Below are 65,284 nucleotides of genomic sequence, written 5' to 3' on the forward strand. Positions count from 1 at the left end.
GGGGGTTTCCCCCCCCCCCCCCCCCGCACTTTTTTTTAAGTAGTTAAAATTGGCATCTGACCTTACCAGTATTTCTCCTCACCCTCTGCACATTCTTCTTCCCTTCTCCCTTATTTCCTCTTCTTTTGACCTCTCTGAAAAATACAGCAATACTCACTATCTTGTTAGCTCCTGCATTACCAAAGCTACTATAAAGAGGGTCATTGTGGGAATAGCCTATATCAAGTCACAAAATGGACAGTGGCCAATTACTGCACATGGCTTGCCATAAAGTTTGTTAATAAATAATGCTTAATTTTACCATCCAAGAAAAATAAAGCTCAAAATAAATCCCTTGTAAATGCTTATTTTCAGAGTATTCATAACCACATTTCCATGGCTCTGCTAACTCATATTAATGGTCATTAGCACTGGCTTAAAAAGTAGCTGAGCTTAACAGCATTTCAACTTTAAGGAATTTTAAGCTATTTTGTCACAGAAAGGTCTCCTTCGCAGCCAAGTCAGGAAGGCCTTAAGAAAATGGTTTTACTGGGGAAGGAATGAGATTACTACAGGCAGAGTTTGCCCAGCTTCTGGCGAGGGGAGCCAAGGGTAAATGCAGAGCACTCACCAGGATGGGACAAAAGAGAAGCTAAGACCTGGTCGGCCAGGAGGACGTTCCTGCAGTGGAGTGGACCATGTTTCAAAGCAATCTCTTCCTTACCCCACCTGTTGCCAGTTCCACAATGTAAGGGAGGTCAAGGGGAAGGGATTTCCCTTTAGAGAAGTGCAGAAAAGTCAATAAATTATTCTTCTCTCTTAGTAAAGGCAAATCAGAAAATGTGATCTTCACATTGAATATAATCATGGTTCTGGCTGCTCAAATAATGACCTACTAAAGAAAAGTCTTGAGCGGACTAACAGCATTCTCTGTTACACTGACCTGTCCAAAGGTTTTGATCTTGCTGAGAGGTACTGAATCCTGCTGACTCATTTTTGCAGGTGGCTTGTTAGATCCTTACAGGAGTAAACCTCTGAGGAGAAGGAAGTAGGCTGAACAGCGCTCAGCACAAACCCGGAGGAGGAACAGGAACATCTGGTTTTATAAATAAAAACAAATCCTGGAAAAAAAAGGGTAAACTGCAGCACCGGACAGTGTTTGTGGATTGTATTTGGAAGAGGCTTATATTTCCTGAGTACCTTAAGTCCTGCCAAAGCAACATCACTTTGCAGACAAAACATGGGAGCAAGGTCCAGAGCACATGGAGAGCCACGGCACCTGCCAGGCTGCTCAAGCCACATGCACAAGGGGTACAATTTTTCCTAACCCCTCTGTGCTCAGACCTCTGAAATAGGCATCTTCTCCTCACCTCACAGGTCTTAGGTGAAGGCAGCCAATGTTTGTGAGACTTGACAGAGAAACCCAGGAGGAAATTAATTGTTAATTCTCTCCTCCTAGCAGGGAGGGAAGGAAGTAGGATTTGTGCCCTTACACCAAACAATTTGAATAGAAGAAAGAGAAAATAACTGCTTATTTTATGACTGTGGCCGACTGAATGAAAAACTATCATGCATTTTAACATTGCCATAATCTATACTCACAAGAAATCCAGAAAAATGTGAGAAGGGCACCCTTTATTCCGGCAGTTCCCAACTTCTGACTGAGTGACTTTGCCACTCCCAAGCTCCTGTCTTATACACACAAAGGATGCTCCCATCTGCTACTAAATTAAAAGACAAATCATAAAGAAATGTTGCATTCTGTTCAAACTGCAAAGACAACGCAAAAAAACCCACCCAAATAAATGCTAGTACAAAACGACAATTTAATGACAGAATCTCTCAATTGCTGAGAAATAACTTCGGAGAGAGAGAGGACTGGACAATGACCAGCATTTTATTTACTCAGGTCATGAGACATGTCACTTGGGTGATCTGTTCTTGTCAGGCAGTCCTTAATTAGAAAATTCCTAGAGAGAGCTCCTGCTCCCACTAGGTGCTTATTAAAATCTAAAGACAAAAGGAGTTAGTAGAAAAGCCTGAGGAATGGACAGAGAACTCAGGTTACACTGGAAGGAAAGAGTCAGCTGCTGCTAGCATAGGGAGAGGCACTCAAGATGGGATGCTGGATTTTGAATGAAAAACTCTCAGTGCTGTTATTAGTGAGTATTTTTAGCATTAAAAAAATCTAATTGGATATATATGAATATTTTAAGCTTGTTTAAAAGACATTTTATGGTTTGCTTACAGTAATACTCCCAAGCTTAATGTAAAACTTGCTATAAAATATTCAGCAGCCTTTTTATAACTAGTCTTAAAAACAATTTAAAGTCTTACTGTTTTATTTTTAATTATTTTTAAGCCCGTGTACTTTAGTCCTCAGATAAAGGGAACAGGGGTTTGCAATTGTAATTGAAATTATATTTTGAATTCTTTTCAGAGACTTTGGTGAATTGAGTATGGGGGGCAGAGAAAGGAATTTCCTCAGCTCCTAACTCCCTCCATTTCTGGAATTCTTTAAATTTGGCTTTTATTGCCTTTTTAGAGGCCAGGCTAAGCCCTGTGTTTAAGATCAAGTTTACCATCACACAGTAAATGTCATCTATATCGTCTACCGGGGGTGTGGGAATAGGACTGTAATCCTGCATTTGCTAAAAGATAGTCTCATTCCAGCAGGCATTTGTGATTTCTATCATCTGTGATCAAGAACTGCATTGCACACTGATTTTGAAGCACCTCTCAGATACTTTTAAAATTATAACCATAACTAGTTTTATATGCATTAAAAAACTAGTGTCACTAACTTGTAGCCTGTCTGCTTTGTAGCTGGTGTGGCTGGGACTGAATTTCTATTTGTTTATTGATACCTTCCACTGGTATGAAGATGAAGATGCTTACATTTATACACGGATTATGCTGGGAGTAAGTACGAGTTTGATTGTTAAAGGGCTCCACAAGAAGAATATATGCATAGTCTGATTTTGTTTACATCCTTCATAATAATGTTTTTGATGCTTCAACAGTAATTTTCCCATATAAGAGTATTATGTTAATATAGTATTTTCTTTCTTTTGCTCTTCCTATACCAAGCTTGTAATTTAATTTCTTTATGCTGTTATATGTACAGTCAACCCTGGCTTGGGCAAGAGCTTCTGCAACGTGCCTTAATTTTAACTGCATGCTAATCCTGTTACCAGTCAGTAGAAACCTTACCTCATTCTTAAGAGGAGCAAGCATTGTAAGTATCTTTTTGCAAATAGCCATATTATCCTCCCTTTTTTATTTCCATAGTTTAGCAGTGTTATCCATATCAAACATTTTCCAAGGATTTTTAATTTTTGATAGAGAAATCTGTACACTATTGCCTAGTTATTACCATTTAAATTGTCAGTATTCGTGACTGAAGAGAAACAAATGGCTTGTTTAACACAGTGCTCTAAATGCAATGCTGATTTTGGCAGCCACTGCATAGCATGGTGTCATGAAGTGAAAACTGAGGAGCTACAAAAAAAGGATGTAATAATGCAACTTGGCCAAATGGAGAATATATGTATCCATCATGTATATCCTGTGTAGTTGCAAAGTGAAAATTGGAGAGAGAAAATGTACAGATAGATAAAAGTGTCATAAGGATAATAAGGAACATGTCTAAACCCTTCTGCCTGAGTGGCCACCATTCAGGTCTTCCTTTCTTGTAAACACGTGTTTTTGTAATGGAGTGGTCATCTGCTCAGAGGCATTTACATTAACCTCGGCATCACACATAGGAAGTACTTCAGGCTTTAGCTCTACTAGCTATAGCTTCAACTTGCAGTGAATTTTTACAGTCAGAGCAATTCCAATACCACATGTTTGGGTAAAAAATCACTGATCACTTCATGCCTCCAAGAACAACAGGAATTTAGAAATCGTGACATTAATTTATTTTACTGTAAGCTGGTTCTTATTTCAGTTCTGCCTTTTTTTTTTTCTTGAGAGTTAAGAGTTACATTTCAAGCAGTCTTTAGGCTTGGAAACAAAGCTGATAATTGTTTGAGTCTAGGAGATGAGCATTTAAGAAAAAAAAGCCTTGTTGGACTTCTGAATCAGTTTGTGAATTAACATAAAATATATGCAACCCCACTTAGATGCTGAGTAAGAACTCAGAGAACTGGAACTCTTCTCACAGATAATATCATCTTGCTCTTCTAGACAATATTCTCCTCTTGAGGAGCATGGTACAGAGCAACTTGACTGGCTCCAGCATGGTCAGCACAAGGCTGGATCCAGTGTCTCTCCGAGGAGGTGCTGTGTCTTGGCATTGCACCCCACAGTCCTCCAGATATTTGGAAGATTTATTAGCTGGGAAACAACATGGATAAATGCCAGGATCTTTGGCATGGCACTGTGCCAGGTCAAGCGAGCAATCCAGACACCACAACACCGTTCGGAGACTGAATTAGGTCCGCAAGGGCTGTCTAGGTTCCAGAGGAGTGTGTTAGTTTTGGCTGATTGCCGCCCGCCCCGGCCCCAGGCTGGCTCTGTGCAGAGGCACCCAGCTGGCCATGAGCACACCACCATCAAGCACTTCCAATAATGGGAAGACGGCTCAGTAACACATAAGCGTGCAGCCACCTGAGGTCTAGACAGCCTCACCCTCCTGGGGTGTGCATTTCATGAAAGCAGCAAAAATGTTTTCATTCCAAGCTGGCTTTGCCAGCAATTCGGCTGTGTTCATGCAGCTAAACCTAGGTTTGCAAAGCAGTGGTGGCCCAGCCTGGTGTCCTTATACCAGCAAATTAGTTAATCACCAGCCACAATAAACCACTCACAAATCACAGCTAAATGTAGCACAGTTTTACCAAACCTGTTTTTGAGCCCCTCTATAGGCTGAATAGCTTAAGACGTCCTATGCCGAAAGCAGTTACCTGAGCCCCAAAGTCAAGGTTAACCCCAAACTTCCACTGAATTCCTTCAACATTCCATTTTTAAATGTACTGAACTCCTCTCTTCTCCTCTCCAAAATGTGAGCTGTAAATAGTAATCGAAATGATGTAAAACAAGGTCTGCTTTTTCACCAAGTGCTGTGGAGGAGCACTGAGGAGACAGCTTGACAAAAACATCGCATTTCACAAGATGGTTGCCTACGGAATAGCTGTAAATGCAAGTAAGCTTTTTTTTTCCTTCTTCTTTGCCTTTGAAATGTTTTGAATTTCACAGTGATTCTGCCTAATGCTGTAATCCCCATCAGCTCTGATGTGCTATTTTAGTGCAATCATTTGGTGACTGAAGCTTTAAATAGGTGTAGGAGTTCCATCTGATTAACCATTTGTAACCATTTTTGCTTGAGAAAAGTTTGACTGTTAAGTCAATAACTTTCAACCTGGATAGTAATTACTAGTTGCCATTTAGTTAATGTGAGCAACTTGTGTGCTCTTAATATTTAGTGTAAATAACTTTAATTAAAACTCTGAGAGTGGCTGTTTGGGGAGGTGACATAGCATTACAGTCTGTTTTCCTAAGGAAATGGTGCTTGTGAGTCACACCGCTCATCTGTCCACCACTACATCTTCTTCAATAATTTTTTCGACCAGGTAATAAATTTAATCTGAATTTGAGACAAGCAGCTGTCTCAAAACCTTTAAATTCCTAAATATTTTTTTTAAAATAGGTGATGAGTACAGGGAACTAATGGCCCCCCTGAGGGAAAAAACTGCATCTTGAGCTCAAAAGTTATCATCTGTTCTGCAGATCCTAGTGACTTACTGAGGTATAGGTGTTCGTTCGCCTGGCTGGGAAGACGACATGGCATCTTCCTGTTCTCCAAGTCATTAAAGGACCTGGAGAATACTGAAGCTTATGGGTATTCAGAGGACATGAGGGCAACAGGAGATAGTGTGGGCAAGAGGAATGCACAAAGAAGAACAAAAGGCGGTATGAGGAAGGACATAAACACATAGAGATGGAGAGGTATCTGGGGCAGACAGTTCTCTTAGAAAACGTGAAGGAGGCACTGGAGTTAATTAGGGTTATTTGGAAGCATAAGTCATTGCAGGGTAACAGTTCTACCCCCAGGCTGTCTGGGTGGATCCTGATCCCAATACTTTTTTCAGTCTACATGAGGGAGCTGCTTTTGTGTCTATAGGCTGTTAATGTCCCCATGCAGTGAGACAAGAACATGAAGTCAGGATTGCCATCAGGAATCAATAGCTAAAATTTGTCCTTTGTATGTAGCGCTAAAGAATTCAGAGGAGAAGGCTGGGGGATGAGAATGTGCATCTTATAGTATATTATGGTGATTTACTTTACTGTCATGTCCATTCATTTATCAGAGTTCAGTTTCAGCATAAAGCAGATTCCTACAGAACGCAACATTGCTTCTTTAATTAACAAATCAACCCAGGAATGTAAATTAACCAACTTCTACTTGGTGTATAATTTGTCATGCTCCAAAAAGAAAGCAAAACTGCACAGTCAAATCTTTATGGTTTTGGTTTTTACATTAATATAAAGATGTTTGCTAGTGCATTAAGGTGGACAGTTTGGGAAGTGCAAGTCTATCAGAAAAGTGTTTACTTTATGGCTTCAGTAATTCCAAGGAAAAAGATACAGGAGCTGAAGTGAAATGACAAAAAGCACCATTATTTAAATCTGTCACTCTCTAGGGAGAAAATGAGCGTTTGTTGTTGGGTTGTTATTTGAGTTGTTTGGGTCTTTTTTTCCAGAATATAAAACGAACAAATAGTTGATGAGGTATCGGTATTTGAGGAAGAAAACAAAATACAGGGAAGTCTAATGAACAAAACATGACAACTTATGAACTCGTTTCCCTAACAGACAAGTGAGAAACAACTCTCATATTTGGGAAAACGCTACATCACTGTATAGTCAGACTTGGGTAAAGAATGGCCAGAAACTCAGCTGCCTGAAATTAAATTTCAAATTAATAAAAAAAATACAATCTACAGCACATAGTGTGACAGAAAAGCAACGTTTCAGAGGTACCCACAACTATATTGAGTCCCTTTTTATAAAATCTAACAGTGTTAAAATGATGTGTAAATAGATGCCATTTTCCTCTCAACTGACACATTATTTATCCAAGTACTACCTATATTGCCTTTTGTTACACAAAAGCATAGTCAACTCCTATTAGTCTATTGCAATTTAGTAATTCTTAGTTAAATGAATGTTCTCCCCTGTATGATCAATAGCCTAAATGTGGCAGCCAGAAGTTAAACCAATTTGCAGATCAGATCAGTAAGCTTAGCCTCACAATATAAAATTGTAGACTCCTTTATTATTAAAGTAACATGTATTCATCTCAGCTTGCCAGGTGGTGTTATTCCAGCATATTTATTTAATAGCGTGCTAAAAATAGTCAGTGCAACATTAGTATTGTCTGGCTTCTAACAGGCAGCCAGCTCAGCTGAGGTGCGCATGGCCTTGGAAAAAGTACATCGGTACCTTTAATTTTTCATCAGCTCTAATACAAATTCAAGAGCAGGCTTTAATTGGTCAGGTCATAAAGGGATATAATTAGAGACTAGTGGAAGAGGGAAGTTGGAGGAAAGAGAGAGAGTAAACAATGCTATCTATAATCAAGGGCATCATTGAAAATTCAGTAAAGGGAATTCTGCTTAGTTTGGCTTCCTGCATTCTGCATGCCTGTCTGTGATAAGAGCTGTCTGGGAGTTATTCACCCACTAATAAATCTTCCTTATAGACCTGTAACTCTGCTAGAATAAAATCATAGTTTCATGCACTCACAGTTTGATCAGTGCAAATCTTTCTATGCTTTCTAATGCAAAAGAGACTTTTCAGTTGAGAGGCAGTTGTCTGAAACCTAAAGATACCTACAAGAGATAGTAAATAACATTTTGTACAACTCCTCTCTCCTACTGTATTGTTTGTACCCTCACAAGAAAGTACATTCATACATTTTCTGAAGTGGGGAGTGTTGGGGGGGATATGTTGGGTTTTTTTACTTTGGCATACGTTGCATATCTTGAAAAACAGACTGCTTCTTGTGTTGTTTTGATGTTTGCAGAAAGGTTATATAGATACATTGTGCCAACAGTCTCTGAATTTTGATATGAATAAAGCTTAAGCAATTAAGGGAAAGTAGGGGAAGGACAGTGAGGTTCTTTGTAGTTAGGCTGTTTGGAATGGTGGTTCCTGCTCCTTAAAAATTCCAGCAGTGAGATTTTCTTTAAAAACATGCAAAATGCAGAGAGAAGTATAGTGATGCCAGGTGTGTTTGGCTTCTGACAAGCACTGAAAAATCTATAGCTAAAAATACTAGCAAACCTTTCCATTTTCAACCACATTTTGGTAGTGGTGGCTATGTGAAGGGCTTTGGTGATCTGAGTAACATTTTTGTGTAAGCAGTGAAGTTTTCAGGGAAGCAGATGCTTATCTTCAAAAGAGGTTTAGCTGATATCTCAGTGTTGTACTTCCAGAAATTACAGAAAATCAAATTTCCATTAAACTGCATATTTTTTTCAGTCAGATTGTTTAAATCCAGACTTAGTGCAAGTACTAGGAAGAAAACTACATTAAATTAAAGATTATAAGCTTCCAGCTAGGATAAAAAATGGTCCAAGTCATGTTCTTCTTTGATGTCCATAACCATTCTTAAAGAAAAAAAATCCAATGCAAGTATGTGTGTGGTCACTATTGGTGCAATTTTTACATAACCTGCACTTTTTTAGTCCACAGAGACAGCATGAAGCTGAATTAAGGGTTCTGTGTAACTCAAAAAGGCACAAAGCAGTGGGTGGCAAAAGAATCCAGGCTTGGTCAGGGACAGAATTCTACATGCCTAGGTTAGCTGCTTGCAAAGCTGTTCTCTTCTCTGTGGGCAGAAAGGCCAGGATTTGACCCTTTGATTTTATCATGATGGGTTAGTTAACCAAAACATTTAACTGCTAGCAGCAAGCTCCAATTTGATTATTATCCTGTACAGGCACGCAGAAAAAGAGAGAGTGAAATCTTGTCCTCAGATAAACACATGCAATTTCTGTTTAGTTCAATGAGAGTTGTGCATGCTTCACTGAAGGCACAATTGGCTGAATAAGACTAGCTAAATTGACCAGACTTTCAAGATAATTTAATTACATGTCTTTGTATTTAAGAATATGTACAGTAAACACCATGCTCTAATAGCAACCCTTTTCCTCCCTCCCTCCTTCCAATAAAACCTTTTATTTGATCTCAGAGGTGGACTAGATAGAACATCTCAGGGTCAAATACAAATTAATGTATGTTAAGTGCTTCAGAGGTTCCAGATGTTGTTAAAAACAACAGTCAAAATTGTTCAGTCTTCATGCACAGTTATAAAAAAGAACTTTGTTTAAAGGATTACATGATTTATTCCATACTTTATATTTGGTGATGCAGAATAAGGAAAAAATTGAACTGAAAATCCTGACATGTAGTACCTTAAACTTTGTCCTCATGGTTAACTTAGATAAGTGGTGCAGGGAGAAAAACCCCAACTGTTGTAAGGTCAAATTTCAGAAATCTGCATATTAATTTTGGAATTGCTTAGTAAATTCTATACACTGCAGATGCAAAGGACCTTCAGAAAATGCACTTTAGGGATGCAAAATATTTTAGCTAATGGCAATGCATCCAGCGCGAGACTTTTTAGTCTGCTACAACTATTATACATTAAATGAACCACACTGAAAATGGAATTAGAACTTTGCATTACTCTTACCATCCAGCTATAATTCACTTTTAGATTGCATCATTTTTTCCTAGCAGCACACAAAAAATCATCAGAAGTATTAATCTAATAACACTCTAGGCAATATTTAAGATCATGGGAGACTCAGGTAAACCAACATATTCAGTACATCATTAGTTTGAATGTTAATATTTTCCAGTGTATCATTATATTCTGTACATTAACAACTACCACAGAATAGCTTGCAGAAAAGACCTCTGCTGTTGATTCTGGGAGTCTTCTACACTTGTAATATGCTCTACCTGTTAGATGAAAGCTGGAGGGAATGTCATCCAAAAGGGAAGATGTGGTAAATCCCAAAGAAGAAGGTATGATGATGTTTCCATTGTCAGTAACACAGTAAGGCAGAACAATATGCAGGTGGACAAAATGGTGTCCTTTAATAGCCTGCAAAAAAATCTTACTAGGCTAAGTTGCAGAAAGCGGATCTCTTTTCCAGGGAAAAGTTGCAACATGATTACCCTTCAGTAAACCTTAGGCTTGAGACCTTTTCGGGAAGCTATGTCTACTCAAACCACAGTTTTTTTCTGTTCGAGATTGCAAATACTCTGTTAGCAAATGTGGACCTCTGGAAGAAACTACCACCTCATTTCGTTCTCAACACTCGACATATACCAGATAGCATTAGGTTTCCTGTCACTGCTGACATGACTGGAATTTGTACAAATCATGTACCGTCCTGCACTTCGAGGAAAGTGCGAGATTTTGTAGCCTTCTAAACAACAGAAATGTCATCATTTCACATGAAGATTTCACAATCTGCAGTATCACTTTTTAAAAAATCTATGTCTTTTGAAGGTGAAAGAGAGAAAGTGTGTTATGCGCTGAACACAGATTGGAACCACCACCTCTAGTCAATGTTGCTATTTTACGTGAGCAAGGATAGTCCAAAACCTGCAGTGTATATGCTGCAGGGAACCCTTGGTAAAACAGCGCTATAGATCACAACTGTATGAAAGTCACCTGGTCCCAAAGCTATGGTGACTATTACATCGTATCAGAGTTACAAAGAACATCCTGCAGGTATAGAGGACAAGAGGCCTAAGTACCATTACTGATTGCACCAGTAATTACTAGCAGATGCCAAGATATAACTGCTCAGTAGATGTCCACTCAAGAGATTCACTGTCAGGGCTTTCCGTCCTTTGAAAGTTTTCTCTCCTCTTTCCATTAGGCTGGTACTGGACTACATGCAGCATGTAACTCTACAATCTACCGCAGACAGAGGTCTGTTACCCCGCACTCCCGTCCTCCAAGTGAGCTCTTTCAGATGTCAGAGAAATCAGGTCCTCATCAAGCAATGACTTGGTTCCCTTCCAGCTGGATCTGATAACATCCTTACCAGGCCAAAACATCTGTTCTGAAAGGAGCCCCTTGTAGGAACAGCTCCCCGCCGCCCCCTTCCCACTCAGCACTTAAAAGTGCTGTTACACTTAAATACATAAACAGTGTTTATATACTGCTTATACATCAGTTGTACGCTGGGGAACAGATTGCCACAGCCCCCACACAGCTGCCACCTAAACCCTGCAGCTCAAAGCCTCTCAGGCTTTTGGGTTTTGACAGTCTGAATCCACACATCTCACACGCCGCTTACGGTCTTGTGCAACCTTCATTCCAGCGTCCTGGCGCTGCCGAGGTGCTGGGAGCGCCCTCACACGTGCAGGCTCCGGGCAGCGTCTCCTGCCTGATGCTGGCCAGGTTGTTTCACGTGCAGCACCTAATCCATAACAATGTACGCGGGACATGCCGGGTCACTGAGTCCAATACCCTCTAATGCTCACGGTCACGTCATATACGTTATTTCATAAAATGACCAACCTTCAGCTGAAAGCTGCTTGGATTGCTTGATCCCATTATCCTGTTTATTGAAAGGTTATTTTAGAGTCTCATTCCTTTGATGGCTTGAATCTGTCTTCTAATTTCCAGGCTCATTTTATCTCTGTGCAGTTCATACCCATTTGGATTCAGTCTCCATTCTGCTGAAGCTGTTCCAGCTTGTATAAATAATTTATTATTCACTGGGCCAAAGATTCAGAAAAAATGGGAGCTTGATTTTGCAGTTTGGGTGCTCAGGATATTCACTTGGGATGCCTGTGTCAAAAAATATTTGATTATTTTTATTAAGGGCTTCATCAGGAGACAGCTCACAAGAGAATAACCAGTCAGCCCCGTGACTAGGACATGTGATTTGGTTTAAAGCCCTACTTTAAATTTACTGTAACAAGGATTTTAAAATAGGTCTTTTATCTCCCAGTGAGTATGTAAGCATGGGGCAATGAGGTGAAGCAGGTGTTAGGGAGTGGCAGGAGGGAGTCCCTAAGCTAATATTATGTTTTGAATGAAGTGCAACCTGACAGTCAACCAACCACAGCACATCTACTGCTCTAGAAGGATCACCTCAGGAGAACAGAGTGAAAATTATCTCTCTCCAGCCTGTACACATGGGCTAACCTACTGTTGGGGGGAAGACTGCAATCTTCTGCCTTTTTGCACTGACTGTTTTAAGCACTTCCATGGCCAGCATCCTACCTTAACTCCTATTCCCATGCCCACAGCTCTCCCCAGGTGCTGCAAAGGAGCTGGACTCCAGCATGCAGAGTGAGGGAACTCACTAAGTGGATAGGCACCTAAAAGACTTAGCATACCAAAGTCCTTATGCTTTTAATCCTGTGTTTCATCTATGATTACACAGTAACTAGCACAATAAGACATTACTTTTGTGCGAATAGTTACAATTTTAAAAAGAAAAAAAAAGAAAAAAGAGGAAAGAAGGAAGAAGAGAGAATAAAGAAGAGAGAAAAGAGAAGAGAAAAAAGCAAAAAACATGAAAAGAGAAAAAGGAAAAAAGAAAAAAGAAAAAGAAAAAGGAAAAAAGAATCTTTTGAGAGAATATTATTGAGGGAAGCAGATCATATTTGGTTTACTACAAATACTGCCTTTTAGAATGGTTTTTTAAATAGAACAGAACAGATAAACACTGAAGGAGAGATGATAACAGAAAGCTAATTATAAAAGCTAGAAATAGCATATCCTAATAGCTCTACTGTAAACATATAATTGTTTTTCACTGTCATTTTTTCATCCTTTGGCGTTTAATATTTTGCGTTAATTACGACTTTCCTGTAATGGATTTGAGAATCTCTCATATTGAAAACTGAAACTGCACCTAACATGATTACAACTTTATCTATGTTAGCCAATAATCAAACAAAAAGTCCTTTGTTTTTCCTTCTTTTGAAATTAACATCCTTCCACTCATGAACAGAATTACAGGGAAGTTCTTACTTTACTCTAAGGTGCTTTTCTAAACTGACCATTTCATATACCTTTTGGGAAACTGCCAGAAGTAGGGGTGATATATGATGCTCAGGGCAAATCAGATCTAACACTGTGATCCAGACTTCTCCCTTAAAATCATCATTCCTGTGGCTTCCTCAGGCTTCACCTGCATACTTGTTAATAAGGGCCAGATTCTGGATTCATCTCTTAAATATCCCTGGTGCAAGTTGCAAACTGGTCTGTGCCTAAAACAGACCAGTTAGTGTCCTGCATAGCAATATTAGACCATGGCACATCCTAGTATATTAATAAAAAAATAGGGATTTTAATCAATTTCCCTCATTTTGAACAATTAAAATCAGAGGCAAACACCTTTATATCATCTCTCAAGAGGTCCTCCTTTGATGACACTGAAGACTGCAGGGCACTTGACTGTAAACATGGGAGGTGACCCTGGAGCTGTTCTTCTCCTCTCCAATGTGAAGGAGTTGCTTCATATTAGACACATATTTGATAAAATTTTCCTCTAATTGTCAGCTTAACCCATGCAAAGCTCTCAGTTTATGCCCCAGCTTTTCAAATAGTTTGTAGTGTGCTTAATGAAGGTCCTTCTGGCACTGTGGACACATACAAGTGTGCCTGTAATTTCACACCACTCTTTCTCTCATGCAGCCATCCATATTGTTGCCCACTTGATCAACATCGAGCGGTATCATACCAGCCAGTCAAAGGAAGCTGGGGAGTTACGGAATAAACTTTCTGGCCTTGGCAAGAGCCCAAATGAAAGCTACTTGAACCCAATCAGGACCTATGAAACGGTAAGCTGTCACTTTTTGGTTTTCCTCATCTAAAAAGTTTTCCTCTGTGGATTCCATTGTCGGTAAAACTGTATTTCAAAGCCTTTTAACCAGAGCGAGAAGGTGGTGCCAAAGGTTAACCTCAATTTCAGCTGAAAACACTTACTCAGAGCTGCAATTTTCAGGTTACTAAGCTCAAAGAAATGCCTGCAGTATTTTAATTAGTTTGTCAGGAGACAGCCTGGGGGGGGCAGGATGAGGATCATTGTGAATAGTAGACAATGAAATGAACCTGCAAAGAATTTAAAAAAACTAAACTAAACTATCAGTACATGGAACAAACACAACTTCTTTCCAGAAAGAAAACATCAATAACCCTTAACAGTATTTCTTTCACAGCTGCTATTTGTCTCTCCCCGTGGTTGTGCAGTATCTTCCCAATCTGGGGGTTGATTCTGCCTTGTTACATGTCGAATGTGGCTGCCCAGGGAAGAGCACGTGCAAAACCACGTGGAGGTTTGCTGCATATAGGAAGCAGTGCACGGGGAAGCTAGTGCCACTGTGTGATCTTCAGAGCCAAGCTGGATTATGGGCACCTCAGCCCTGCAAATAAATGGTTCTGCTTGCTTTGGGGAAAAAAGTGACTGTGCCTCCTGTCCACTTCCTTGGCTATCTCACAACAGCATTATAAGCTCTTCCTTATAATACTCATAACATAAAGAGACCCTTTCTGCAAGGTGGGCATGTAAAACATGCAAAAGTTAATCAGCTTTTTTCCCTATTCCATTATGCTATACATCACATTTATGTTATATATTCGCTTGTGTATAGTGTTTTATACTGTTACATACTCCAGGGTTGAAATGGCCCTGGTGAGACTCCCATAGATACTGTTTCTGCTCTTTAGAAAATTCCCACATAGCCAGCATGCAATAAAGTCTGCTTGAACACCAGGGAGTGGGGCTCTTTCGATCAGTGGTGTGCTCCACTGAAATAAGAAACAAAGTGAGACAATGGCTGGACAACAGTCAGTAGAATTTGATAATACTTTTCAGTTACAAGGCATTTTGTCCTGTTTTTTCTCAGTTCCTTTCCAGCTTAGTGTGATTTTTGCATCTTTCAAAACAAACAAGTAAACAATTCTCAAGTTTGAGGAAAAACAACCAAATTAATGGTCTCAATGGTTTGAATAAAAAAGTCTTCATGTCAGTGTTGACAACGTAGTCAGGTTTATCAGAATAGGACAGCGAGCCAAGGACTCGGCTGCACAGTCTTTTGTACCCCCAGTGCCCACTCTCACCACATGCACATGAAGTGTTCCCCAGGAACCAAAGAAAGCTCACAGCTCTGCACAGGAACCTACCATCTTTCAGTAGGCATGTTTTTTCTCCACTAAGTCTTCCCATGGTGATATAATTGTGAGGTAGGCCTCTAATTAGCATTAAAATCCTAAATACCCTTGAGGAGGAAGACTAGCATTTTTTTGAGATCCTTTCCCAGATTTCTTACAGTAATATGCCCCACAATTACCTTCTAATTTGTAGCCTAGATTTTACTCTAGCCTCTAATATTTGTATTTCTTTTATCACCCACTTGTGTCTCAGTAGCTACACTCAGAATTAATAAATTATGAAGGAAAACAAATAAAAGATTGCTTCTAACTTCAGAGAAGAAAGTTCTGAGAGTGACAATTCAGGCTTTCTTTTCAGTTTCGTCCTACCCCTGTAGTAGCAATGTACTAAGTGTCTTTGACATTTTTCCTTGTTTCATCTCAACATTCAAACTAGCCGCTGTAGTGGAAATGTTCAAAATATCACCTAGATCAATCCTGTTAATATGTAATAGGATCTGAACACACTCTTCACAGGCACCAATTTGAAAATGTACTGTGTGCTGTCAAGTGTGAACATTTGAAAGAATGATTTTACTGTAAAAAGTGACTGTAAAAATGGCATTGTGGAATTTTATCACCTCTAGGATTTCCATATCAAATGAGTACAATATAGGGTTTTTTTCTCCTAGTGTATTAAGCTGTAGAACCAACTCAGGATCCAGAAGGCATGCTGAGATCCTTCATTCCTGTGCATCAGCACCAGGAAAACAGATATATATGCTTTGCAGGCCAAATGAGAACTTTATTTACACTCTGCTGGCATATTTAGCTTGAGCCTCATCTTGCGTGTGAGATTTTTACTGCTGTTCTTCATGATTTGCACTTTACAACTGACATCAGCATCTGACTGTTGTGTTCAAAATAAATCTTCATTCTCACTTCAGTTTATTTTGGTGGGTTTAGACAGATGTAACAGACCTGTGCTGATGTCTGTGAGTCATGAACAAGAAAGAACATGTTCTAGCCCAGCATATTAATGTTTCATCACTGACGAGCATAAAAATGTAAATATAAATATGTCTTTTAAAAAATAATCCCAAGTATTTTCCAATGTACCTCCAGCTAAATGTAAGGAACAGGTAAATGAGATACGCTGTTTAGGTAAATGAGAACATGCCATTTTTATACACCATTTCAGGGCTGCTAAAAACCCACAAACTTTGAAGTAAAATAAGTACAAAAGAGCCCCACACCATTATGGTTGCAGGTGTCTTAGCACCTCACTTCATCACCCTCAAATGAATAAGCTGGTTTCTAGTGCTGTTTTGCTTATTACATCTCTAGGTTTAATCATCTCATTTCTCTAATCATTTTCCTTTTTTTCTGAGACACTTTTTCATAAGCAAAATAGATAAAAGTACTAATGAGACTGTCTAATTTCCTCCTTTCAATTCCTGAAATAAGTAAGTGGCAGCAAGCATTTACACATCTGTCTGGGATAAGCCTGAGTGGAAATAGAGCAGAGGAATGTTTTTCCATGCTCTTCTGTGGTAAAATGGAGGTTTGCCTTGCATCCATGTCTTGTTCTGGTTTTGTTCCTATGCTGAAAATATTTCTTAGATTTTGGCTTTGTATGTAATAGCAGCAACAGTAACAATAGTAACAGTAACAGAAGTAGTAATAAAAATAACAATTATAACAACAATAACTACTAATACTAATAATGTATTCTTATTCTAGAACACAACAGGAGAGGTACTAACCACCATAGCTGGAATAACTGGAGTTGTGATAACTGTGGCTTTAATTCTGATCATGACTTCATCCACCGAGCTCATCAGAAGGTCATGCTACGAGGTGTTCTGGTATACCCATCACCTCTTCGTGGTTTTCTTCATTGGTTTAATAATCCATGGTATGGGGTAAGTGTCTGCATAAACTACATGGGGTATATGTACACAGTTTGAGATGAAACATGATTCCAATCTGTAATCCTTTGCTTTTCTATTAACAAACTGCTGGGATCTTTGCTTGGAGACAGATTGGAAAATGAAAGTATTTTGGAATTAAAACACACCACTTTTCTGTGGACTAAAAGTGTGGTTTAGTTCTTTTAACCACTCTTCTACCATCTGACAAACTGCACCTTATCAATGCATCAATCTGAATGAATTTTCATCCCTGGGAACTTGGGGCATTACAGATTAGGAATCAAACCTTTGTGGGTTCAAATTAATAGGGGATAGACCTTCTGCTCATAGGTCTTGTTAGGCATTTTGTGAGAAAGCTTGTACAAGCTTGACAAGCTTTCAGCATGTCAGCTACCCTATGGTGGATGTCCCTGTGCCCATTCTCCTCTGCATCCATAAATGTAAAGTGGTTTTGATGTTCTTTGTCTGTGGGGAAAAGAACCCCAAATTTCCTCACCATAGAAAAAAACTGCGCAGTAGCAGTAGGCACTATATTACAAACCAGGCTTAAATGACTGCAGTAACAAACAACTCAAGTTTATGACTAGTCCAGTCAGGCGGCTTTTATGGAGAGGGATGACTGCCAGGTCACTGACTGTCTCCTTGATCCTCAGCACAAGAGGAAGGTCCATCCTCTTGGTACAGGGCTCTGGTTCTTACACCAAAGGACAGCAGGTTCAGGGGAGCCTCCATGAGAAGCTCAGGGACTGATAAATCCCCTGTCGATGCAGAGTTAGAGTAAGAAGGTGCCTAGTGCTGAAACATTTCCATCTTCCATTTCCAGCTTCATTGACATCTTCTGCTTCTTCTCCCTTTTGTGCTTTCCCCCCATTTCCTTTTCTCATTTCTTTGTGATACTATTAATGTGAATCTACAGTGGTGCATCTACATTGACATTTTAATTCAGGTAGGGAGTGCAGTTTTGAGGCAAATCTCACGGTCCTCCTCACCTCCTAGGTTTAACTTATACCATGGCGCAATCCCTGGACTGCATAACACAGAGTGGTTTGGGATGAAACTACACTGACAGGAACGCATCTCTGTGTGCCAAGCGCTAACAAGTGATCCATTCACAGGACCAAAACAGACCTAGTCCTAAGCCTTAGGTAGCCCTCAAAGGTGTTCATTGAAAGGCCCTCAACAAAGACGGCTTAGCTCCATAGATCTTTTCCTGCTGACTGTCTAGCGTACACATGGCCTCAAGCTGTAGGTAAGCTTTTCTAGACCTAAGGACAGAGTCACTTGGTGTTATCATAATACACTTTTTATGTCTGTTTCGTAAAACATTCAGATGATATTGGCCACCACTAAAGTATGTATAGACCACTACTCTTTGACACAGAGGAACTTCCCAGCCCACAGCAGTGTGTGTGTGCCTGTTCTCTGGAGGTATGTGGCGTCACCATGGGGCAGGGAGCAGGCCAGTACAATGTTTTCTGGCATGTTACTTTTCTCACCTCTTTCCTTGTGATTTGAGAGCTGCCACATTCAGTCTGGCTTTGTGTGTTCCTGAAATTGGCCCAATTAATTAGTCCCAAGTTTCAGAGGCACAGCTGCAAACAAATGCTATACACTGTATCCTGGCCTGATTAAAATGGCCCCCTCCCCTCTCACTGGCAAACCTTTTAGAATGCAATTTCAAACAACTATAATGAACCCTTTAAACCTTCGGCTTTGTAACATCCCTCTGCCTAGCCAGCTGATCGACACTCCTCAGCATGAGACTTCCCCAAAAAGGGGACACTTATTTAACAGCCCTGTTGATAGCATTCAGTGAGCATGCTGCTTGCTCCAGGCTCGGAGTGTGCTGCAACAGAGCAGCTCCCTGCTGCCCCAGCACATCCCTACCACTACCCCATTTATGAAAAGGAGTCAAAACCCAAGCTTTCATCCAATTCCCACCTCTTCCTCCTTCCCAGATGACTGAACAAAACTCACTCAAGCCTACCTCTTTTTCTGTCTTTCTGTCTGAACTGGTGGCACCCGATGACATTGCCACATAAAAGAAGGCAGCACTTCTTATCTCCTTGTCTCTTGTTAGACTAGTGGGCAGGACAGGCTAACATTGTAGAGCCAAAGTATGGAAGAGAAAATTCAGAGAAACAATATGAAACAGGGTTTCCCCATAAAAGTCTTCCTTCTCTACCAGAAATCCACACCAGCTGAAACCCATTTAAACTGAACAGTCAGGATTGATATGTTTGGGAAAATTCACATCATTAACATTCTCAGAAGTAAAGAAGCTAGACTTTAATATGTTTAGAGAGTATACATCTAATTATGGTCCTCCAACTTTATCTGCAGCTTTTAAAAATGCATTCAGAAAGCAGCAAAGGAAAGAGAAAGTCTGTCACTATTAAATTTTATTATTTTTCTAAAGAATAGCAGATGCTCTTATACAGAGGAGGTCAAAGTGCCTGCTCCAAAGAACTTGGAAATCATTCTAATTTTGCCACAAACAGCAAAATGTAAATTTTCTGTGCAAGGACTCTCTACACTTCAGCTGCATTGATGTATACCAATACTATAACACACTTCTTGCATTTGGTCAAAAAGTCATGGCAAAGCTAACGAAAGGTAATCTGAACAAGAGAGCAGAACAGGGTTGAAACGGCCAGTTCTTGAACTTTCAGTTATCTCCTGATCTGCATTCGATTACTAGGGCAAAACCTACAGACGCACAGAAACCTTGCAAAGAGGCATATCACTGATGAACATTTTTGTTTTAAGTCAGCTTGTCCGAGGTCAGACATCTCAGAGTCTGCTGCTTCACAATGTCACTTACTGTAAAGATCACTACTGGGAATGGGAGAACGCCACTCAGTGCCCTTTGCCGCAGTTTTCTGGCAACAAACCTGTGGTAAGAGTGATGTTTGTCTTCTGTTTTTAACTTCATGTTCTTCCTTGGGAGGCCAAACGTCTTGGGGAGCAGAGGGCTGGAGTGTATGCTAGTGACTGGCGCTTAGTGTCATGTTTAGAGAGTAGTTTCACATTTCCGTTCCATGACCTCTCCCTGTGCTTTAAGATAGTGATCCTGACCTCCTCTGTCAGTATAGACAGGTACAGATGAAGAGTGATGTATAAAATTTTGGTGTCATTAATAATAATTTTTATTTCTGGAAGATCCTTTAGTTAGGCAACGCTCCCTTTGAAGGGTTTGGATTTCAGAATTGTGCTCTATTTAAATCTGTTGTGTACATTTATTTTGAATTATTCAGTATCACCAATATCCTTGATGTGTTCATTGGACAAACGTAGCCTCCAAGTGAAAACCTTATGAGGGTAGACATACAGAAAATACAATGGAACAGTAAAGCTAGTGATGCAAATTAGTATTATTATTTTAACTAATAGTACTTTAATATGGATAGTCTAAATACCAAGGGAGAATAAGTTGGAGATAAAATTATGTCCTTGCTTCGGGGCACACGCTTCATATTGTCCAGCCTTGATGTCTTAAGTCAGGTAATAAGGAGAGAATTTGAAACAATGAATTATGAAAGGGAAAGGCGAAAGGCAGGAAAAATGTCCCACGGAAGGGTGGTTTTGCTGCAACAAGATTGCAAATCCACAGGGGGTAATTAAGTAGCAGACTTGTACAGTATGTCAGATGTCTAGCATCCAAACAAAATCATTTAACATTTACAGCTCGAGATTTAGATTGCTCATATGCAAGTTTTTGTTGTTTCTTCCAAAAAGAGAAAATATACCAAAGGAAATCCTAAAGCAAAGGAGAAAAATTAGCATTCAGTGTCTTGTAGCTTTTTTAATGGCTGACATAGATTTTTTCTTAAACTAAACTATTGTTAGCCATTATCCAACCCGCATATTAATGAGAAAATGAATGCCTCTCTAAAAATTTCAGCTACAACATCGCCATAAAAATCAATACATGGCTACGCACCATGAATATAGACACAAGCTTGCTTCCAACAGCATGTCTTGACATTCATTATCATAAAGCTAACTGGAGAGAACTTCCACTTCTCCGTGTTAAACCTATTTTGCCACACTTTCCTGCATACCCAAGGCCATACTAGCAAAGTCCCATTACTTTAAATGAATTGTGATTATACCGTATGGCACATAGATCATCTGTAAGAACAGTGCTTTGCTGGATGGGTAGTGTGCTATGGTGTGATACCTGCTAGACACCGCAGGTAGATAGCACAAATTCATTCAGAGGCTAAAAAGCCATGACGAGGCTTGCGCGGCGCCGGCAGGGGCAGGGGCAGGTGGGACTGAGCAGGGAGGGCACAGCCTTGTGCACAGCTGGGATTGCGTGAGGTGACACCAGAGTGCACGCCCCACCGGCCACGGCTCCCGGGGGAGGCTTCCATGGCAGAGCCCCTCGCTCAGTCATGCCGCATCTGCTCCCCTCCTCCATATTTCAGCAGGTAGGAGCCCGATCTGGCTCGCACTGAGGACAATGAAGCACTCGTGTTGTACCCAGGGCGTCTGGACTTTTATCCTCGCAGCCCCTCCTGAGCCATCGCTGCCCCATCTCAGTTCATTCTCATTACGGGAGGAAACACCACTTGGGCAAGAATACCAATGCCCTGATTAGCCGGTCAGGAGCCGTATTGCCTAGCAGCCCATCCCTCCTGGTGGATGCCCTGTTGTCCCAAACCAGCCAAAAGATATTTTGGACTGAATGCTCCATTGCACTGGAGCGATGGCACCTTTGAAATCTCAGCTGAGCTCTCGCAGAGGGTAGCCTGCAACCTTAACATTCTTGTCACATGCTTTTATTTACAGGTAGCACAAATGGAAGGGAGGAAAAACAGGTCTCATCATTATTGTGGCTTGATATATGCAAATATATTCAAGACGTGAGATTACCCACTGTGCAGAGACACCTGTAGTATTTAGGGACAACGGATGTGTTGAGTTTCTGCTTTAACTGAGAATCTTCTGGCTTAGGCTGGTTTCTTCCCATTATTAAATCATGCATTTTTTTTAATTTAATTTTCAAGACTTAACCTTGGGAAATTGCCACTCCATCCTCTTAGCACTTTCTAAGGAAGCCATGTAATTTTATGGCTTGCTTCTCATAAAAGATACTTTATAACCCCTGTTACCCAGCTTGAGGAGCAAAGTCAATGTTTCAGCAAGTAAAGTTACTCTTTGGAGATTTTAAAAGCTACACGATTGTGGAGTCTTCAGTTTGCTAGAATGAGCTGTGTAATTAACAAAACTGGAAATAAAACAGTATCTCTTCTAGAAAAAAAAAAGATTTTTTTTAAATCATGAAGATTCAATTACATCTAATTATCTTAGCTATCAGTGCAACTCAGTGAAATCATCAGCTAGTATACTTGAATAGCCAAATATCTTTGATTGTTACAGTGATCAGTACATACGATTAGCAAGTACAAGCACAGCAATCATCTGCAGTACTTAAAGTATGACCAGCTTAGTATCCTAGATCAAAAAAACACATTTATTGATACAGAGCCAACTAATGGATTAAATGAAAACATATCCCATTCCTCTAATTGAATATTTGGGACTTAATGTTTTCTCATGCAGCATCAGAAAACTCACAGCTGACAATAAAAGCCATTCCTCTCTGACTATTCTGAAATATTTTAGACATTGAAGAGCAAAAAAATAGTAAGGCTATGGATAATATTGTATAGATGTATGCATCTATACATTTTCAGGTCCAATGACAACTATATGTAACACCTAAATAGATTAATCCTTTTGCCTTTTAGTAGGAAAAGATTTTAAAGGACTCTTCTTGGCCAGAATACAGATAGATATTAGCGTCGCTTTTGGAGTGCATCTGTGAAGGAGTCCCATATGTCTGTTCCACAAGAAAGCCAGAACTGCTGCAGTAGCAACAGAAATACTCTCTTGAGAAAGGCGAACCAAAAATCACAGAAGAGATATCAAATAATTTCATTTTAGGCTACCTGCTGATTTAAACCTGAAATACAAAATATTTTTTCAGACATTCAAATAAATGTTGTTTTTTAATATGCAACTTTCTACAGGCTTGGAAGTGGGTCTTAAGTCCTATGGTGTTGTACATCTGTGAAAGAATTGTTAGATTCTGGAGATTTCAACAGGAGGTGGTCATTACTAAGGTATGTAACATAGCTTGCATGTCTGCGTAAAAGAAACATTATGTCAATGACTTTTTTTATCTTTTATAGGTAAATTCTCTATATTATGACCTCATTTTTCACTCCTAGCTTCAGCAGTTCTTCCATCATTACCATGGTTTCAGCCAAGTATTGATTTTAGGTTTTGCATTTATTCCAATAGCAAGTCCATAAGAATATTCCATACAGGACCAAACTTGATTAATGAAGTACCAGACTTTACACCACCATAACACAAACATCTGCACAGAGGGTCTCTCTTTTTAATGAACTGAAACCATGTTCCACTGCAGTAAATGCCCTCGACTTCAGTAGGACACGGTTTTTACTTTCAAATCTGGAGGCTTCCAAGGAGATTAAGGGTTATATTATCAGTTAGCATAAATAGTCGAAGCTTCATTAATACTACTGTAACAATTTATCCCAGTTGTAAATATCTCTGTGCGCTAAGGGCCTATTTAAGTCACAGCAGAATGGATGGGGAACGGCGCTATTGAAGCAGCCAAGTCCACACGTATCAAGCTGGCAATCAGAAACAGGCTTATCCTGTGTGAGAGGAAAAGCATGTCGGATAAGTCTTGCTGCTGATTTCACAGAGTGGCTGTGATCTGAGAATCTCAGTATACTATGTGTGACATATAAAATTGTCTGCTTAACTGAGATTACCTCTTAAGAAAAGTATATTATAGAATTCAGCTCACTGGGCTCTTTTCTTCTTGCCAAACCAACAATAATCCCATGCATGTTAATTGTGTCACATGAGAGTAAAACTGGGAAATTATTCCAGACTATTAAGGAATACTTTTTCATAGGCTCTATTAAGATAGAAAGTTGACAAATTGTTGAACTGTTACAGCCTTTCCTCTGTCTTTTACATTCACAAAGCAAACTGCTCCACGATACACACTCTACGTGCTCTCAAGCTATTGGGCAGCAACAGCACTGCAAAATCTACAGGACGTTTAAAAATTACTGTGCATCCCAATTTGCATTAACTTGTGGTTGAACTCAAGCAGAAATGGTTGCAAAGTCACCTGTAACCTAATGGAAACAGTTACTCTTCTGAAGGAAAATAAAACAGGTCCTCTTATTATTGTTCAGGTGGTGACACATTCCTCTGGAGTCCTTGAGCTTCACATGAAGAAACACGGCTTTAAAATGGGACCTGGTCAATATATCTTTCTACAGTGCCCATCTGTCTCACAGCTGGAGTGGCACCCTTTCACCCTTACCTCAGCTCCCGAGGAGGACTTCTTCAGTGTTCACATACGGGTCGCCGGGGATTGGACTGCAGCCCTCTTCAAGGCCTTCGGAGCAGAGGAAAAAGTTTTCAAGGAATTGTGGATGTTACCAAGGTTTGAATAACAAACAATACATTTTAAAATGTTAATTCTACATTTTAAAATAAATGTTAACATTTTAACTGTAATTAATTTTGTGTGTGTTCTTTATGATACAGTATTAGATCATAGTTCTGGATCCATAAATATGCCATTATGCTAAAAAAACCCCACAAATACACACAGTCATGAATATAGGCCAACAGCTACCAAGAAGATGTGATGACTAATCCAAGATTTAAAGTCCATATCAATATCTACATCTCTGTTGCTATCATTTAAATCTCTAACATCTATATCTACACCTAAAGATACCCATTTTGACAGATAGGTGCTTAAGAACTGAATTAAAACAACACTGGAAGCTGTCTGCTAGCTTTGTGCCTGTATGCTTATGCTCTGATGGCACCCATCACCTGCCATCCAAAATTCCAGCTTTTCCCTTTCAGTTACTTAGATATTTTGTGGCCCCAGAAACTTCCGCCTGAACCTTACTTCTTTCCAGCAGTCTCCCTCAACTCTGTCTCTGGTTTCCAAACCCTGCTCCACTTTATAAAGGTTATTGGCGTTCAAATTCTGTATCTGTGGCATCTTAATCCAAGCAAAAGCTTCATGCTGTGTTGTTGCAAGTCAGCAACCTAGTCCGCTGAAGTTAATGGAGCCATTCTGACTTACACTAGCTAAGCACCTGGCTCTATATGTAATGGATTCAAACCATGTAGCTCCTCGCAGGTGTAGTGGAGATTTCCAGCACAGGATCATTTCAATTCTGGTGGAGTGTGTAGGGCCTGGGACTGAAAGGACTGTTTTCCCCCTGGAAAACTGCTTTTGATGAGGGACTTCTAGTAAAACTGAACAGCAAAAAGCACTTGTTTAACTACATTTATATAATTTAATGGGACTTGGATGATAAAGAACATTCCCTTAAAAAGCTTATAGACACCCCTGAGCTACAGAGGTGTACTAGAAGGTGGGGACAGAGAAGAAAGTCTGGTCCAGTCCCTGCATTTTATCAGTTAATAAGAATTAGAAATGAAAGCCGTGCCTTTGTTAAAGGCAACTGGAATGAGAAGTATGCCGTTTCAGCAGAACTGGAGCAAAAATGGTCCAAAGTGATTGACAGCCAGTGTAAAGAATGAGAAAGAGAAAAATGTTATCAAATGTTGCTGGCCACAATGCAGGCCTGAAATTAACAGCTCTGTCAGATATATAAAGACTCTTCTTTTTAATCTTGTTAGGGTGCCTAATGCCATCATTCAGTTGCTTTCTTGCAATATATTAAAAAGAATATTTCAATAGTTAAGGTAGCAATAAAGCAAAAAACAAGTCTTTTTCACAGATATCAATATCTACAGATAAACACCAAATTGGTGACTGTATTAAAAAATAACATAGCAGAAACTGAGCAGAAGACAGAAGACATAGCAACTGAATGATATGGTAAGGTTCTAAAAATAAACTATGTAATTAATAAAAGAAGACTAAAATAAAATGTACATGCATTTATACACGTAGCAAAGACAGTTAGTTGTGATTTCTGGGCAGTTTGAGAGATAAGACCATAGACTAGACTATTTCTGTGAAAATAATCAAGTTCCATATTATGCCTCTTTGGGATTTTGGCTCACTTAATTGCTGGTTTAGCACATTGTCCTGATATCTAACTTCTCTTACGGTCAGGGTACTACACAATAATGCTGATCAGCAAATGTTTAAATTCTAAAAATAATACAAGAATCTGTTAATATTACTTTTCCAAAAATAAATACTTTCCCTGCCTTCCCCAAAAGTATAATGCTTCTTTCTAATGAAATTGTGTAGATGAAGACAAAGAACATGGACAATCCAAGCCACAGCTAGAAACAGTCTATAGCCCTATTTTCTACTCCTCCCTTGGCAAATGCAAATGTAATATTTTTTGTCACTTTGTTTACTACCTTCCTCCCTTCCTCCACCCGCTCTAGATCAAATGAATGGGTTGTATAGGTCAGTTTTTCTTTCTCTGCTTTCTCCTCCCTACTTCTGTGAGTCTTTGTATTTGCTAAGCTCTCTCTACGGCTAAGCAAGGCATTCAAGCAATGATGGGATCTCTGTCACCTGAGGATTTAGGAGCAGACTGACAAGACAAATCTCTGTAAGGAATGATTCAGAAATAATTGATCCTGTCTTGTAGCACAGAAACAGATTAAAGAATCTCTTGAAACTCCTTCCAGATCAATTTTTTCTCAATCTACTAACACTAATGAGAATTGCTCCCAAGCCCACATTGAACTACATAGAAAGTTTACCTGAAAGCCGTTCTCAGGCACTTTACATATATAGCCTAATGTAACTGAATTTTACAGGAAGTTTTGAGTGCTCAAAAAGTACAGGGCTGGGCAATAACCTGAATAACAATACATATTTTTAAAAAAAGATTATTTTTTTTATACTCAAGGCCAGATTTCCAAAAGATATCCCCGAGTAGCTGTTTCATTTGCTACCACACTTGTAGAGCATTTGGAATATTGAAATAAAAGTGACAAGTACAAACGAAAGGGAAAATATTTGCTAGGACTTCAGGTATACTTTAAGAAAGCAACAATAGGGTTTCAGGTATGTTGTGTCCCTATATTTGTGTGTACCATTGCTTGGTGATCCCCCCTTCTTTTCCTGTTAAAACATTTCATTCTTCCTATATCTGCATATTTGTTTGTAGTATTTGAGCTGAATTTTAAAGATGATTCATGCTATAAAGAGCACAAAACAACGGAAGATCTGGAAGAAGGAAAACTTAATTTTTCCTAAGGACTGGGTGTTAGTGAAACCATCTTCCAGAGCACTTATGTTATTTAAAGACAGACTGGACAGAGCACTCCAAAGTACTGTGTGTATTTACATTCCATGTTGCTAGAGGAATGAATCTGATTATTTAATAATCTTTTTCATCTCTAATTTTGACCAAAATGAATGCCTCAGCATCAGCAACACTGATTATAGGAGGTAGTAACATAAACAAGCATTTCTCCTTACATATTTTGTCTTTATGTCAGATACTAAGTACAGTATTATTGCCAAAAATGTATTTCTGAAATACTGGTTTTTCAAAAAGAGCTGAGAAAATAGTAGTTTCCTTGCATATGATGACCTCCTTCTTGCTTTCTCTTTTATTACTTTAACACATATAGAGAACTTTTCAAAATTATTAATATAATCTGTTCCTCTTTACTTTGATATATACAATATAGAAAATAAAGCTCTAAAACAGGATGCTTTTCAGTAATTCGTAATCAAATATGCAAATTCCACAGCTAAATTTGGACATGCAATTATATGACTAATCACATTGCAGAAAGCCAGAAAATTGCAATTGCATGCTTAAATAGATGGCCAGGCCCCAAACCCACATGGGTGCTCTTGTTCTCTCACTTCAGAAAAAACAGTTGCTTTGCTATTACATGGCACCCACTGAAAATTAAATGTGTACGGGTAATTTCTGTGCCAACTTAGACATGTATTTTCTCTTTTATTTTAACAGAAGTTCAGTTTTTAAAACATGTAGCGCAACAAATTTCAACCTTTCTGTCATTTTATATGTTGCTGACCCTTGACTAAATGTCTTGTTGCTGTAGACTGGCCGTGGATGGACCATACGGATCTGCAACCACAGACGTCTTCCACTACCGAGTGAGTGTGTGCATTGCAGCAGGAATCGGCGTCACGCCATTTGCCTCTATTTTAAAATCCATTTGGTACAAATGCTGCAACCCTAACACAGTACTGGTGCTGCAGAAGGTAGGTGGGAAAGTTCATCGCTCCATCAAAAAGTTCCACAAATGAGCTATTTTGCCAGGTGAGAGAGGCATTTCAGAGCTAGAGACTCATTTGAGTGCTTTAACTCACTTTCAGCAGCAGTCACTCGCTTTCCAGCTGCCTCAGAAGCTGTTGTGGGGTAGGGTCTCCCAAATTCACTGTCATTCCCTGAGGAAGAAGGTAGCCCTAGCTGCAGAGTTTTTAGTAAAAGCTGAAGAATCAGATTTTCAGTAGCAACTGGAGATAAACGTGGAATGTCTTTCATAGCTAGACAGATAGAGAGCTAGAAGAGAAATTTGTCCTCTTTCCTACCAAAAATAAATCCTGTGAGGTCATCTCAGACAGAAGTGAAGGGCAGCACTGGCTCCTTGTCCAGCTGCATGTTTCATGAGGGCCCTTTGGCTGTGTCTTCTGGTCCAGAATGCTGCATTCAGTGACCATTAGCTGCTTTTCTCACCTTGCAAAGTCAGGATATTAGCTAGCATAGAAGGAATAAAAAAAGGCATTTAAGCTCTGGATGAGATGCATATATCAAGATACATATTACTGCCTCAAACCACTTTAATTATTTTGTTGAAAAAAATATATTGGGGTCTGTAAAGCGTGGATGGCACCAATTAAGTTAACGTACTCTTGATCTGCTAACCTGTTATACATCTTCTGCCAAGGGTATGTGAAGCAGCACTGGCAGAGGATAGGTGAAGAAGAGATAATGGGTGAAGTAAGGTAAGGGGTAGAAGGTAACAGAGGCAAAAATCAGCATTAAACATTCTCTTCCCTATCGATCATGGCAAGTGGTAGCTTTTGAAACTTACAGCTTCTTTTAGCTCATTTTCCAATGTAAAAGCTGAATCAGGAACTGTTCAACATTTCACATTTAAGGACAAATGTTGAAATTGCATTGGAGTGGACAGATCTCTGAGAGGGTCAGTACATATGGAGCAGATTGCAGGACTAAGGGGCTGAACTTTTTAAATGAAAGAGTGTTAAAACTGGCATCTTAATGACAAGCTGCCACTGAAAAAGCATCTGGGATTTTAGTAACTGAGGAGTTGAGGACAGGTTCAAATTGCCAGGGGGTATCTTTGAGGCAGAAAAAGCACTGAGAAGGGAGGGAAATAAAAATGAAAATACGTGCTAGATGTGAAAAGAAGTGTATTTTCAAACACTACGATTGTACCAGAATGATCTTTTCCACTGGAAGGGGAGCTAGATATATAGATATATATAGAGAGAGACCCATTGTATATGTATATTATGTATATTCTATATGTATACAAGTAAAATTGTTATTATTGTCATTGCTGTTGTTGTCTTAAGGGGAAAAGAACAGAATTTAACTATAAATTGAGAGTATAGTATACTTCAGGGTGTTCATCCATAGCTTAGGGAGAATCTTGGGTAAGTGTGCCTGCAAAAATAAATGCATTGTGCATTCTGCCACAGTTTTCTGCTATAGAGTTCAGTTTTTCTGAATTCCTGTGAAATACAAAAGTATCATGATTTCTGTATGTCCTTTCTCTATATCTTGGCTTCCTTACTGGTGCAGTGGGAATAGTGATACTTATTTTTCACAGGTGTTATGAGGCTAAACTTCATTGGTGCTTGTAAAGTATTTTGAAAGCCTGGATGAAAGGTCCTGGGGAAGTTCACGGCATTACTTAAAAAATTTAGCAGTCATCTTAGTGAGAACGATTTATCTCAGGGTAGCTCCATATTTTTTTTCCATTGGTTAAAAGCTTCCACTTGTGGTATAATTACAAATAATTTAATCTTCCTCAAAGTATTCAGCACTCTCTTTCTGCCATGATGAGTACCATAGAAATGTCTATTAAGGAAATAAATAAGAGGTTTTTCTTTTTTTAACAACTCCGTTTTGATTTGAGTACAGCTATCATTACGCTTATTGAACTAATATTTCTTAGTGTTGCCCACATACGGTTGAGATATAAATACTCATAGCTTCCATAATGTCTGCAGCTGTATAATTTAAAAAACCCAGCAAATCAAAAAGACTACACATTTATCTAATTGATTCTTCACAATTAAATAGCCTTAGAGCCTTCATTTCCCTATCATTTTTTGCAATGAGGAAGGGCACTGCTACTAGTCACGGCTGGAAAGTTTCTGCTAGCTTTAGTTACACATAAAATGATCTTTTTTTCACATTAGTGGTCTCATTTTTCAGATCAATTGCTGCTGAAATTGATAAAATTGTACTGATCCATCAGATGCTAATATTAGCAAACATCCACTTTCTCTTTTACACTGTATAAGGACATAAGAAAGGTCCTGCTGAGTGTCACCAAAGATCCATCTAGCCCAACATCCTGTCTCCACCAGTGGCTCTTCATGAACACCTAGGGAAAAGTATACAGACCAGAAAATCATACAGTGATAAGTCTTTAGTGGACACTTTCTTGCCTTTGAGCAACTTGCAGTTCAGTAATGTCTTGATGCAAGAGCTGCATCTCTGCGTTTAATATCCCTTAGTAGATTTTTCTTCCATGAATTTCTCTAACTGCTTTTTTAATCCATGTAGACCTTTGACAACCACAGTATGTTGCGGCAGTACGTTCAGCTACATACTGTGAGGAAAACAAAACCAGCCTCTTCCATTTGCTTTGGGATCGACCGTCCCTCCCTGAGGTAATCTGCTTTGAGCTCTACCCCAGCCCACAGCCCTCTCCATAAAACATCTTCTCCCAAAGACCTAAAAACCTGGGCTCTTTTTGCTGTCAGACATAACCATTTTTCTGAGCTGTATTTGAGAACACTTTAGGCCCCTTGCCCCAAATTTAGGGGTATGAATTTGAGCCTTGTCCTGCATTTATACGAAAGGCTGCGTGCTGCCACACCAGCCGCAAGTCAGCGCCTCATGCAGGCTGCCAAAGCCCCGTCTCCTGCACGCCCCGGGCTGCAGGCACTGCTGCGCCTTACCTGTAGTGGCCCACTGGATCAATTAATTAGGCTGAGGAAGACCCCCGATCTTTTTTGGTATGCTACAGCCCACAGGTGGTGTGGTATACTCAGGAGCAGGATGGACTGGGATTTTGCAGGGAGGTGCCCGGCTGCAGATGTAAGAGGGTTTTGCAGGGACTGGTCATCTCTAAGGGGGAGCAGCGTTAGTCAGGGATGAAGGTGCCTCCCTGGGCATCTCCTGCTTCATCACCTTTTACACCCCTTTGGTGAAAAGGCGGCTTTGCCCAGAGCTGCAGCTCCACCTCTGTCTGCAGGGAGCAGGGAGAAACAGACGGATGGTCATCAACAGATAATTATTAATGACTTTCCACACAATGGAAGCTGATTTTCAAAGTATGGTCTTTCACCTTACAGGAAAGAGCTATTGGAGCTCTTGCTCTTGTCTGTTGTACAAAATTCAGGATGTGGGAAACTGAATGATAAATACGGATGCATTGCAAGGGAGCAGAGTATTACAGAAATAAGCAACTACTCAAACCCCTGCATTACAGATCTGATTAATAGCAATACTGCATCTAACTCAATTTGCAAAAAGAGCACTTGGAAAATTTAAGACAGTTTACTTGGGCAAGCCATCAAGCTGATGAATGCAGTTGATGCGGGTAGGGTGGGTGGAGACTAATGAAACATAAATCTAAAACAGATTTTTAAGGGTCCTAAATAATTGCAGTCAGTTAATAGTATGAGGCTTACAAGAAAAAAAGTAGGATTCAGAATAATTGTTTAATTATAGAAATGCATTGATGCTGGCTTTATTCTACAGTTTTAATAAGGATTAATTTTATTGTGCATTTATTGTATTTTAATTATACATGTAATATGTTGTGCTATGCTATGGGCAGTCAGTGTAAAGAAAGGAAGACTCCTTTGTAAACACCATTTATTTTAACATATTATACTAGAAGTCCTCTTCAATCTAAGGGAAATGGAGACCTTTTACCCATAGGCCATCCTTCTTCACTACCTCTTTTCTTTCTGAGCTTATAATTATGGCCAAAAATACTTCTTATAATGACAGTCTTTCTTCATTACCAAAAGCCGTCCACCTCTAACATGTGAAAAATAGAGGCAGTGCAATGGATACCACTTCAGCAGAACCGCACCAGGGGTGAGTTTAAGGCATTTCTGCAGCTTCAGAAAGTTACATCCTTTCTTGAGAGGACTGTGCCAGAGGCGGCTTGGCCCAATTCAGTTGGACTGGCTGTTACTGTAACAGCTAGGTCTGCAACCAGCTAAAAGCACACCTTCAAGCTCCATAGCCTGATATTCTGGAAACCAGTCCCTCATTTCGAAGACCACATCATCTCAACTAATGAGATAATTGGCTAGCTTTTCTTCCTCCTTCCCTGAATGTGCTTGGCTCCCAGTCCTGCCCACATGCTCTCAGTTGCTACCCCATGCACAATTCATTATTCATGTAGAAGCACATGCCTCCCCTCCACACACATGTACCAAATATACATTTCCATAAAATGAACTGCTGAAAAGACTTGAGAGATAAGATGATCAAGTAGAGGCTGGGGGAAGAAATTTCTCACTACAAATCAAGAGCCACGGTGTGATACAGACTGACAGCACTCAGTGGCCCGATTTTTGAGGTGCTGAGGATGCAGAACAAGTGGGGACTTCAAGATTCAGACACAAAAAACTACATAAAGGTTAAGGCTATAGATCTTATCCAGTTTCGGTAATTTAAAATAATGCTGCTGTTGGTCACAAAAATGAAATGCTATAAAGTCAGTGGGCTTGCTTTTTCCTCATAGTCTATGCCAGTGTAAATCAGCAGCAACCCCCCTGTAAAGCAGTGAGGTGATATTTAAGGTAAAGCATTGGAACAGAAGGGGAAAAAGCAAACAGTCAAGATGGTTGGTACTAAAGTTCTGCAGACAGTCCTATTCCTGAGCTGTAAAAATACCCTACTTAACCCTGAATGCTTTATCTCTGTTTCCTGGGATCATACTTCATTTATATTTCTTACAGAAACCACAGATGGTCCCTTACAGTACACTTAGATCTAGGAAACATCTCAAATTATTGTTAGTCTCTTTCACCAAATCTCCAGTGAAGCATGGTGTTACCACATTTTTCTCCCACCACCTTACCAAAGTCTGACAACCTAGTATATTAAATCTTCGGGAAATCTCTTTACAGCTTTCTGGTTTCTTCTCTGATTTTTCTCTTCAGAAGTGTCTAATATGCATCTTGATCTCATTGATCCTATGGAAAAGGGCTACAATTTCCAAATCATCAGAGCTCCCACAATGATTGCCTTGGGGACCGACCTTCCAGATTACCTTTGATATTGAGGTACAATAAAAGACAGAGGGGCTGGTGAGCACAAAGAAAGATGGGTTGGAGGAAAGCAAGGGATTCTGCAACAGAATAAAAATCACAGTCACAATTAAACAAGTTCCAACCGTCCCTTTGTTATAAGCTTATACATTGTCCTCCATGCTGTTCCTTTTTCATCTGAAATTGTGTGGTTTTAGGCTTCCTCCATGTTTGTGAATTATTTCTTTGGAGGCATTATAAAAATAATTACACTCAAAATTACATTGCCCACAGAGGCTCATTCAAGGTCTGGCACCCTCTGTTCAAAAGTAATGATGGATTGTGTGGCAAGAGCTGCAGAATTCGAGTTTTAAGAATTGCAGTCAGATTTGTCTTAGAATTGTGGTTCAGCCGGGCATCAGGGTAGTGCCTGGGCAGCCACCCAGGGAACTTCAGACATTTGTCCCCTGGGTGGTGCGGGAACTCCCAGTACAGTCACCTACACAGCTCTACCGGCTTGAGACGAGGGACTGAGCTGAAAGCAGGGGATGGGCTGTACTCCCGATCCCCTTCACAGCACAGAATTGGTGGAGGAGATTTCCACGTGGGAAATTCTGACTGTCCTGAAGACTCCCAAAGGTAGCTCCTGCTCCTGCTCCTGCTCCTGCTGGCCTAGGACAGCTGTATGTCTCAGTGTGTTGATTAAGATCCTGAGAAGGGATCCTCACCAGTCCCGAGACTGTTCCTGCAGGCAGTTCCTGCTGCAAAATTGATTAACTTGTACACAGATAAGACATTTGCAAATGGTCAGCAGAAACTGTTCTTGCAGAAGTGGTCACACAGGACAGTCTTTTATACGTAGTTAATTAGTTAGAACATGCTTTGTATGTAGTTAAGACAATAAATCACAATAGATCGTGCACATGCTGGAGTGGTCACAACGGTCCTTGGGCCAGCTGCCTGTAAGAACCCAGCAGAAAAAGGGTTTTGGGGAGTCTCACCTGATCCAGCTGAAGATGTCACCACAAGGACTCCCGAAATAGAAACTCTCATCATCATATGGACAGTGACTAACCATTTTGTTTGAAAGATTTTATTCCCTATGCAAGCATTACCCTATGCCAAGATCCTAATAAATTAGCTTCTTTTTTTTTAAAACAAACGCTCTGCTCTGTTTCTGATTGACTGCAGTAGAGGAGGAAGAGACAGAAATAAGCCATAGGAATGATTAAAGGATGGAAAATTAGACTCTCAGTGACAGATCCCAGGAAGGTTTGGTTTACCACAGAGAGGATTATAGGTTGACTTGATCCCAGCCACTAATTTCTACCAGGGGAACAAAACTTTAATAATAGGCTCTCCAATCCAATAGACAACTAAAACAAGATCCAGCATATGGAAGATGAAGCTAGAGAAATCTGGATGAGAAAAACTGTAAATTTTTCATAGAAAGGAGGTTTTCAACCAATAGAAAACCAATCATGGGACAGTGGTTCGTTTTACCCCTTTGGCAACTTTAAAATTATATGCTCCAATTTAAACAAGAAATACATTAAGAAATAAGTAGAGGCATTCTGTAGCCTGTTTTACACAGGGTATCCAACTTGAAGAACGTAACTGTGTCTTATGACCACATCAACTGTTAACCTATGGCATAAGGTCTTGAGAAACGGGAATTTCTTGCTTCAGTGCTGAATGAAACTGAAATTCCATTTTAAACATAACTGAACATAAATCCAAAATTTCAAAGAATAATCAAGTTATTTGCAAGAAATGCAGGGTGAGGTATTATAAATTGAGATGCACTGGCAGGGGGAGATGAGAAACTTGTACATCTTCACTAACCTATCTTCCCTAGCACATTAATATATTCACTCAATGTTTAAGATGAAAATAAATTTTTTAAAAGATAGAAACTACATCATCAAAATGATGTGTAATTATGTTTAAATTTACAGTGGAGAAGAGTCATACACTATGTAGCTAATGAGTTGAGCCAATCATTAGGAAGTTTTATTGAAAGTTTTCTTCTTGTTAAATCTCTTTACTTTTATCTGACAGGTTTATTTTTACTGGATTTGTCGAAACCCATCAGCATTTGAGTGGTTTGCTGATCTTCTGTTCCATTTGGAAACAAAAATGGCTGAAAAAGGGAAAAATGATTTTCTAAGTTATCATATATTTCTTACTGGCTGGGATGAAAGTCAGGTAATAATGAAACTGTTACGAGTCTGAGTTAATGTACCTTACTTTTCCAGTATGGTAACATATGGAACAGGAACAGCTGAATAAATGATGGATGAAGCAGAGACACAAAGAACTGTAAATATAAAGACACCAAGCCGTCTGTTTCCATCTCATATTTAGGAAAACAGGAATGGAGAAATCAAGCCAGTGATCCTTCCAGTCCTATATCTTGTCATGGGTAGCGCTGATTACCAGGTGTCTTGTAGAAAAGTGCAGAGAGCCTTTCAGGGGCTTGTGAAGGAACATTTTGTCCACATATTTGGAATGGTCTTTAAATAGATTCTGGCATTTTTGTACAGAAACATGGAGGGTTGTATAAAAAGTGTTGTTTTTGTTTAATCTTATTATTTACTATAATTTCTGTTGTTCACATATATGTCCAGAGCACTTTTGAAACCTGCTGCGCTCAGAACATTTTGGCAACAAACTCTATAATTCATGTTGTTTGAAAAGACATTTTCTCTGATTGACTTTAAATTTGCCATCTCATAATTTCATTGGACCATCCCCCCTCGAGGCACTTAATCCTTAAACTGGGTTGATTTTATTCAACTTCTTTAGTCTTTACCTAGACCCAAATGAGTTTATTTTTTTTCTCTCTCTTTTTTTAATGGATCACTCAGATCACACTGTGATCAGAGTTAGGCACCTGCCAGAAAAACTCTCACAGGAAATTCTTTGCTCTACTGTTTTATTTCCTGCTGTCTCTGTTGAATGAAGGACTGCCTAGTAGAGATTAAAAAAATAGATTTCAGAGAGCTTTTCCCCTCCTGCCTCTGCTGCCACAAAACCCCATTGTTTCTTTCTGCTTTCCTTAGGGTTTCTGTCAAGTAATGAGGTATGTGCATAAAGCTGTATTCAGAAAAATCTGCTCCCATCGTGAAGTATATGGCAGTTAGAGAAACTAACACTGCATTAGCAATATCACAGGGTATTACCTAAAACCTGCTTTGAAAGAAGCTATTGAGGAACCTAACAAAACACAAAGTTGCCCTCGTCTCTCAACTGTCATCATCCCACTTCCCTCCTGGGCAAATATCAGGCCAGAAATCAGGTAGGGAGACAACTATTCTTGCTGGGATGTCGGACTCTCTTCACTTGTGTGCCCTGCACTTTTCTGAAGTGCCTCCTTCTTCTCTTCAAACTCCATCGTCTAGTCTTCTGTCAGCACTGACTCGTTATCCTGTGCTGCTGGTTAGGTGACACCGGAGCATCCCTGAAGCTGTGCTGCCTCCCCTCCTACACTGGTACTGCTCTTGCTCCTGGACAACCCCCCCAGCATCCTACCTCCAAAGGGCTGTGGGGGAAGAGGAATGCTTTTCAGTGGCTGCTTCTTCTACTCTAACCAAGCCCAGGGAACTGTCCTGGGTAACAGCTCCACCTTCTACAGACATCCACAGAGCTCCCTCATCTTATAGGTCTTACTTATCATTAGTAAATTCCAGTTCATCACTCCTCAAAATTTGAGCTTCAGCACCAGTAATATTTGGATGATGCTTTACTTTACTTCTCCCTCAGCAAACAATGAAACCAACATTCTCCCCATTCTATCCCTGTCTCACCATTAGTCAGGTGAAACTGAACCCAAGTAGGATGGGCAATTTATACCTTCTAGTGCACCCTCCACCTAGTGCAGGTGTTTACTCCTCAGACATAATATTTGTTCAATGCTTCATGCTCTTTGTAGATTCCATGTTGGCAACAGATGGTCAAACAGATATGGCACATGTCTGCCTCTGCTTGGACAAGGAATCATGTTTCAGCCTATTGCTCCTTGCAATGCCCCTGAGATTCCTAGGCAACTTTAATGCTGTGAGCCATAGAAAGGGCTAACACCAAAATTCCTGGAAAAGTTCCACTTAATGAGAGCAGAAATATACCATCTGTTCAGTGGCACAATTTTGCTGTAAACAATTAAAAAATCCTGCAGTTCCCCACCTCCCACTCCCACCAAAAACTTTAAGTTCTTTCTTAGAGTATTCCAAGTCCTCCATGACATTGGCCCAAACTAACAAGAAGAACCTTTTAGAAACATGACCTCTTGTGACAACTGTGCTTGACCAGAATTATTGAGTTGTTAAGCAACATGGAAGACTCATTAGCACGAGAAATATACAATATTCCCAGGAAATGGATCTAAATTTCAGCAACCACTTCTACAAGAGATGATAATGATGCCTAGTTCATGCTAGGGCCTGAACTAAATGCAAACTCCATTTTTTAACTTAGCTTTCCTCTGGTAATTTCTTGACAGTAATAGTAACAATGATAGTCTGTAGTGAAAACAAGCGTATTACTCCTACACAACAGCAGCAGAATTAGTAGAGATGATGGTTTTGTTTTTAAATGCATCTAGGAAGTACTCAGCATGGTAATGTGTGGAGCTGAGAGACTGTAAATGCCCATGAAAATCAGGATTTGTTTTCTTGGCACTGGGAGCTGTGCAGCTCGCTTAGTTCAGTGCTTCACCTGAGCTGATCCACTTTCTGCACCTGCCTCTACCTGAGGAGAAGAGTCAAAACACTCTGGGTTTTACACCTGCCGAGCTGGTACATCTGCTGTCTCTTCCATCAGCAGCAGAATGCTCTGGACTTACTTAAGGTGCACATAATTGCTAGTATTTATTGTCAAACTCTGTTATGGTACACTTTACTCCTTTTCCTAAACTCCAACTCAACCTTAAAATGGTGACTGTCACTTCAGGATACGCAACGAAGGAAGTGCAGGGTGAGACATTCAAAGGCTGAGAAGAAGTTTAGGAATCTAAGACCTGCTTGTAAAAGTGACTGAGGCACTTAGGCCCAGGCCAGTAAAGACAGATATTTAATCCCAACTCGTTTCAAACATTCCATCTCAAGAAACTGAACTCCTTTGAGGTCTTGGGCACTTTTGGAAGTACTTTTTACAATTCTAGTAATATTGTGAACTCTTGAGTACTCCTCTCTCCTCTCCTCCTCCCATTTGATAATTACACAGTTTCCTTTCCCTCATTAATACTTCCATCTTTCACAGCAAAGCAGTGTTATTGCTTTCTCCTCTTACTTGCGGTATATGTTGTTGACTCTAAAATTATTACCTTGTAAATTTGCCTTTAGGCTACTCACATAGCCCTACATTATGATGACAAGATGGATGTAATTACTGGTTTGAGACAGAAGACCTGCTATGGAAGGCCAAACTGGGACAATGAGTTCAAGCAACTAGCCGAAAACCATCCTAGGTAAGGCAGGTTAGCTTCTAACCTTGTTAGGTAACTCTTCTCTCAGCATAAACAGTGGGAGAAGGGGAGGACAAACCTCTCTAAATGACCCTTTTAAAATAATTTAGGGGGTTTTTGCTGTGTGGAAAGAAGATTTATGCTTAATGAAGCTTTTAATGAAGAAATCTCGGAAAGAGAATGCCAATAAAATCTAATTTTTGGACAAGAAAATCTAATATTTAGAAGTATTTCAATATCCTGGCCTTTGTCCAGATATAATTGAAACACACAATCCAATTACTGTTCTGCACAAAGGACAAAGTAGCATTAATTTCCCTTGAAGATGGTTATTAAAGAGATAAACTGTGATTTTTTTCTTATGATGTCAAGGATATGTTTGTTCCCCTAACATATTTGGCTACTCTTGCAAGACTATGCTGTTCTGTTATTAGTTCGTCTCTGCTGGCAAAGACAGTTCATTTGAACTTGGTGGATTCGCTAGTGGTCTGAGAAAAGCTTCTTTGTTCCTGAAAGCCTTTGAAGCAAGAATTTGAAATATTTTGTGTTCAGAAGTAGAAAATTCCAGAATCTTTGTGACTCTCTATGGTTTCCAAACATTTACCTGCTAATGCAAAATAAAGGCTTGCACTTGGGAGACAGAGATACAAAATGAAAAAGAAGAAAACTTTTTTTTTAAAGATGAAAAAGTCACAAGAAAAAGCTGAAAGGGAGGAGATCAAAGAGAATACAGTAAGCTACAAGGATACCATAAAATTGCAAAAATAACAGTAATAGAGAAACCACTTGATGGAGGTCAAAATAAATACAATCAGGAAATATGAAAGATTAAAAATAGAAAAAGGCCAAGAGTAGAAAATACTATTTTTGAAAGACCTTTTATAGGGGTTCTACTGCATAAATAGAGCTTTTAAAGTTATAGTTGAAACATTACTTTTTATTACTTTTGTTAAGTACAACTGAGAAAAATCTGGTTTTCTGATGCTCAGGGAGTGAGATGGACATTAACTTTCTACACTGGATCTTGTGGTAGTTCCTTAGAAATCCAGTGCTAAAGTGACAGAAAAGTCTGCATTTGCTTCTGAATCTAAATGCCCATGTTCATGGTCAATGATGAACCTTTTAAAGAAAACCTCACATGAAAAAAGGATTCCTTATGAGAAAAAAAATACCCTACCTTTTTTTGCCCTGAGTTACAGAAGGTTCAAGAGGCAAAGAAACTCAAGAGTTTCTATTGTGTGGTGGAACAACCAGCTTTTACAAATTGATTAAATTTTGGGTCCCTGCACCTAGGTCCATGGAGTTTCCCTTGGCTGCAACAGTGTCTTGTGGCAGATCAGCAGGAATATACCACTCCAGGTTAAACCTAGTGCAATCGAGCACCAGAACAATACGCGCACTACTTCTGGGGACTATGGCTTGGGCACCAAAATCAGAAGTTTAGTGAAAAACAAAAGTTTACAGGAGCAAACTTTTTGAAACTCATGCTTTCACTTGTCACTTGCACTGTGTTTACATTGATTGAGCTTCCGCAGTAGCACAGTATGTGTGTGTATCTGTGTGTACATATATATGTTTTAAAGCTATATGTGCTGTGTACTTAGAAGCAAGCCCTTTAAGGCACTTTGCAGCAAGTAACCAGGTTTCCAGCTCCCTGTAACAGACTTGTGCAGTTATGAACACAATTGTTTGTTACATTGGCCATGTTCTTATTTTATAAGAACTACCTATTTACAAATTTTGTTATTAAATCAGCCATTTAAAAATGGCCCATAGGCAGAAAAGTGTTAAAATGAGGAAAAGAATTTAAAAAAGAAGAAAACTCAGAAGTAACTGAGAATTTTGTGTATTTTTTAGAAAAAAAAAATTAACTCAGCTGGAGAAAAAGCACTGAAAATTTTCAGCCCAAGCAGTGTGTTTGCTTCTCTGATTAAAAAAACCTATAAAGATTAAAACCAAAGAACTACCATTTAAGTTTGTGACGTCTAATATAGCAATTCAAATAAATAATGCAGTAAGACATAATAAACACTAAAGTATTAAAATAATTATACTGTAATAATTTGTGACAGTAACACAATTTTTTTCAAATGCATTTCTCAAAAAGCCATTTCAAAAGATGCAAAGCCTGAGGCAGTCAAAAGGTACAGTTTATTTACTCTGCTACTCTCATGTTTTTGTTGTTATTGCGATTACAGCAACAGTATTGGAGTATTCTTCTGTGGACCCAAGACTCTCTCTAAGACCCTTCAAAAGACATGCAACTCATATTCATCAGTTGATCCAAGAGGAGTTCAGTTTCACTATAACAAAGAAAGTTTCTAGGCTGTACTTCTTAACTATATAATAGGTATTACCAAATTGTGTGGTTTTTCCTTACCTTCTCCTGTCCTCTACTCATTCTGCAGCATTCAGGCCAGATATTAGGAGTTGTAAATTGAAGTAGGTGCATTGACTTCAGCAGAAAAATGCCATCCTATGTCAACTAAACAATTGGACCCCATCCTTAGCCTTTCCTTCAGAGAACTGAAGGGCCAATTCTCCATTGCTTACTTAACGATGCTGTGAATCCATCTACATCTGTGTGAAAACCAGCACAAACCACTAACCTTTGAAGAAAAGGGCGTGAGTAAAATGGACATTTAGAACTGTACCTCACTATTGTGTATGATCAAACTACTACCACAGGCAATACTCACATTCCTGCTGTTTAAATCATGCCCAGACATTCAAAGCATTTTCCTTCCTGGTGTTCCGATTTTGCACTTCTTATAACCTCCCACTACGCAAACATCCACATCCACATCACCTTTTGTGCTGTAGCAATACTCTTTATATACACACTGTCCAACAAACTCCTGTTGCCCTACCAAACTATGCACCATTTAAACCTGCCATTTCTGCAGCGATGGTGGCTGTGCATGCCGTAAGCTAATATGTTCTGAGGGTTGATATGTTAAGGAGAGTCCAGAAATTTTTGCACTCAGCAAATGGATCTCCTGAGACAGGCAACTGAAGCTGTGGAAAAAAGTTTCAGGTGCCTTTTAAATGTCACTCGGCTTCATGGGCACTGAAGAGTGGGCTTTAAAAGATACAGAATCACACATATATAACAGAGTTACTGAGTTGGGAAGGCACCCCTAGGGATCATCTACTCCAAACCCCTTGCTCAGAGATTCTGTGAAGACAGGAGCGACATTTGCGTTCCTCCAGTCCTCAGGAACCTCCTCCCATGACCATGACTATTCAAAGATTATGACGAATGGCCAGCTCCCTCAGCACTTGTGGGTGCATCCCATCAGTTCCCATGGACATGTTTAAAAGCTCCCTAATTTGATCCTCCTTCACTGAGGGTAAGTCTGAATTGCTTCAGATTTTCCCACTTGCCTCAGAAGCCTGGGATCTCTGAAGGTCAGCCTTACCTGTAAAATTGAGGTAAAAAAGGCATTGAGTACCTTTATCTTCTCCATGCCCTTGGGCACCAGGTTCCCCACCCCATTCAGCAGTGGACCAATATTTTCCTAGTCTTCCTTTTGCTGTTCATGGATGCATAGCAGCTCTTCTTGCTCTTCACTTCTCTCACCAGATTCAACTCCCAATGGGCTTTGGCTTCCCTAACCTCACCCCTGCACACTCAGTGTCTCTATATTCCTCCTGCATCACCTGCCCCTTCTTCCACCTATTGTATGCCTCCTTTTGTCCTTGAGTTTTGTTAGGAGGGATTTGTTCATCCATGCAGGCCTCCTACCACCTTTGCTTGACTTAACTCCACAGCAAGAGGGATCATTTTTGAACTTGGAGGAGGCGATTCTTAAAAATCATCCAGTTCTCCTGGACTCCTCTTCTCTCTAGGCCCATATTGCATGGGATCCTTCCAAGCATGGAATTCCTCCTGTGTCCTCCCCATGTCACGTGTGTTAGTGTACAGGCTATTCAGAGACATCCAGTCACATGGGTTTTCCAGAGGAGGCGTTGGAGCTGTCCTGTAGACACTCACTTCTTTGTGTGGATACCCTTGGGGTGGGTCCCCTTCTGCCCTGTTTTGTTGACTGCGACATCTCTCCTGTTCACATCATCCCGCGTACTTTGCTTGTCGCCACAGTCCACCACTTCCTCAGTTGATTGTTGGTCATCCACTCCCTCCCCATCATTCCTAATTTAAAGCTCACATCACAGGCTGGCCAGCCTTTGCCCCACTGCAGTGGACCCCATCTCTTCCTAAACAGTCCTTGATCCTCAGAGCAGGTCTCATGGTTGTAAAAGCCAGATCCCTGTAGTCTACACCAGCTGCGCAACCACTTGTTGACTTGCAGGGTCCATGCCCACCGAGTTCCCCATCATACTGAAAAGCCTTTTGTTTGGTTGGTTGTTCAATAACCTCTGCCAATGCAGGAGGAATTGTGTTTGCCTACCATTTTGTCATATGCCAAGCTGTCAGTCTCGAGAATGATGTATATGGGTGTAAAATGCACCCATACATATATTGCTGCTTAGCATTTTTAACAAAGCCTAATTCATATCGGCATTTCTTGTTTTTAAATCTGCCTTGTAACTGATCCAGCCTTTCCTCATAGGTCACAGACTATGTTACTAAGACTAGTTATCTGTTCTCTGTTATACGCACATAGCACTGAGAGGTAGGTACAAAACAGTAAGTCATCTTTTCACCTCTGCAAACCTTGTCAGGCAGCTGCTGGGAGCCCTGAAATAGAACTGAGGCCAGCTGCAGAGCTGCTGGAAATGCTGTTGTCTGACAACTGTGTTTCAAACAACCCATCCAGGGCCCATGGAGTGTTCCCTGGAGCCACATCTTCTAACATGCGGGGACTAACGTAAAGCTATGCGTGCCATCTGTACAACCACTGATGCTTTCTCCAAGAGAGGACCGTCTCCAGCTGGTTAGGTCAGCCAGCCTTGCAGCACTTTATACAGCAAAGCAATGAAACAATGGCCTTCATGCAACCTGAATCTTTACTCATCTTCTCGTAGCTCTCATTGGCACTAGGGCTGCCATGGATATAGGTCCTACTCCCTAAAGCAGTCCTTCCCTCACAGCTTTGTATTGGTCATCTTTGGCGTCTGAGTGTGTCATTGCCACCTTCCTAGACCTGATGTTGTCTTCCACCTTCAAGAATTATTTGTACTTAGCTTTGTGACTTTAGCACGGTTAAGCACATGGAGCACGGGACAATTCCAGAATGAGGGAGAAACAAAATAAAAAATATGGGAATGTTGTAACATTCACATAAGCTAGAAAAGTGAGAAAAATATTTCCTTATTCCCCAGCACAGAAAGTTGAACTACATTCGAGTTGGACTGAGGCATAACAGAGTTCACTAGGATCACATAACGCATTTACCCAGCCACACAATAAAGATGGGAGGTAGAAAACATCCTATGTATGTCAGCACTCAAATAAGACAAATGGCAACATTATATATGTATACTTATACACACGCAAAAATGCCCACTAGAGGGGACATAACTGTATAGACAAAAGAAACAGAATAATAAAAATTATGTCACAGAAGACTCCCATATTATTTTATACCTCTTCTATTAGGGGATACAGTATGTGTGAACTGAGATTGTTCTACAAGATACAGCTGTATTATTATTAAGTTTAGGGCAATGCATCTTTGTTTTAAAATTGTTGAAGTTTTTTTAAACGCCTGCCTATGTGAAATGATTAATGCGGTGCATACTGTGTAGCAGTAGTGAGTGGAGAATTAGAGCCTCTGCCAGTTCACCTAGAGGCATTTATCTTTTATTTTTTTCCCTGGTGCCCGTGCTGAGCCTCGGGGTAAGCTGACACATTTTTTAATATAAATTAAGCTTCTTTTTTTAATGTGTGTTGAAAATCTTGAAGGAAATGAGAAATGTGTGTAGGCACCAATACCAGCTGCCATTGCATGAAAGAAAGAGGTGACAATTTCCTGCAGACTCTGAATGATTGTTTTAATGGGGTTGGATCGGAGGTAACAAGCACAAAGATATTGTGCTGCCAGAAAAACAGGATCTGTTCTCCCCCTAGCCTCATGCAACAAGATGTAACATTTAGCTTCTGGCTCAACATGGCATCTCTTCACTGCTTTGATTTATTCCCACTTTTGCAAATCACTGTGGTATGCTACAGGAGATGCATTTAGAGCCCTTGTTATAGTTCATTGAGTAGCACTGCTGTTATCACCACCAGAGGAGAATTTCACTTGTATCAGGACTGAGTGACCTAGAATAAAGGAAAAATAATAATAATAAAAAAAAAAGAAGTGGGGAGGTTTGTCGGACTAGGATGAAACTGCATTTAGGTTGAATGAAAATCCCTTTATTACAAATACAATTTAAATCAAAATAGGAACTAGAAAGATTTGGCTTCTTGCCTTGTTTTGAATACCACTGAGCATGCAGCAGCTATGGTAATGTGAGTGCATATGTAATGACTCTATTATTATGTTTATATATGGAAACATCATTCACTGTCAGGGAAAATGAAAGATATCTTCATGGATTTGTCCATTCAGCTTCTTCAGCAGGAAGTGTTCAGCACTGTGTAGGAAAATATTATTAAATAAAATATAGTCATAACAGCACACACTCACCACATCCTGTGACAGAAAACTAATCATAGACAAGGATTGTAAATATACAGATTAATTACTTTGGCTCTTACAATAAAAAGAGTGGTATTATTATGATTGAAGTTGTGTTATGATAATTTAAGTTTAATCACTAGTAATGTAAATTGAAATACATGGGTTTATATGTTCTGGGTTCCCCCCCTCTCCCCCTCCTCCCAAGTTATGCATGTTGTAGAAATTATTTAAGCAAGTTTGCTCCTTAGTTTACACTGAAAGATTAAATAGAAACTGCCACTCTTAACAGAAGGTCCATCATACAGTGCCTGTACCATATCACCATTATAAGCACTTGCCTGCTTCTTTCCTGCTTTTAGATATAATTAAATGGTTAAGAGGAAATACTGTTAACTGCAAAAAAGTGACAAACTTTTCCTAGTTTTGAGTACTTCTGATTAGCAGGAGATTTTATAAGAACTGCCTTAAAGGCAGCTCAGCTGCTCAGAAAAGTAGTAAACTAAATGACATGGTAGTTTTATAATCTCAACTAGTCAACAATTTCAGTGATTTTTTTTTTTTTTTTTTTTTGAGGGAAAATCACCTGAATTTCTTCAGGAACAGAGAAAAGGAAAAGAAAAACGTGACAGTGCTTCCACGCAGCTTGCCCTATGAATACCAAAAGCTTAAATGAAACATGCACACTCAGTCAAGTAATTAGGAATGCAAACCTGTGACGGTCAAAGCAGCATAGCAGGTGATGGACTGGAAGGTGCAGTACTATGTGCAGCAGAGGCAAATTGTCCCTAGGCCTTCTTCTCTTCTCCTGACACTTCTCAGGCAATCAAATACCAGGCGTGAAGTCAGCCGGTGACCACTTACAAGGTGGAGGGCACTCTACTAAGGACTGGCTGGCCTAAACCTTCCTAGTGCCAGAAACCAGCTGAGCTGAGGCTTTCTCACCTCAGTCAGGTTATCTATTCTGCAGCAGCAACTCCAACTCTTTGTGTGTGATCCCTTAATTGTCTGAGAAATTCTGCGTTTCTGTGGAATAAAATCAGGTGCCCATTTCATTAAAGCTGCAGCCACAAAAAGAATCATTTTCCAAGAATGTCTACTTATATGTTACTGAACATGTTTGAATGACAGTGGACTGATGATTTGCATTTTAAAACTCTAACCAGTTAAGTCTATTTAACAGGAGTCTTCTTGACCTTCAACAAATCATATCTTAGAGTAAAAAAAATCTCAGTTACACAATGGTCTTAATATATGTGAACAAATGTGTCAGTTGACATGGAAACACACTTTTTTTCCTTTCAAAAGCAAGAAAGGATGAAAAGGCTTAAACTCCTTAAAAGATATATTAATACCCTTTCAGAATACATAGAAACAAACAAAAGTTGTATAGTATAATGAACCACTCAAACCAGCATATTTCAAAGGCTATCTGCTTCAAATATTTGCAACTATTATTTCTAAACAATAATGACTTCTAACATGGTAAGACATTTGTATTCATTGAGGATAAAAGCCCTGAGCCTGCCAATACTTACATATGTGCTTTACTAACTTCAAACAATCTTTTTACTGTCCTAGAGGACTAAATATGGTTTCCTTTGAAGCTCATGCACAGAAGACTGATGTCAGGCTCAAGGTTGGGTCCTGAAGGCTGATCTGTATTATTCAGCTATTAAACTACCGGACTGTCTTGATTCTTGTCTAGAGACCATTTCTCTGGTACAGTAATTCTGAATATGAAAGACAATTTACAGTCACGCTCGCCTTAAAATTTACAGTCACACTCGCCTTAAGGTACACAGATAAGATAGCACTTATGCACTTTAATAAAAGGCCTGGTTTTCAGTGGTCTTACAGCTTCTATTAAGCAAAAAATGTGGATTTGGGGAGAGCTTTCCTCTTTTTTTATTTTGGCCAAATGAGGAATATGCAGATCTAAACATTTTATTCCATGGATATACACAAATAAGCAGGAGAGGGCAGATATGAGCCTGTCCTCTGAGACAGAAGTCCTGGTCTCCAGCCTACTGCTGACCATTCCCCAGCATCACTGCCTTGAACATTAAATCTCCTGTCCCACGCAAAGGCCTGTGCCCTTGCTTTGAGACAGGGGTTCTCTGCACAAAAGCAACACCTTTCCTCTTGCTGCTGTCCAAGGCTGCAAAAACCCTCACAGAAATCATTACTGTCAAAAACCTGAACAAAGTGGGACTTTGTGAGCAAAGGTAAGGAAGCATGCACAAGCCCAAATTAACACACAGTATTGGTGTGGATGCACACAGGAAATTTGCAGAAACCTATCTGCTTTAGATCTCACAAAAGCTGACGTCCACAATTCCCTCTTACTGTAACAAGCACAATGTATTTATTCTCATGTTTCCAGGAATTGATCAAGGTTAAAAAAATGAAAGACAAACTTTGAATTCAAAAGGTCACAGGCACCTAATCAACCTGCAACACATCACACTCATTAATTATACATTACTATACAATTACATTACATTTAGATAAAAATGTTTAGATTGAAGAGTGCCCACCATTTGCTCATTAATATTAGTAAAATATCCATGCAATTTTCTGAGTTTGTGTGCTGCTAAGGAAATTTAGAGGGCTACACAGAACGCATACCAATGCAGAGTTAGCCATTTAAGATCACCCTTTTTTAGATTCTTTGCCATGCTGGCAAAAGGAAGATAGTTAAGAGGCACAGCTGGACAACTTTGAATGTAATATCAAAGGTTTGAGGATGAAACAAACAAATGTATGCTGTGATACTGGTCAACACAGACCTTACTTCAAATATAAATCGTGTGGAGAACAGCTAGATTTGACTGAACTGGACCTTGTGTGATACAAACATGCCCAAGTACAATTTCTCTGACAGGAATGCACATTGACTATTTTATGATGTAATGGAAGCTGTGGTTGTCGTTACAAAGATGTATCTATAGTAAGAGACATCAAGCATAATTGCAAACGCTGGCCACCCTATCTCTATTACAGCAAGTACATCATCCTCCTATAACATTGTGCATTCATAAAGGAGCCTGAAAACACTTTAAAAATCATCTGGTGCTGGGAGGTGCTGAGCTGAAAGAGCTTTTAGTGAAACCAAAAGAAACTGTATCTGCTTGGCATTCTGCAGAACCAGACCTTTGGAGTCCAGACAACGAAATTAACTGGAGTTTTGCCAAAATGAGGACAGTAGAATTTGGCTCAGTTAGTCAATGTCAGTGCACAATGATATATTGCAAATATCGAACACTGAACTTTAAAGGAAAAAAATTAATTCACTTCAAATTGTCTCACTTGTTTGTAATGAAATAGCCAGTGCTTTACTACATGCTGATTTTCTTATTGCTACACATGTAGACAGCCTTCAATAATGAAGTCTGTAAGTGGGGAGACACCTTTTTGTGGATGGATGCAATTATATCCATATATATAATATATATTATATTATTAATGTTACTACACCAGGCTCCAGTTCAGCAGAGCATTTGTGCTCATGCTTAGTTGAAAGCATTTAAGATGCGGTTTTTGTTTCAGGGGGGTTGGACACATGCTCAAGGCTCAGTCCATGTCTTGAGAGCTTTTTTCAAGCGAGACACCAAATGTCTCCACAGGGAAGTTTTTCCTAAATTGGAAGAGACTTTTCTCACAGGGTTACTGAAGAAACTGGGAATCTCCTTGGCTTTGCTCTCCAAATAAATCTTGTCATATATAGGGGTATGAAATAGGTTGTGCCCTTTTCTGGGGAGCCAACTAAGACCAATCTCAATTCTTAGATTTGCATTTGCCATTATAACTGGTTATAATGTAGTTCCCTAAAGAAATAAGACTTATGCAATTATGATGTCTGTCTACTCGTTCCATTTTCTGCCCCTCTACTCCTCAGCAAATATTGCGTAATTTGCCAACCACTTTCAACAAAGATACAAGGTAGGTAATCTTATTCTAAACCCTTATATAGCCCGTATCACCAAAAACGTTCTGAATACTTTAAAAGCTTTAACAAGCGCGCAATGTCACAGAGCAGTCACTCAGACGAAAACTGTCTGAGCACAGGCAACTGAGAAGCTGCACATCTCAGGACATGGGAGGTATGCCAAACTCAGGGCATACTGCTGGACCTTGGAAATTAGTGACGCTGAACAAGAAATTGAGGCTTTACTAGACAAACATCTCATCACACGCACTTAGTAAAGTAACGCAGCAAAAGAGATAATTGTTCCTTTGTACATGGGAGGGATGAGACTAATACTGGTATATTGCAAAGTGTTCTGTTGTACATGTTAGGATGTTAAGAAATTAGGGTAGAGAAAAGAGCCACAAACGTATTCAAGGACTTCAGAAAATACCTTGTAATTAAAGGGCTCAATCAGCTTAGCATATCAAAAATTAGATTAAGAGATGACTCTATAATAGTGTACAAGTACCTTCATGTGGAGAAAATATAGGCACTAGCAGGCTCTTTAATCTAGCATATTAAGGCATAACAAGAACCATTTCAAATAGGAAACAAGCACTCACTTTTAACAGAGGAGGTGATTAGCTACTGGAAGGCCCCATCGGAAATGGTAAATCCTACATCTCTTGCTGTCATCCAATCAAGCCTGGGTACTACTCTGGAAGAGCCATGCTAGCCAGACACAAGTTAGGCTCAGTTAAGTGGAAATTACTGGTGCAGCTCAGTAACTGAGTTCAAATTATTGGCTGCTGCTACTACTTAAGCATCAAGGGTAAAAGGTGTAGTGGTCCCTTTAGGGTTCAAAATGCTTTGAATGTATGTTTTCTCGTAATATCCTTGTCAGGTGGAAAATTTATTACTTCCAGTTTTGGATGGGGAACTGAGACATAGAAATGCTAAGTGGTTTGCCTCAAGCTCTCGAAGGAATGGCAGAACAAGGATTAAACCACAGCCTTTCAGGACCAAGACTATTGCTCGAACTGCTACAGCAATCTTCCTCTCCCATAAACTGTATTACTTATATTTGACATGGTCCTTAAAAATATCTGTGAGCTTTCTGAATGAACATAAAACTGAACTGAATTATTTTCTTTTTAGTGGCAATGGTTAATATTGTTATTAGGCAGCACAGTTTGAAATGCAAGTATTTTGATTCCCAGGACCAGCAGGATACACGCTTGCTCACTTTTAGAATTATATGTATGATATAAAGTATTTACATGAAAAGTAGGTCCTCTGGCATACAATGAGTGATTTCTGTGATAAAATAGGAGGTTTAAAACAAACAAACAAAAATAGTATGTATCAGAAAAGAAACAAGATTTGGGGTTTTCTACTAAGCGATATTATCCAAATATCTGAGTACAGATTTTGATGCTGGACTCAAGGCTGATCCTGCTCTGAGCAAAGAGCACAGGAAAATGCTTGTTGCCTCACATAGTAACAGCATCCAGCTAAACACCACATAGCACAGCAATGCGCTGTCAGGAAAGCCAAGATTTCATTTTCATGTAGGACAGATCAGAAAATTTTCAAGTGTATTAAAGCTCCTCTTTAAATATTTCATGTCAAGAATATACAATAACAAATAATAAAGCTAGGTAAATAAATAACATTCTGCTTCAGTTTCCTGGGATGCACTTATCCCCTTTATGACCATTTGATGGTACACTGCATTTGTTTGCTTTCTGATTTCTGCTACCTTGCTTGTACTTAGAGAATTTTCTAAGATTGCAAAGGTGGACCCGGTTATTTCTTATGTCTATCCTCCATTAACAGCTTAAAATAAATTCTAAGAGAACGAGATATGAAGTCTTCATCCCGACTCTTTATCACCTCTGTTACTGGCTCCACAGTAATCCAGACTAATGGTATTTGGTTATTGCCCTGCTTAAAGGTACATTAAAGCTGTGTCTGCAATAATACTATTTACAAGAGTAAATTCATTCCTTCTCATTCTATTCACTAATATTTTCTATTAAATTAATGCTAGGGAAGGAAGGATTTAGTACACTTCACCTCCTGCAGAAGTAATCAGAAAACATTTATGAACGTTTGCAGTTGTGATGGGAGGAATAGAACAGAAGGCATTTTATTATGCTGATTTTATCCTATTTCTTTTGACTGGTGTGAACTAGTGTACAAAAATCCAAAGCTCATCAAAGAAAATGGATCTATGAATTTTCAAAATTCCCTGTCAATAAAATAAATTTGAGGGGGGGAAAAGTAATTCATACCTTACTGTGTAAGTTCAACTCCAGTAGCTGCCAACACCACAGAGCACTGGGACATACTGTTAAGCAGAGGAATGAAAACTATTCTAAAAGACAATATCAATCTAGAAATTCAGTCATTGAGAGCTTGCTTCATGAACTGAAGCTAATTAATGCTCTCATGTAGGGTTGAACCCAAACCATCAGAATGATAGCAGCTCCACAGCTGAATTACTTTTTTAGTATTCTGCCACTTAAAATTCCACCCAGTCACTTTAAAAGGATGGAGCACACGATTAAATTGTGCTACAGGAAGGGAAAAGATGAACAATTAAAGTGAAAATCTCCTAAAAAACAAAGATGACCTAAGATATTTAAATACAGAATGACTTTATCTTGCAAAAAAGCTTACTGCAAAAAGCATCCTTTAATTATCTGCATAGAGTTACTCCTTGCACAGCTGTGTTTGGAAGCTCTAGAAGAGGTACTTTTGTCAGCTCAGTCCTACATAGCTGCTTCAGTAAAGCGGTTGAATATCCAAAGCATAATGGCGACGCTGACAGCATGAACTATGCAATTTTTTTAACCAGAATAATTTGTCCGTGCAGATGTCTGGAAGAATGTGAAAATAAAAACCAAGGGTAGATTGAGGAGATCCGTTTACCTTAGGAGTGGGAAACAGAACAGATCATTCTTACAAAGGGTATGAACCTGGATTATTTGCAAGTTACTTTCACATTTTGCAAAATTACTGTAACTTGGGACATTGTCCATGACAGTGCTTTCACGCTCTTCCAGTTTATTTGCATTCCTAGCTGCTCTTGTTTGGCTACTTCGCTTTCTGAAATAGACAAGAACGAGATTTCAATGTGTGTTTAGGCTGGGAGAGGATGATCAGATGTATATGGCTATAAAACCACATCTGCTAATGTCTCTAAACAATGCTACAGCTGCTGAAAATCATAACATTTACTTGTCTAGGTTATCAACTAAATCAAAATTATATTTACAGCTGGATTTTTCATCAAATACATGGGATTATCAAAGGTAACATTTCAAAAAGAATTGAGTTAGGAGACTAAATCACATTGACTTTCAATACAATGCAGGCATCTATGTGACATAAATAAGTGACATATATAGATTAGTACTTTCAATACTAACCCGTGTCAAAGGTATGAGGCCTTTCACTGAGTTGGGAAACAGCACATTGTAACTGGGAAGAAGCCAAGGGAAAGGGAGGGGCAGAGGAAGCACAACAGGAGGCAGAGCATTTGTAGAGACCATTGTTCAGTGAAGCATGGGTTTGCCCTCAACCGGGAATAGCTGGAAGGCTTCCTCATGCTGCCCTGAAGGAGGATTAGTGTCTTCTTCTGCCTGGTGTTTGAATTTGTTGTGATTTATGTAAACTGAGCCAGCTTGTGAAATTCAAACCAACATGGCTTTGGCAATCCTTAGTCATAGTCAGAAGGTATAAAGATCAGTCCCATTGTGGAGCAAACACGGACAATGAGGACACGGTCAGTCGCAGAATGGGTGGTAGGGCTGCAGGAGGCTGTAAAGCACATGGAGGCCCAGCAACGATTCTTTTTCTGGCTATTGGACTGGGCTCAGATAGGTCACACAAGGTAGTGGCACACAACGAAAGGGAATGCTAATATGGCAGCAGGTCCTTTACAGACGTTTCAGAGTGATCTGGTGAGGTCCCTAAATGCCCCAGGCGTGTATGGGCTGTCTTTGTGTGATTGGCATGGTGGGTGGCATAGGGCTGCCATCCCCGACTAGCAATGTGAGTGAAGATGTTTACTGATGATGATTTAGGCAGGAAATGTTCTTTTCAGACTCATATCCAGGACAACATCACTGCAGCTCAGGAGTTTGTGCCGCTCACCCAGAAGCCTGTTCCTCTGTTGAATCACTGATTTTGCAATAGCTTTCTATCTGGCACCATGCAAAGAAAAATTTTGCTTCCGGCAATGTCTCTAGCCCTGAGGAAATGATATAACACGCAGAAAACTGATAGGAATTTTGACTTGGGCTTTAGACAACCAAAAGAGCCAAAAGCCTAAGGTCTTGAGCTCTTAAGTTTGTCAACTACTCCTGAACTTCTAGGCTGCCTGCCCTCCTGAGCTGTGCCGAGTTTTCTCTGTCCACATACACTGGGAATCATGGCAGATAACAGAAGTGATTTAGGAGAGGTGAGCACCTTAGCAGAAAGGAGAGGTCCTTAATTTATTTCACTGTGAACAAGTCACAAACCTAATGTCTATGGTTCCTTCATGTTGATTACCTGTAGCTGTATCTCAAAGGTTGCTGTAGAGCTTCCAGAACTACAGTGGGAAGTACACAGGCAGCAGACAACTCAGAACTCCCAAAGGTGAGTAATAGGCCCAAGGCATGTTTATGGGATGCAGCTGTGGACCCCACCATGTGGCCAAAGAGACACTGATACTGAAGTCAGGTAAGGTGATGATGGCAAATGGCTGTGACCCTGCTGCATATAGGTTTAAGCTTGAAACTGGGGCCTAAGAGACTGATTTCTGTTATGGATCATTAATCAAGTTCTGTACACTTGTATAACTGCCTAGAAGAAACCGTCCTTTCCTCTTACCACTTCAAAACAATGAAAATCATGTCCAGAACAGTGGATCACTGGAGGGTAACAGTCTGGTAAAACAGTCTCTCTGCAGGTTGACTTGAAAACCACCTGTGTTTCTGCAGCAGGCAAAATTCCAAGCGAGGTGACCAGGTTGTTCAGGTCATTCTACAGATGACTGGCAAGTGAGATGCCAGTTTACCCCATATAGGATTCCTAGTACCACAGGTAGACGTCCTGATGAGGATAGCACAGAATGAAGGGATCAGGGCTTCCCAACACCAGATCTTGATTCCCTGTAAGACAAGATCATTCAATAACAACAGCATCTTGGGCTGCTTTAGGAAGAGCAGGTCAAGGGAGGTGATCCTTCCCCTCTACTCAGTGCTGGCAAGACACATCTTGAGTGCTGCGTCCAGTGCTGGGCTACCCAGTATAAGAAAGTTATGGACTTACTGGAGTGAGTCCAGCAAAGGGCCACAAAAACTATTATGGGACTAGAGCATCTTTCATGAGAGGACAGGCTGAGAGAGCCTAGAGAAGAGAAGGCTCAGGGGGATCTTATCAATGGGTATAAGCACCTGATGGGAGAAAATGAAGAAAAGAGATCCAGAGTCTTCTCAGTTATTCCTACTGACAGGACAAGAGGAAATGAGCACAAACTGAAACACAGGACTAGAGTACCTCAAGAGCTCCCTTCCAACAATTCTGTGATTCTTTAAAGACATTGCTGTATTTCTTGTTTGCAGTTCAACAAGTCTCAGGGTCGTCTACGGAATTTTCTCCCTTTCCATTATTACACATTAGGTAGCACCAGGGAATATTGAACCTGCAGAAAAAAGACAGGGACCAGAAGTAAAAATGTGATCTGATATATCCTCAATCTGAAGGAGAAGTTGCACAGAGTTGGATCCTTTGCCAAGAACCTACATGCCACACAGTATTCTCAATAGTCATGTAATTCAGTGTTGAGTGATACTTACCAAAAAGCTGATCAGGTTTTGCTTTCTGATGAAAACCAACACCAAATTGTCAGTAATTGTCATGTCTCATTTGAGATACCAAGGTGAGCAGGGAAGCTGAAAATGTCATTTGTTTAGTAGGGAAATGTGGCCATGATAATCTACTGCAATTTTGGAAAACAGGGAAGATGTCTTAAGTTCAAGGTTGCACTGTCCAAACTAAACTTAACAATTCAAATACATGTCTTGGCAGAGGATCTAAATGACTCCTCAGAGAAAACCTACCATAGATCTCAAAGAGGAAGCTACATGACTGGTTAAGAAGTTGTCAGATGTGTTTATAACCATGTCAGCTGAGTGCCTTTCTAAATATAAGGAATCACTGCCGAAGTGTAAGAAAACACTTTGTCAGGTGGTTATCAAAGACAAACATGAAGTATTTGCGGAAAATAGTTCATTTAAGCATCTTTGAAAAGTACTGATTGTTTTAGCTTGTAATATCTGCATTTTGTATTGATTTCTAGAAGGGTACTAAAAACAAAGCAGCAGAATTTGACCCAATTTGATGCTTCAAACTGATGAAATGCAAGAGATATGGGGAATAGCCATTGAAAAAACAATCTTGAGTTAATGAATAGATATTGGCAAGCTCTGTTATTCCTGAAAACCAAGAGTTACATTAACTGCCTTTCTAGTCCCTATATCAGCTGTACCTGTTCCACATCCTGCTGCTAGGGCTAGATGGAATGGTTTGATAACTTGCAGATGAGATACTTTGATACTATGGATATTCAGACATCCAGCTTGCTACACCACCTTAAGCCCTTGCACAGAGAGCTCCTCAAGTCTCTAAGGACTTTTTCTCCAACAGTGTCACATAGTTGGCTGCAGCTTTTAGTAATATCTAATAAGGTATTTAGACCCTGTGCAGCCTAGTTACTGTGGGTTTAAAAAGGAAGTCTCCATTTCTCTCACAGCAAATAGAAGCCACTTATCTTCACCCCTAAGTCCCCCAGTGCCCTATTTCCACTCTCCTTATGATCTCTTGTTCACTAGTGTGACTCCACGAGTCAGTGAGCTACTTACCCAGGTGAACTGTTTTAAAGCCTTTTATTTAACACAGAAACAGTTTCCAAGGTACTTAGAGCAACAAACCTTGAGTCTTCGTTAGATCTCCTCTAATGCTCAGCTATCCTAGATCATACCCAGATCCAAGCTTTCTTATCCTCCTCATTTACAGCTTTAGTCCTGTTAGACTCCTCCTATCCTTCAAATACTTTCCCAAATTCTTCCTGCTATCAAGTATATGGCGTCTTTTGCAAGTGCTTTCCAGTCTTGGTCTTCTGACTTCACTGTTAGCATGTGCTAAGAGTAGGGGGCAAGAGCTAAAGCTACCAGTGTGTATCTGTGTGCCCAGAATGACGCCTGGGATGGCATGGTCTGGACAAAAACTGCCTTAAAATGTTCTTCCTGCAAATTCCTAGCAATAATTTTTCTGATCACTGCCAACAATATTACCACTGTGCTCCCATCTACTCATATAATCAGATTATCATTATCACCTTGGACCTTTATCTGGGCCTAATTCCCAACCTTTGTCTTGCAGATCTTTCTGCACAACATCTGTAAGGTACTTTTTCACTCCTGTAGTTAAAATTCTCATCCAGTTCTCAACTCTTCATACCTCACATATAGAAACCACCTTCTCCCTGGCCCTCATAAACGAACGCTTTCTTGTCCCACTTGTCATAGCTATCCTTCACCACATATCTATCTACCTCTTGCTTTGGCCAGATCCCTCTTCTCTTTACATCTTACACTGCTTCACCTTTTATATTGCAACATATGCCACACCCCCTCACATTCACTTGCCGTATACAAAGATTCCTGAGTCTGCTTCCTGGAAACTTGCTCATTGTTGAGAGGCCAGCTGGATCATGAGAGCAGCCCATGTTTCAAAGAAGCACCTTGATTTTTTTTCCCCTCTGCCTTCCCTGTAAATATCCTCAAAGTTCCCTTATCGTACCCTTCAAAGCCTGCTTTTGTGATGCTACAGAAAAAATGCTGCCTTGCTGAGACCACAGCTTGTCATGCTGACCAGTACTAACTTAGTGCCTCCTTATTCTCTTAATCTGTCAGTATCCACTTTCCCCTATTCTTTTGGACTCACATGGCAAGGTTTTCCTGACAGAGGTCATATCTTCTGCTGTGTTAGTACAATTTCTGACATGCTGGAGTTCTGTTGGGGACATCTGGGTGTGACTACAATAAAAAAAAATCCATTCTAAGTTTTGAATACAATATTGAATAGTGTCTACTTAATACACAGGTCCAAACAGACGCATTCGTTAGCAGTCTGAGCGGAGCTGTGGCTCCAAATTAACTTCAAACAAGAGTTTCACAAGTGAAGGACCAAAAAGAAATCAGTCTATCTATCCCCCGTCTACCTCCATTCTCTTATCACAGTATGACAGAATGTATCTGGAAGTGACCAGATCACTGTTGTATTTTCAAAGATGTTAGAATATTTTGGTTTAAAACCAAATCAAACTAACAAGACATAAAAGAGTTAAAAAGTATTCCCACCTGTTAGAAATCAGCGCAGTCACCACGATTTGAACGGAACTGTAGCAATTTATGCCAGGTAAAGCCTCAGCACAATATATTTAGAAAAAAAACTCACACTGTTGATTAGGGGAGCAATTTCTTGCTGGTGATTTTTAATTTCAGTTTAGTACTTCTCTTAGTCTGGACCGAGAAATCATTCCAGTTAGCTTTACTCTCCCATGCTCATCACCACAGCCGTGGTGGTTGTTTGCCACCTCAGAAATGCATGGTCAGAATGCTGCGATAGCTACAGCACCCTAATGATATAAACAGGTCAGGGTTTAAACAGAGGGACTACGTTTTATTGTACCAGCTGCATTAGATACAAAAAAATGACTTGAAATCTAACAGTTAGTGAAATGCTTTCTTTCTAAAATAGTTTTTTGAATCAGCCTTCTTACCCTTTTCTTAGCAAAATACAAATTCTGACATAGCCCACTTAGGAACTCCCAAAAAGCAGAGCAATTATGATTAACAACCTACCCTTTCATGTGGTATATTCAGTAAACTTGAACCTCCAGGTTTTGTAGCCTGGATTTTGCTTCTAAATCTTCCTTTCTTGTTTACTGTAAGCATCTATCATTGACCTTCTGCTTTTTATTTCTGCTAGGCGGGCTAAACGGCATTCGTGTTCTGGCAGCCTGACTAGACATAAGGACATACAGCAGAGTCAGTAAACTTTTTGTTCCTTGCTAGACTGTGCGGTTCACTCGCCGTGGAACAAGAGTGGCACCCAGTGGCCAGACAGCTTGGTCCAATACTCATGCCCTGAAGCTTCTGCCTTTGCATTTTGTAAACCCCCTTCCAGCATTTTGAAGACAGAAATCCTTCCATGCTCAAGCTCACAGACCCCTCTCCCACCTCTGTACTTGAAAGACAGAAGCTAAAGAGCTGAAGCTGAAAGGTTTCTTCTCTGCACTCTTTTTGAATATCACTTCTTCTGAGATCATAAATAACCCACCATAGGTATTAGGCACTTAAGTACCACTTATTTCTGAGGGATCAGGCAGTGACTGACTTGCCTGGCATAAGCACAGAAGGAGGAGTTCAAGGACCTCATCTAACTCTAACACGTTGTCCAGCAAGTCTAGATGAGGCAAACTTATGTTTTTAAACTGCCCTGCAGAAAATGCGGCAGCAGGAAAGGAAACCCCAGGGACAGCGCCTGCTTTGTGATCTCCCCTCCTCCCACAGGCTCCATGCTGCTCCCAGTCTGCGGCTGGGTTTTACAAGACCATAAATTAGATTGTTGCAAAGACGGCATAAACGGTGACATAGTGTGGTGATAGAACACCGTTACCTGTGTGATAGTACGCATTTCATGTGCTTTCAGAGATTCATGTAATTTTGCATTCATTTTTCATGACACAATCAGAGTATAAAAGCCTGGGTTTCAGTTGATATGGTATGCTATACTTCTAATGAAATTTGTTGTGGGAGCTGTTGCAAGTAGTGAGAAAGCTTTTACTCCCAACTTTTTTCTTTAACTTAGGGATACTTAATGCTTAAAACTGGAACATCAATTTTGAAAACACTCTGCCAGAGAGCCTAATTAAGATGCAAACAACTATCACCCTCATAGGAACATTCTCCAAGATGGAGACTTGGGTGTTGGGTGAACAAGACCAAGCTCACTAAACACCAATGTTTCACGATTCTGTAAAATTCCCAATGATAAATGCATGATAATGGTGCAGTGGCTTGCAGTGCTGAGTCTGGGTTTGTGGGTTTGGGTCCTACTTGCAGTGTGAAAATCCCATTTCTACAGAGGCCACCAGATAATGTAAGTGAGAGTAGTCTTGATTCTCCTATTCTTGGCATTCCTGAAATTTACCCCAAACTCTGCATTAACTGATATGCCTTCTAATGCCCTAGCACCTGGAATGGTATGATCAAGTGGAAATCAAAACTGTCAACTAAACTTTCTAGTGTGGATGGCTACAGCTAGAGCTTGACAATGTGACCTGAGTAGACTAAATGGCTCACAGATCAAAAGGCACATCAGAAGAATCAAGCACTGAAAGACATTCTAATGTTTTAAAATAAATATAACGATTTTTAGACATCTGCTGTGGCAATACTGAAAGCCATGGATCTTTGTACTTCCTGAGTTATGTTAGGAAAAGAACTCAGCAGTCTGGACAGAAATTTCTGCCAGATTTTCTGTAAATGGGAAGTCTTTGTTCCTTGAGTGTTTCGTTTTTGCTACACAACATTATTGAAGTGGTAACAAGGAAAATACTGTTCTTGATCATAATGTGGCCTGGTGAATCCACTGTGGTAGACTGACAAAAGTGGGAAGGTTTTCCCAAAACTGGATTGTTTTGCTCTAGGGGAAGAAATGGATGTAGGAATATTCTGTTTTATTTCACACTGAATGTAACCATTGCATTGAACAGAACATTTAGTTCAAAAAAGCTATTCTAAAATGCATTGCCTCCACCATCAAAGAACAAGAAACCATCTTACAGATCCTCTACAGAGTTAATACTGAAGATGTTTCATGGCAGTTTTGCACTTTTTTTGCAGCCTGTGGCTTCTAAAATTACTGTGACTATGCAAATGTACATCTCTCTGCTGTTATCTTACCTAAACTCTTTCCCATTTGCCAATTTTATTTTCTTCAGCACTTTATCTGGTTGCACTAGTTTTCCTGAGGGAGGGCAGTCACTGTGTTGTTTGTACAGTGCCTGGTGCAATGGGCTCCTAAAATCTATTTAGGATCCTTATGAGGTAGTGCAATAGAAATAATAAACATTTTATTTTAACAAACAATAGAAAACAGTGTCTTTGAGAACAAGCTGAAGAATAGCAGCCTTGTGGCATGAAAATACTTCCAGCAGGGTGGAAAAGAAAAGATTTTCTGTATCTATCTAACCTCTTTCTGGTGTTACACTTCCTTGTCACTTTTCAATGCAATCTGGCCATTTACAACTTGTCATCTTATTTACCTTAAGTTGATGTAAAATAATTGTCAAATAGATTTTTCTGTCTCAGAATTCAAATGGAGTGTGGCATTCCAAGAGCATTGTGTGAACCCTGTTTTCTACAACATGATGCTGTAACATAAAACTAGCAACAATAATGCCAAGCAACACAATCATTTTAGGTCAGTGATATTGTACTTCCTTTTAGAGGGGGTTATTTTTAACTTGTAACAACTTGAACATAGAACCAGTAATTAGTATCTATGAATGAGCCCAGCAAGTCTGTAAAATTAAAAACTGAAATTGCCACTGAAATTCCACAGTTACTGTGGGAACTTTCCACTGGTGCACATAGCGTTTCATAATTACAGCCACAACTTTGGTGTCAACCCTTGCAATGCTGGCAGGTGAACCTGAACTGAAGCTGCAGTCAAGAAAAGAACTTCAAGTGACCCCATAAGGGTGTCTCTGCACAACTGATCTCAGGACGTGAATCTGATCTCCTTCAGATGCCCAAGTTTATCTTTCCCTGGCATCCGCCTGCTCTGTGGAAAACGTGCTGATGCTTCATTGGTTTCAAAATTAGCAGGCTCTGTCTCTAACGTCAAGACACAATCGAATGACAAAATAAGTCAGATGGTGGATTCCTGACATTCTCAAAGTATTTCACCAGCATTCCATAATTTGTATTATTTTATTTCTTTGTCAACTGCTCTCACCCTGGAGGAAGGAAAGAAAATAGATTAAAAATGTCTTTAATAAACTATTGGGCCAAGCTCCAGCATCAAAATGTACTTGCCCAAAGTCTAACTTGAGGGGTCACTAAAGTTTTACTATTGCTATTTATGGTAGTGCTCTCCATATTCCAGCCACTTAAGGACTGTCCTGACCGTGATGCTTATAACCATTTGTTGTTACACAAATACCAGAAAGTCAGTGCCATCACCAAAGACCTTACATTCAAAGCAGGTAAGACAGCTATAAGGTAGTGAACGTAGAGAGGCATGCACAGTGCCTCCCAACGATCACACCGCAGATCACTGGGACAGTTGGGAGCAAAATCTTTATCTCCCCACTTATGGGTCACTGCCTTGTCCATGGTACCACAATGACTCCTCAAGATTCTCCCATGGACAGTGAACTCTGGAAAACAAACCTTTCACATATAGCATGCAGGCCATTAGAAGGCCACCTTCTTAACAATGGCAGAGGCTGAAATGTGACATGATAGCTAGAGTAATGCAGAAGATCTTCTAGTAGCTTATTCTTCTTCTTGCAAACTTTGACATATGTAATTAGAAAAGCCTTCCAGTGACAATTCCAACACATCAAGGAAGAAAGCATTTTCCATTAAGAGGCTGGAGAGTCACAGGGTGGATGTCAGGCATTTGCAGGACCAGAAAAATTCCTTCCACATCTCTCCTGTGAACTTTGTTAGGACTATAAGAAGGAAGTGCTCTTCCTGCAGGCCCTACACAACTTGCAAAGGAATGAAAGGGATGGAATAAGCAGAAGGAACAGAAGAAAGCTGGGAAGGCTCACTTTTCCTCTTGCAGAATACATAAGACATTGTTGGAGACATCTTCTAGAAATGACCGGATGATGTGACGAGTTAAGGCTTAACTCATCCACTTTCCTTTCGTGAGTTTTAGGGGCCACCTTCACTCTCCAACCCATACACTACTACCCCTAGAACAACTTTAGGAGTCTGGAAAACATTTCAACTATAAACTGGAATTACTGTTTTAGCAAGTGATTTTTCTACCAAAATTATTCTACAGGTAGACCCATCAGCACAGATTGCTCTATTTCTTTCAAGTACTTAAATACAAATCTATTATATCTTGTTATTATTACAGTAAAAGTTATGGCCACATGAAATACCTGGAAACTTCTGTTTGTGCATCTCATCAAGAAAGAGCTTGCACTTTAACTATGACAGAACAATATTTGTCTACAAAGACTGAGTGGACCTGAGGTTGTGAGATGAAAAAGCTCAGCCTTGGCGACAATCAAGTAAGAAATGCATTATTAAAACAATGCTCTGACATAACATTTTTTATGTACTGAGAAAAACTTTTAAACTGTCATTTTTTTTGCTTTAGAATTAAAACAGTCTGGATGCCTCAGCTGGTCATGAAGCTGATTCATCCCATGCCATTTTCACACTTGCTCTTCCTAAGACCCACTCTATATTCCTTCGATTTCTTCAGATTTTAAGTAGAAAAATCACCATTATATTATTTTCTTGTAAAGCTCTTATGGAATTGGGCAAAGTAAAAACTATCATGTGAAATCCCACATGTTCACCAACAGGTGGAGCTTACATTTTGTATTTCATTTATAATGACTTTTAAATTCAAATAATAATATATTATGACAAATACTTTACACCTCACAAACTCCAGTGTTTCAGGTAAGATTAGGACCATGACATTTTATTCCAATATTCCACTGTATGTAAACAATAAACCCTAGGCCAGCTCCTTTTCTTACTGACATCAGTTGCAAAGTTGCCTATGTTTTTAATGACTGCATAATTAGCTCCATTTTCATTTTTCTTTAAATGTGGCCCCTTCGCATTACCTTCTCTTTCCTGTTGACTCCAATAATGTTCACACAGGTACTATTTATCTCAAATGCATAGGTTTCAACTGTGATAAACTTGATTGATCTCAGAACACGACTGAACACACATCTGTAAAGAGATATTGATGCAGATATTGTGTATAAACCTTCTTCCACTTAATTCTTCACAGGAAAACAATGAAATACATTACAGCATCTGCTGTTATTATTTAACTAGAACAGGCTATTGATGGCAGAAGCTATGTCTAATGCACAAAGCTATTTAGAATTGCACCCATTATTTATCCTGAGTGAGGAATTACTTTTTGCAAATCCCTTAATGTCTTCATTTTCTTACATCTACCTAGCAACATCCATGATTATCTGTGGCTTTCTAGTAACTGTTCAGCTTTCTGAAACACCTTCTTAGCATACACTTGCACTGTGATAATAATCACCAAGCACAGAATTATAAAGGCAAAATGGAAGAAGAACCTTATAATTCAAAAATTGTTCAAAAGTGCCGTGAAGAAGGGAACTTCCTTAATCCACTGTGACAAAAGATATTGCAGAAATACTCTGCCAAAATGGCTTCTGATCCTACCAATGAATTTTAGGATGAGCAAAACCGGACAATGTTTAGGAATACATACATAGATATAAGTATACCTGCACATATATATGAACACATGCACTTTTATGTTGGTACAGTATACTGTAGCTGAAATTTTACTGCAACATGCAATTGTTCAGTTTATGGAATTACTTATAAGAACACTATTATTACATGTTTCTTCAATGCTAATTTCCCAGTCAGATCAAGACATATGGCTCCAATTGGAAAAAATTTAGATATACAGAAACAAAGAAGCATAAGCATTCATATTTTCAAAGGAAATGAACTACAGGTTCTGGTCGTACTCTTAAATTAATCTCAATACACAGAAATAAGCAAAGCCAGACATTTGCGCAGTATCCAGATCACCTGAAAAACAGCCTAGCGATTGGCTCACTCAAATTAAAAAGACCCCAGAGCTCCATCTAAGTCCAGTTCAATTTCAGACTGAGCTGCAAATCTGTGAACTTGCACTCCCATTCAACTTCCATGCCTTTTGAAAAGACACCATCAACACCCACGTGCCTTTTCCTGGAGCCTGCAGGTTTTAACAGTTCTACCTATCTGAAAGGGCGTCAGAAAAGTCACGTTACCAAAGAAATGGACAGAGTCCACTTTAACCCACAATGACGGCCGCCGAATGTTTTTTTATTGCCTAGAACCACCTCTGCCGTGGTGACGCACACCCAGTCTGCCATTTCAGGCCCACCACTGCGGCCCATCCCCGCCGGCAGGGCCTACAGCTCCACCGGGGCCTGGCTCCGGGACCTCCCGCCTCTACGCAGCGGGAACCCTCCCCGGCAGCCACGAGAGCGTCAGGAAAGTGAAAACTTTCTGAAAGTTTTACACTGGGTGCGCAGAAAGCCCTCCGAGGCCGCGGAACCGCAGGAACACCCACCGCCCCGCACTCACCGCGCATGCGCGGGCACCTCCCTGCCCGGGGCGCATGCGTGGCCCTCCCTCCCCCGGGACAGCGAGCCAATTAACGCGCTGAACAGGCACAGGCGCCTTTAGGGAGACGCGCGGGGGGCAGAGGAGAGGCACTTCCTTTTCCGGGTGAGCTCCCACTCTGCGCCGCAAGGGACGGCGGCGCTGCCGGCGTGCGCCTCCGAGCTTTCCTTTACCGCAGCAGCGGAGGGAGCAAACGCGCGTGCGGCCGCGTGGCGCCTCCGCCCC

General features: G+C 39.9%; 2 protein-coding genes across 3 annotated transcripts in view; both read left to right on the forward strand.

Moving 5' to 3' along the window:
* The first annotated feature begins 2,096 nt into the window (after positions 1 to 2,096).
* NOX3 (NADPH oxidase 3) lies at positions 2,097 to 41,381 on the forward strand. The gene is made up of 13 exons (XM_010581861.1): positions 2,097 to 2,141; positions 2,806 to 2,901; positions 3,107 to 3,217; positions 5,041 to 5,125; positions 13,667 to 13,812; positions 16,865 to 17,046; positions 19,825 to 19,954; positions 23,097 to 23,189; positions 24,309 to 24,562; positions 28,159 to 28,321; positions 35,654 to 35,800; positions 38,935 to 39,059; positions 41,255 to 41,381. Exons 1-13 carry the CDS (start codon positions 2,097 to 2,099, stop codon positions 41,379 to 41,381), a joined length of 1,704 nt encoding a protein of 567 aa, XP_010580163.1.
* Positions 41,382 to 65,069: 23,688 nt separating this feature from the next.
* The window catches only part of TFB1M (transcription factor B1, mitochondrial), a 26,979-nt gene continuing 26,764 nt past the window's right edge, over positions 65,070 to 65,284 (forward strand). The window contains exon 1 of one of the 2 annotated variants that reach the window (XM_010581868.1): positions 65,070 to 65,184. The gene's annotated coding sequence lies outside the window, so the exon portion shown is untranslated. The remainder of the gene's footprint in view (positions 65,185 to 65,284) is intronic. The other variant, XM_010581867.1, reaches the window with a different exon arrangement.

This window comes from Haliaeetus leucocephalus, unplaced genomic scaffold (assembly GCF_000737465.1).
Source record: "Haliaeetus leucocephalus isolate CR32 unplaced genomic scaffold, Haliaeetus_leucocephalus-4.0 Scaffold819, whole genome shotgun sequence".
Classification (NCBI taxonomy): Eukaryota; Metazoa; Chordata; class Aves; order Accipitriformes; family Accipitridae; genus Haliaeetus; species Haliaeetus leucocephalus.

Excerpts from the sequence above, each read along its gene's own strand:
- NOX3 (XM_010581861.1), top strand. The coding sequence starts at position 2,097 with ATGGGATGCTGGATTTTGAATGAAAAACTCTCAGTGCTGTTATTA. Across the intron at positions 2,142-2,805 it reads AACTCTCAGTGCTGTTATTA|CTGGTGTGGCTGGGACTGAA; the intron begins GTGAGTATTTTT and ends TCTGCTTTGTAG. Across the intron at positions 13,813-16,864 it reads CAATCAGGACCTATGAAACG|AACACAACAGGAGAGGTACT; the intron begins GTAAGCTGTCAC and ends TTCTTATTCTAG.